Source organism: Cupressus sempervirens, chromosome 4, assembly GCF_028749045.1.
Source record: "Cupressus sempervirens isolate cs-2001-9-10 chromosome 4, ASM2874904v1, whole genome shotgun sequence".
In the NCBI taxonomy this organism is placed as follows: Eukaryota; Viridiplantae; Streptophyta; class Pinopsida; order Cupressales; family Cupressaceae; genus Cupressus; species Cupressus sempervirens.
In genome coordinates this window covers 686549497-686621585 of record NC_143121.1, presented here as the reverse complement: position 1 = coordinate 686621585, position 72089 = coordinate 686549497, and the positions used below count along the sequence as shown (strand labels likewise).

General features: G+C 35.0%; 2 pseudogenes; one reads left to right on the top strand and one right to left on the bottom strand.

Annotated features, from left to right (window-relative positions):
- The first annotated feature begins 17081 nt into the window (after nucleotides 1-17081).
- On the top strand, nucleotides 17082-34495 carry LOC149563125 (UDP-glucosyltransferase 29-like; annotated as a pseudogene).
- Nucleotides 34496-35253: 758 nt separating this feature from the next.
- LOC149563124 (cytochrome P450 750A1-like) lies at nucleotides 35254-37116 on the bottom strand (annotated as a pseudogene).
- Between the last annotated feature and the right edge of the window lie 34973 nt (nucleotides 37117-72089).

Here is a 72089-nt window from a genome sequence, read left to right as displayed (position 1 = left end):
GAACATATTAGAATTGTTCATATGGATCAAAGGGGTTTATAGGTTGACCTATGACCCCCTTCGACCCATTAAATGTCAACATCTGTCTGTAGGGGTCCTAGGACATCTAGGGACATATTAGAATTGTTCATATGGGTCAAACGGGGTCATAGGTTGACCTATGACCCCCTCTGACCCATTACATGATGACATATGTCTTGAGGACCCTTAGAGACATATGAGAATCATTCTTATGGGTCAAAGGGGGTCATAGGTTGACCTATGATCTCTTTCGACACATTACATGATAGCATATGTCCCTAGGGGTCCTCGGTCCCCTAAAGACATATTAGAATCGTTCATATGGGTCGAAGGGGGTCATAGGTTGACCTCTAATCTCCTTCGACTCATTAAATGATGACATATGTCCCTAGGGGTCCTAGGACCGCTAGGGACACATTAGAATTGTTCATATGGGTCAAAGGGGGTCAAAGGTTGACCTATGACCCCCTTTGACCCATTACATGATGACATATGTCCCTACGACCCTTAGGGACATATGAGAATCATTTTTATGGGTCAAAGGGGATCATAAGTTGACTTGTGACCCCCTTCAACGCATTACATGTTGACATATGTCCCTATGGGTCCTAGGACCCCTTGAAAAATATTAGAATCGTTCTTATGGGTCAAAGGTGGTCATAGGGTGACCTATGAGATTCTTCAACTCATTACATGATGACATATGTTCCTAGGGGTCCTAGGACTGCTAGGGACATATTAGAATCATTTTTATGGGTCAAACGGGGTAATAGGTCAACCTATGACCCCCTTTGACCCATTACATGATGACATATGTCCCTACGGGTCATCGGATACCTAGGTATATATTAAAATTATTCATATGGGTCAAAGGGGGTCATAGGTTGACCTATGACCCCCTTTGACCCATTAGATGATGATATATGTCCCTAGGGGTCCTAAGACTCCTAAGGACATATTAGAATGCTTCTTATGGGTGAAAGGGGGTCATAGATTGACCTATGTCCCCCTTCGACAAATTGCATAATGACATATGTCCAAAGGGGTCCTAAGAACCCTAGGGACATATTAGAATAGTTCTTATGAGTCAAAGGGAGTCATAGGTTGACCTATGACCCCCTTTGACCCTTTACATGATGACATAAGTCCCTAGGGGTCCTAGGACCCAAAGGGACATATTAGAATAGTTCTTATGGGTCAAAGGGGGTCATAGGGTGACCTATGACACTCTTCGACCGATTACATAATGACATATGTCCCTAGGGGTCCTAGGACCCCTAGGGACATATTAAAATCATTCTTATGGGTCAAATGGGGTCATAGGTCAACCTATGACCCCCTTTGACCCATTACATGATGACATATGTCCCTACGGGTCATAAGACACCTAGGGAAATATTAGAATTGTTCATATGGGTAAAAGGGGGTCATAGGTTGACTTATGACCCCATTTGACCCATTAAATGATGACATATGTCACTAGGGCTCCTATGACCCCTAGGGACATATTAGAATTATTCATTTGGGTCAAAGGAGGTCATAGGTTGACCTATCACCCGCTTCAACCCATTAAATGTTGACATGTGTCCCTAGGCATCCTAGGACCCCTAAGGACATATTAAAATTGTTCATAGGGGTCAAAGGGGGTCATAAGTTGACGTATGACCCCATTTGACCCATTACATGACGACAAATGTCTCTAGGACCCCTAGGGACATATGAGAATCTTTCTTATGTGTCAAAGAGTGTCATAGGTTGATCTACGACCCCTTTCAACACATTACATGACTACATATGTCTCTATGGGTCCTAGTACCCCTAAGAACATATTAGAATCATTCATATGGGTTGAAGAGGGTCATAGGTTGACCTATGATCCCCTTTGACTCATTAAATGATAACATTTTTCCTTAGCGGTCCTATGACCCCTAGAGACATATGAGAATTGTTCCTATGGAACAAAGGGGGTCATAGGTTGACCTATGACCCCCTTTGAAAATATTAAAATTATTCTTATGGGTCAAAGGTGGTCATAGGTTGACCTATGACCCGCTTCAACCCATTAAATCATGACATATCTCCCTAAGGGTCCTCAGAACCTTAGGGACATATTAGAATCATTCTTATAGGTCTAAGGGGGTCATAGGTTGACCTATGACCCCCTTTGACCGATTACATGATGACATATGTCCCTAAGAGTCATACGACCCCTTAGGGACATATTAGAATGCTTCTTATGGGTCAAAGGGGGTGATAGGTTGATCTATTACCCCCTTCGATGCATTATATGACGACATATGTCCAAAGGGGTCCTAGGACCCCTAGAGACATACTAGAATCATTTTTATGGGTCAAAGGGGGTCATAGGTTGACCTATGACCACCTTCGACCCCTTAAATGATGACATATGTCCCTAGGGATCCTAAGACCTGTAGGGACATATTAGAATCATTCATATGGGTCAAAGGGCATCATAGGTTGACCCATAACCCCTTTCGACCCATTACATGACAACATATGTCCCTAAGGGTCCTAGCACCTCTAGGGACATGTTAGAATAATTCATATGAGTTGAAGGGGGTCATAGGTTGACTTATGATCCCCTTCGACCCATTACATAATGACATATGTCCCTAGAGGTCCTAGGACCCTTAGGGACATATTAGAATCATTATTATGGGTCAAAGGTGGTCATAGGTTGACCTATGACCCACTTCGACACATTACATGATAACAGATGTCCCTAAGAGTCCTCAAAACCCTAGCGACATATTAGAATCGTTCTTATGGGTCAAAGGGGGTCATAGGTTGACAATTGACCCACTTCGACACATTACATGATGACATATGTCCCTAAGGGTCCTAGGACACCTAGGAACATATAAGAATGCATCATATGGATCAAAGGATGTCATAGGATTACCTATGATGCCCTTCGACCCATTAAATGATGACATATGTATCTAGGGGGTCCTCGGACACCTAAGGACATATAGCAATCATTCTTATGAGTCAAAGGGGGTCATAGGTTGACCTATGATCCCCTTCGACCCATTAAATGGTGACATATGTTCCTAGGGGTCCTAGGACCACTAGGGACATATTAGAATCATTCTTATGGGTCAAAGGGGATCATAGGTTGACCTATGACCCCCTTCGACAAATTACATGATCACATATGGATCGTTCTTATGGGTCAAAGGGGCTCATAGGGTGACCTATGACCCCCTACGACCCATATGAAGCATTCTAATATGTCCCTAAGGGTCTGAGGACTCCTAGGGACATATGTCATCATGTAATGTGTCAAAGTGGGTCATAAGTCAACCTATGACCCCGTTACACCCATAAGAACGAATCGAATATATCCCTAGGACATATGTCATCATGTAATGGGCAAAGGGGGTCATAGGTCACCCTATAAGCCCCTTTGACCCATATAAAGCATTCTAATATGTCCCCAGGGGTCCAGGGGTCCCAGGACCGCTAGGGACATATGTCATCATGTAATGGGTCAAAGGGGGTTATAGGTCAACCTATGACCCCCTTTGACCAATCAGAATGATTGTAATATGTCCCTATGGGTCCTAGGACCCCTAGCTATATATGTCATCATTTAATGGGTCGAAGGGGGTCATAGGTCAACCTGTGACACCCTTTGACCCATATGAAGCATTTTAATATGTCTCTAAGTGTCCTAGGACCCCTAAGGACATATGTCATCATGTAATGTGTCGAAGTGGGTCATAAGTCAACCTATGACCTCCTTTGACCCATAAGAATGATTCGTCATCATGTAATGGGCCGAAGGGGGTCATAGGTCAACCTATGACCCCCTTGGACCCATATGAATGAATCTAATATCTTCTTAGGGGTCCTAGGACCCCTAGGGACATATGTCATCATGTAATATGTCAAAAGGTGTCATAGGTTAACATATGAGCCCCTTTGAGACATAAGAATGATTCTAATATATCTTTAGGGGTCTGAAGACCCTTTGAGAGACATGTCATTATTTCATAGGTCGAAGGAGGTCATAGATCAACCTATGACCCCTTTTGACCCATATGAAGCATTCAAATGTGTCCCTAGGGGTCCTAGGACCCCTATGGACATATGTCATTACGTAATGGGTCGAAGGGGGTCAGAGGTCACCCTATGACCCCTTTTGACCTATTAAAAGGATTATAATATGTCCCTTGGGGTCTTGAGACCCCTAGGGACATATGTTGTCATGTAATGGGTTGAAGGGGATCATAGGTCAACCTATGACCCCCTTTGACCCATAAGAACGATTCTAATATGTCCTTAGGGGTCATAGGACCCCTAGGGATATATGTCATCATTTAATGAGCTGAAGGGGGTCATAGGTCAACTTATGACCAATTTTGACCCATAAGAATGATTCTAATATGTCCTTAGCGGTCTTAGGACACCTTGGGACATATGTCATCATTCAATGGGTCAAATGGGGTCATACGTCACCCTTTAACCCCCTTTGACCCATAAGAATGATTCTAATATGTCCCTAGGGGTCCTCGAACCTCTAGGGACATATATCATCATGTAATAGGTCGAAGGGGGTCATAGGTCAACCTATGAACCCCTTTGACCAATAAGAATGATTCTAATAATGTCCCTATGGGTCTTAGGACCCCTAGGAATATATGTCATCATTTAATGGGTCGAATGGGGTCATAAGTCAACCAATGACACACTTTGACCCATATGAAGCATTCTAATATGTCCCTAGGTGTCCTAGGACCCCCAGGGACATATGTCATCATTTAATGGGTTGATGGGGGTCATAGGTCACCCTATGATCCCCTTTTACCCATATGAAGAATTCTGAGATCTCTCGTGGGGTCCTAGGAACCCGAGGGACATATGTCGTCATGTAATTGGTCGAAGGGGGTCATAGGTCAACCTATGACCCCCTTTGACCCATAAGAATAATTCTAATATGTTCCTAGGGGTCCTAGGACCCCTAGCGACATATGTCATCATTGAATAGGTCGAAGGGGGTCATAGGTCAACCTATGATCCCCTTGATCCATATGAAGCATTCTAATATATCGGTAAGGGTCCTAAGATCCCTAAAGACATATGTCGTCATATAATGCTTTGAAGGGGGTGATAGGGTGACCCATAAGAATAATTCTAATATGTTCCTAGGGGTCCTAGGACCCCTAGGGACATATCTTGTCATTTAATGGGTAAAAGGGGGTCATAGGTCATCATATGACCCCGTTTGATCCATATGAAGCATTCTAATATGTCCCTAAGGGTCCTAGGACCCCTAGGGACATATGTCATCATGTAATCTGTCAGAGGTGGTCATAGGTCAACCTATGACTTCCTTTGACCCACACGAATGATTCTAATATGTCCCTAGGGGTCCTAAGACCCCTAAGAACATATGTCATCATTTAATGGGCTGAAGGGGGTCATATGTCAACCTATGACCCCTTTTAATCCATATGAATGATTCTAACATGTCCCTATGGGTCCTATGACCCCTAGGGACATATGTCGTCATATAATGGGTCGAAGGGGGTCATAGGTCAACCTATGACCCCCTTAGACCCATATGAAAGATTCTAATATGTCCCTAGGGGTCCCAGGACCCCTAGGGACATATGTCATCATGTAATGGGTCATGAACAATTCTAAGACATTCCTAGGGGTTCTATGACCCCTAGAGAAATATGTCATCATGTAATTGGTCAAAGGGGGTCATAGGTCAACCTATGACCCCCTTTGACCCATAAGAATGATTCTAATATGTCCCTAGGGCTCGTAGGACCCGTCGGGACATATGTCTTCATTTAATGGGTCGAAGGGGGTCATAGGTTAACCTATGACCCCCTTTGACCCATATGAACGAATCTAATATGTTCCTAGGGGTCCTAGGACCCCTAGGGACATATGTCGTCATCTAATATGTCGAAGGGGGTCAGAGTTTAACCTATGACCCCCTTTGAGCCATAAAAATGATTCTAATATGTCCCTAGGGGTCCTAGGACCCCTAGGGAGATATGTCGTTATTTGATGGGTTGAAGGAGGTCGTAAGTTAACCTATGACCCGCTTTGACCCATATGAAGCATTCTAATATTTTTCTAGGGGTCCTAGGACCCCAATGGACATATGTCGTCAGGTAATGGGTCGAAGGGGGTCATAGGTCACCCTATGGCCCCCTTTGACTGATTAGAAAGATTCTAATATGTCCCTAGGGGACTTAGGACCTCTAGGGACATATGTCATCATGTAATGGGTCAAAGGGGGTTATAGGTAAGCCTATGACCCCCTTTGACCCATAAGAATGATTCTAATATCTCCTTAGGGGTCCTAGCACCCCTAGGGACAAATGTCATCATTTAATGGGTTGAAGGGGGTCAAAGTTAACCTATGACCCCCGTTGATCGATAAGAACAATTCTAATATGTCCCTAGGGATCTTAGGACCGGTAGGGACATATGTTGTCATTTAATGGGTCAAAGGGGTCCATTGGTAAACCTATGACCCCCTTTGACCCATATGAATGATTCTATAAACCTATGACCCCCTTTGACCCATATAAATGATTCTAATATGTCCTAAGGGATCCTAGGACCCTTGGGGACATATGTTATCATGTAATGAGTTGAATGGGGTCATAGGTCAATCTATGACCCCTTTTAACCCATATGAATGATTCTAATATGTCCCTAAGGATCTTGGGGCCCCTGGGGACATATGTCATCATGTAATGGGTCGAAGATTCTAATATGTCCCTAGGGGTCCTAGGACCCCTAAGGATATATGTTGTCATTTAATGGGTCAAAGGGGGTTATAGGTCAACCTATGACCCCCTTTGACCCATATGAAACATTATAATATGTCTCTAGGGGTCCTAGGACCCCTAGGGACATATGTCATCATGTAATGGGTCAAGGGGGGTTATAGGTCAACCTATGACCCCCTTTGATCCATAAGAATGATTGTAATATGTGCCTAGGGGTCCTAGGATCCCTAGCTATATATGTCATCATTTAATGGGTTGAAGGGGGTCATAGGTCAACCTATGACACCATTTGACCCATATGAAGAATTCTAATATGTCATCATGTAAGGTGTTGAAGAGGGTCATAAGTCAACCTATGACCCCCTTTGACCCATAAAAATGATTCTACTATGTCCCTAGGGGTCTTAGGACCTCTAGGGATATATGTCATCATCTAATGGGTTGAAGGGGGTCATAGGTCACCCTATGAGCCCCTTTGACCCATAAGAATGATTCTAATATCGTTTAATGGGTCAAAGGGTGTCATAGGTCAACCTATGACCCCCTTTGACCCATATGAAGCATTCTAATATGTCCCTAGGTGTCTTAGAACCCCTAGGGACATATGTCGTCATGTAATGTGTTGAAGGGGGTAATAGGGTGAAGGGGTCATAATTCACCCTATGACCCCCTTCAAACCATATGAAAGATTCTAATATGTCCTTAGGGGTCTTAGGACCCTTAGGGACATATGTCATCGTGGAATGTGTCGAAGGGGGTCATATATCACCCTATGATCCCGTTCGACCCATATGAATGATTCTAATATGTCTTTAGGGGCCTTAGGACCCCTAAGGACATATGTCATTGTGGAATGTGTCGAAGGTGGTCATTGGTCACCCTATGACCCCCTTCAACCCATATGAATGATTCTAATATGTCCCTAAGGGTCTTAGGACCCCTAGGGATAAATGTTGTCTTGTAATATGTTGAAAGGGTTCATAGGTCATCCTATGACCCCCTTTGATCCATATAAACTATTCTAATATGTTCCTAGGGGTCCTAGGATCCCTTAAGGACATATGTCGTCATGGAATGTGTCGAAAGGGCTCATAGGTCATCCTGTGAGCCCTTTTGACCCATATAAATGACTCCACTAGAAATAATATAGTAAAAATAATAATAATATAGTATAACAATCATATATATATATATATATATATATATATATATATATATATAATTTATAAGTTATAATAATAATAACATAATATATTATATATTATAATTTACATATGATAATAATAATAATAATATATTATAGATTATAATTTATATATGATAATAATAATATGTATTAATAACATATATATAATATATTTCGTTATTATATTTAATAAAAATATAGTAAAAATAATAATAATATATTATAATAATATATATATTATATTTATAGATAATAATAATAATAATAACATAATATATTAATAGATTATATATTATATCTTTATGTTACATTATATATATATATATATATATTATATTATATTATTATATAATATATAAATTATATATTATTTTATATATAATAGTTATGTTATTATATTATATATTTATAGATTATATATTATATCTTTACATATTTCATAACTCAAATTAGTTATATCACTTACAAATTTGTTTTTCCCTCTAATTTTTGTACCTTTTCCCTCCAATTTTTATGTTGCCGATATCGGATATCGGATCTCATATCGGATATCTGATATAAGATCTGATATCCGATTTGAGATCCAATATCCAATCTCATATCAGATATCCGATCTCAAATCGGATATCTGATAAGGCTTGGGCCTTACTTTCCAAGTTTGGTACCTGGATAGGTGTAAAAAAGTCAGAGCAGATTTTGAAGTGCTTTTAGATGTGCTCAAACTCTATTTTTTTCACATTGCCACTTTTTGGCACACCATGATCCTGCACATACCCTGGTCTAGTAGAGAACTAATGAACATGGATAAAAAATATTTGCCAATCCTTCATATGATTAATTAATAAATATATGTATTAATTTAAATGATTAAAATTGATGCATACCTTGTAGGGCCCATTTGTCATTGCACCAAAAGCCATGACTGTTAGTAAACATGGAAGACCACATAATTAACCACCTATAGGTAGGGGAGCATGTCGCATCACCCAACAATCTCCCCCTCGATGCGCATACTAGGTGCTTATACAGGTCGGGAAGGCACCGGGGAGATTTGAACCCATGACTAGGCCAAAACCAGGCTCTGATACCAATTATAGGGCCCATTTTCCGTTGCATCAAAAGCCATGACTGTTAGTAAACATGGAACACCACATAATTAACCACTTGTGGGTAGGGGAGCGCATCTCATCATCCAACATACCTCTCAACTCATCAACAAGACATAAAATGGGGCTTGGAAATCTATACTAAGGCCATCAACATTCTTATCCTAGATTTTGAACAATGTCAAGACATGTTAATTAATTAGTCATTCCCTATACATATGAAATGTGATCAAATTAGTTTAATATAATTGTAATTTACCTATGTGTCAATGCAAAATGTGTCACTTAGAAACTCATCAATGACTAGCCCATCATCCATAACATCTCCAACATGTTTGTCAAACATGCATAAGGATCCACATTATGTGCACATGTGACCACAATGCAAAGAAGACTTCTCCCCAACTAATGGATAGGTGAAATGAATGAGGGTCTATGTGAAAGCATTGATAGTCTGTAGAGTACTGGTCTCTACATGTTCCTTCACAATTGAAAGAATAATAAGATACTCACCATGCAGCTTAACAAAAGATTCCCTGACTACATTAAGGTCATGATGTGTCCCCAACCTCTCAAATTATGACCCCCCACCTCTAGACTAAGAATCTAACATGTCCAAATAATTGGGGATCTCCCCAAATACAAATTCACAATATAATTTCTATAAGAAATACATTGGAACCTCATGATTATGGCAGGAAGGGGCATCAAAGACCATCCACCATCTATCCCAAATGTTATTTCTAATATCATCATGTATGTACTAATGGATGGGGAACCTTTTCGTTGTATGTTTAACAATGTCTTGTTCTCCGAGATTTTTAAACAATGCACATATGTTACCTTTCACTATGACCTTTTTTCTTACATCATTATAAAATAATTTTTTTGCATAATATCTTCTTTTTTCTTCTCTCTTAGTACACCAAATATCTAACTGACTACTAAAAGAAGCTACATGGCTCACAATGGACTCAAGGGAGGATGCCAATTGTGCTCTCATAGGATTAGTATTCCCACAAGCTTTCAACCTACCAATGATTGCTTCTAATTCATTTTTCCCTCTTTCTATTTCATTCATTATACTATCTTGGGTGTTAGGAGGAGTTCTTTCAATTGGTGGAGGCTGCAGAAGTTCTTGCTCTTCTTATGGAGGGTTTTGATTTTGATCTTGTGGAGGGTTTTCATTTTGATTTTGTTGATCAGGTTGGGGATTTGGTGATTGATTATTCACATTTCCTAATAAGAAATCAATTTCATTTTAAATAAATAAACAAATTTCAAGCAAAACTAAAAAACATACAAAACAATGCAAAAACAAGACTAGAAAACATACTTGATGATCCTAATCTTGATCTTCAATGACAAGGAGGCATTTTGAGGAGCAGAGTGAGCAAATTCTTCAACTTCTACAAATCACGTCCAGGCTATTGAGGGAAAAGAAGGCAGCAACAAAAAGAAAGAAGAGAAAATGGAATGGGTTGCAAGTTTGTAGCCCATATATAAAATTTTTTAAAAGTGTGCACATGCTTAGTTTCGTGGAGACCAAGAGAAAGTGCCTATGTGCTTTTAAAATTTTGAAAAATTTAGTTGTGTGTCATCTTTTTAGCACCACAACTTGGTGCATTCACCCACCCTATGACCCTTTTTAACCCATTTGAACAAACATAATATGTCCCTAGGGGTCTTAAGACCCCTAGGTATATATCTTGTCAAGAGATGGGTCAAAAGAGGTCATTTGATACCCTAGGACCCATTTCAACCCATTTGAACAAATTTAATATGTCCCTAGGGGTCCCAGGACATAGGATTTCTACAAACATATGTTATCATAGAATGGGTTGAAAGGGCTCGTAGGATACCATATGACCCCTTGTTTCTTAATTCGAACAAGTTTAATATGTTCTTACGGATCCTAGGATCCCTAGGGACATATGTTATCTTGAAATAGGTCAAAAGGAGTCACAAGATACCCTGTGACCCCTTTCAATCCATTCAAACAAATTTAATATGTCCCTAGAGGTCCTAGGACCCTAAGGGTCATATGTTGTCATGGAATGGGTCGAAAGGGATCATAAGATATCCCATAGCCCCTTTCGATCCATTTAAACAAATTTACTATGTTTGTAGGGATCATAGGTTCTCTACGAGCATATGTTGTCATGGAATGGGTCTAAAGGGGTGATAGAATACCTTATGACCTCTTTCGACCCATTCAAACAAATTTAATATGTTCCTAGGGTTCCTAGGGGCATATGTTGTCTTTGAATGGATCAAAAGGGGTTATAGGGTATCCTATGACCCCTTTCAACCCATTTGAACAAATTTAATATGTGCCTAGGGGTTCAAAGATCCCTAGGGACATATGTTGTCATCGAATGGGTTGAAAGGTGTCATAGGATACCCATGATCCCTTTCGATCAATTTGAACAAATTTAATATGTCCCTAAGCATCCCAGGATCCCTATGGACATGTGTTGTCATGGAATGGATCAAAAGGGCTCATAAAATACCTAATGACCCATTATTACCCATTCAAAAAAAATTAATATGTCCCTAGGGGTCCTAGGACCCCTATGGACTTATGTTGTCATATCTAAGGGGTCCTAGGACCTGTAGAGACATATGCTTTCATGGAATGGGTCAAAATGAGTCATAGGATAGCCTATGACCCCTTTTGATCCATTAGAACAAATTTAATACGTTCGTAGGGGTCCTAGGACCTCTAGGGATATATGTTGTCATGGAATGGGTCGAAAGGGGTCATAGGATACTGTATGACCTCTTTCAACCCATTCCATGACAAAATATGTCCTAGGGGACCTAGACCTATGTTGTCATGGAATGGGTTGAAATGGGTCATAGGATACCCTATGGTCCCTTTCGACTCATTAGAACAAATTTAATATGTCCCTAGGGGTAGGATTCGTAGGGACATTCTTGTCTTGGGAATGGGTTGAAAGGGATCATAGGATACTGTATGACCCCTTTTGACCCATTTGAATAAATTGAATATGTTTCTAGAGGTCCTAGAAAGCCTAGAAACATAAGTTGTCTTGGAATGGGTCAAAATGAGTCGTAGGATACCCTATGACCGCTTTCAACGCATTGGAGCAAATTTAATATGTCTATAGGGGTCCCAGGACCCTTAGCAGCATATGATGTTATTGAATGGGTCAAAATGGGTCATATGATACCCTATGACCCCTTTCAACCCATTATAACAAATTTAATATGTCCCTATAGGGTCTAGGACCCCTAGGATCATATATTGTCATGAAATGGGTCAAAAGCCCAGTAATATGATACCTAATGACCCCTTTTGACCCATTAGAAAAAATCTAATGTATCCCTAGGGGTCCTAGGACCCCTAGCGACATACGTCATCATAAAATGGGTCAAAAGGAGTTGGAGGATACTCTATGACCCCTTTCAACCCATTAGAACAAATTTAGTATGCCCCCTTTGACCCTATAATAAGAATATATTAAATAATTAATAATAAATATTAAGTATATTAAATAATTACTATATTATATACTATAACACAATATATACTATAATTAAATATATATTATATTAATAATTTACTATATAGGCAAGAGCCTACAACATAGTGATAAATTGTGAGCCTCTCATTTGGGAAGTTTTGGGTTTGAATCGACACGAACTTAATACATAATAATAATTAATCTCAAAAAATAATAATAAAATAATTAACAATCTAGGCTTCAACCCATTACCTATCAAAAAATTAAAAATAATAATTTAATATATATATTCTATATTACAATTTAATATTTCTTGTAATAATTATATAATATGTATTATATAACTAACTCACACATTTAAGGTAAAATAGTTCTTATGAGGAATCGTATCAAGTACCCAATGTTTTGAGTATTAGATATATCAGACACTGAGCATAATCAAATGTAGATATTTGATTAGCCTTGAGAATCACCAAGCCTATATGGTGAACTCTAAAAACGTGATTTTACAATGTTTAGGTGACTTCTAGACTTTGAGGAAGTACCTAAGAATTTTTAATTTGTCTAAATTTGGTGAAATGAAAATGGTTTCTTGAGGATGTTCTCAAGTTTGCAGCGATGTAATTGTTGTCAAAATATTAGTTTGATAAGTATTTATTACTTATTTTTAAACAAAGATACCTATAAGGTGATGATTTCCATACTGATTAAAAAATAGCTATAACTTTCAAACTGTAAAATATTTCTAAAATTTGAAAGATGTGTCACATTCTATGTTTTTCCTACTACGATAAAAAAATGGTAATGTTTTGAATTAGTTAAGGTGGTCAGACACGAGCCTTTTTGTTCTAAAAATATTGTATTAGAAAATTCATAATTAATTATTTTCTTGGAATTAAAATACCCAAAAATATGCGTCACATCTGGGAATTAGTCTACTTCTTATATCCAAAATCTTAATTAAAAAAATTCTAATTTGATTGTGTTTAAGGTTGTCAGACATACACCTACTTCTTATTTTTGTCCTAAAATTTTTGTACTACTGGATTAAAATATTAATTTTTGACTGATCCAATTAAATTACTTTCATATAAGACCTAGTAGTTTAGAAACCACATTTTAGTTTCTATTCTTACAACGTTTCAATACAAACTTCATAACTAGTTAAAATTGCACATCAAGTTGACATAAACTTGATTTGTTGATTTTACACTATCACTTAAGGGTATAGTTTGGCCCAACATGATCCTGCAAACACCCTTTCCTATTCCTCCCATTTCTATACTTTTTTCTATTGCCATCCACCTTTTATGAGTAATTGCATACTGTTTTATTGTACTTGATATCCCCCTTTTAGCTTCAATCTCTTCCAGACCACCAAAGAACTTGCAAACATGATGTGATGAAATAGTATGTGTCATTCTCTCTACAATTTACTTTTATTTACTTTTATTTCCTTTCCCTATGATTTTCCCTCCTTCCTTACTAAATAACTTATTATTAATTGTGGAGCTAAGGTCAAACCTATGTCATTAATAAGCTCAATAGAAACTATTTCTCATGGTTAAATTTGATTTGATAGTGTACATGGTTCACTTTACATTGCCATGATTTTTGGCAATCATATATACAAATATGCGTAAATATATTATGTGCATAAATACATACATATATAATGTACATACATATACATATATGCTTCATTCCCTTCTACTAGAAAGGAATCTTTTTGTAAACCTATATACATATACATTAATACAAACATCCACATTTTTTTTTGCAATTTCCTTATGGAAGGTTCTAGCATGGTACATAGAAGGCTAGCAATGAAACATAGTTTTTGCAAGAAATAACCAACAATGATGAATGTAAACAATAACCCAACAATGATGCAACTATTAAATGTTTTTTGAAAGTAGTACATCATAGATCAACATATAGATTCCAAACACATGTGCATTAAAAAGTATAGCATAAACTATAAAACTAGAAAATTAATGTATGAGTAATATATCTACTGTAATTCCCAAAAATGGTTAGAACCGGATAATTGGCATTACAATTTAGAAGAAATAACAAGGAATAAACTATAATATTAACATAGTAGTTGTTACCCATGTTTTGGTCTTGTTGAATTTTGCTTAAATGTTCAAATGGTTAAGTTCGCATGTAGTCGTTGAACCTTGAAATTGACCATAGTTAGTTTGGAGTTCAAAGTTCAAGGTCGAGCTATTTTTCTTTAGTCCTCCATTTGTTACCAATTTTTCATGTTGTGCCTTGTAGTTACCTTCCTTTCCTCATGAACTTGAACCATTGAACTGCAAAGTTCGAGGCTCAAAGTCCATCTCGCATCATGTATTATCTTAATTGATATGCCACATCATTTATTTTACTAAGGTGCAATGAATGGAAATGTTCCGCACTAAACTTAAAAACATCGAACTTTATGTTCAATGGTTTAGAGTTCATGATTCATTGAGAATGAGAGAATAGCTAGTCATCAAAATGTTTCATCCTACATTTCATGGTAGAGGGAAGTTGAACCTTCAAACTTAAACTTTGAAGTTCAAAGTTCACAATGTCCAAGATATATTACATTGTTGATAGACATGTGGTGATGTGATAGGCTGGAACACCACCTGTAAAAGGTACAAGGACATGCATGAAATGATGATTATAAAAGGTGACAATAAGGCATATTTTCTATGTGCAAAATATTAAGCTATTCATTAAATTTTATGACATGTCAGCAAATCAAAACTTTTCCCTATTATTTAGCGTAACTTTCCACTCAAGCATGATTTAAGTAAACCCATTTTCTCTTAACTTGCCATGATTTTCTATAATTTTACTAGAGCAAAAAGAAGGTGGTGAAGTTGCATTTCTTCTCAGAGGTTCTTGGGATCTGAAGTAAAGATGAGTCAAACATTTTCTTGTATTTCTTGATTTGGTTCACTCTTTTATGCAATTAGAAGCCTTTTTTGGTTTTCTCTCTTTGTTCCCTTGTGTTTTTTATCAATTTAAATCCTACATATATCCTCATGACCTCCTCCCACTTGGAAATTCCAAAGGAGAAGAAACCCACACCTTTAACGAGTTTCCTCCAAGAATTATGGGATACTGCTATGGTAGATGAGAGTTTTGAGAAAGTGGTCACAAGATTTGGAAATGCTCAACCTGGGTCCATGGAAGACAAAGTGTGTAGGAGTGGTTTACTACAAGATGGTGGTTTCCCTGAAGTTGCACTGTGTCTAGAGTGAGTTCTTGAGTGCAAAGATAAATATGATAGTACACAAAGGTGCAATAAATGAAGCTTTATAAATAAATTCAAAATGTATGCATATAGTTCAATTTGAGAGAGAGAGAGAGAGAGAGAGAGAGAGAGAGAGAGAGCTTTATAAATAATTCAAAGCATATGCATATAGTTGAATTTCAAAGAGAGAGAGAGAGGGAGGGAGGGATGGGGGGGATAATTATGGTTAGAGATATGTATGTATATATTTGGGAAAGAGAGAGATAATGAGAGGCAAGAGAAAAAAATAGGAGAAAGGGAGAGAGTTATCAAGGCTTTAGTTTAATAATAGATTTAAAAACTATATATTATAAATGAAAGTCTTTATAACTCTTAGCTTCCCTCTATACATATATATATATATATATATATATATATATATATATATATATATATATATATATATATATATATATATATATATATATATATATATATATAAGCTCCAGTATGACCTTTATCTCTTTCAATAATCATAATGATATAACTTATATTTATGCTAATGAAAATCAAAACTCTAATTTCAACCCTAAATTTAAGCCTAGATACTTGAAAAAAAATTAACATTTTGATTGTATTAATTATCATATATAGGATCACAATAAAATAAAATTTTCAAAGGACATATGTTGCATTAAATCTATTTTTAAATGAACTAATAAAATTTATAATACATCATAAAATATTATATATTTAATAATTATATTTTACTATTATAAATTTATTATAATAATATCTTTTTTCTTGTATCGCGATTGCTACTAACTTTTCGAAAAAGATATCTCTTGACTATATATCCTTTTCAAAGTGCCTATTTTCATAATCTGATTTAGTTGAATAGACATCTCAGAAAGATATCTCTTGACCATCTATATATATATATGCTCAACTAAACTCTTTAACACTTCTTACAACTTTAAGATATATAATAGAACCACAACGAAACAACATTCAGATATAGTATTATTATTTTAACGTTCATTTTATTTACACATTATGATGATACATACATTTTAGTTGCACCATAAACAGCGACCTACAAGAAATGGTATACCACGAACAACACTTCAAAATGAAAATCAAACACAGATTAGGTAGGAGTGGACTATTAGCTATCACTTCGCATGTATATGCTTGAAGGATGAAGATTGTATGGAGAATAGAGTGGCAAGGTACTCGATCTACATTGACTGACGTGATGTGTGTTAAAATTTTCCAAATTGATTGAACCAAATAACATTATAGTTCTTCCTTCTTAATACAATTTCCATAGTTATCTTCAACATCCTGCAAACACTTCTGCCATGGACAAACTGCCTCACATTGTAATGTTTCCATGGCTAGCTCACGGCCATATTTCCCCCTACCTGGCCTTCGCCAGAGAGCTTGCAGACAATGGAATCCACATCTCTTTCGTTTCAACACAACACAATATAGCAAAGCTCAAGCTATTATTCTCAGACCAAAACAGTCTTCCAGGCAAAGGAAATATAAACCTCCTAGAATTACCATTACCGACGGTGGAAGGTCTACTGCCTGGGATTGAGAACGCCACAGATCTCCCCACAGAGCAGATGGGCCTCCTGATAAAGGCAACAGACAAAATACAAAACCCATTTCAAACCCTAATCCGAAAGCTCTGCCCAGATTTCATTATCTATGATGTATTGCACTCATGGGCTGCTACTGAAGCTGCTAAGCTCAGCATACCTGCAATTTTTTTCATCACTCATGGCGCCGCATATTATTCCTACGATTACAGTCCAGCACGAGGCGAAACCCATGAAATCAACCTGAGAATTTGGCCAGGCCGCCGCCAGAATACCCATCATCTGCAATTTCATGGCGGCTGCCTGAAGCAAGAGCGAGATTGGGTGTAAAGAACCAATTCTAGACTAACTGTGCCACATCATTATCATCAACCGGATAATTTGCGGAAAAGAAAAGAATAACATAAACATGGGAACAAAATCAAACATTCGTTATGCAAGATTAATAGTATACATCATTAATCTAAAAATCAACAATTCTTTGACATACATAAATGTTATGTCATACATCATTACAGGTTTACTGATTCAGCATTTCAACAGTTACATATAATTTACAACTTGCTACAACTTGCTGATTCCCACTTACAGTATTACTTTTCCTTTATATTTAATAAGCATCAGCTTATGGCTGAACATAAATGAGTTACAATGTTGTAAATAGTACATCTCAAATGACGAGCTAGGCAATCAAACTGAGATGACTTTCCAATGAGCTCTCCAGTGGCTCCAATCTCCAAAAGCTGTAGGACGTCTCCCACCTGCTTCCCAAGACGGAAGTGTGGCCCAGGCGCTTTAACCTCGCCAACCATGGAGTGAAGTACTCCCCCGGGATTCTTCCTGACACGAAGAATTCCCCGACCCTGGCACGAGAAGCCTAGCTTCCTGGAACAAGATGGATCGGAAGTATCTGGTGCGACCGTGTAACATTTCTACATTGCAACCATGTGCCTAGTAATCTAAACACATAATGTAGCTGCGAAATAATAATAACTACATATCTACACATATGCAGTAAATGAACACCAAATAGGCATAACCATGAGTCACATATGCAATATTTGGGAAAAGATAAAATAAAATGGCTTGGCCAAGCACTTCCAAAACCCAGAATTACTTGTAGAAGAAACAAAAGCATCATGTAACCATTCTATAGCACTGGCAGATAGGGAAACTAAACATGAAGATATCCACCTATCTATCCCATGATTCGCTACATTACACCCAAACATGAGGGAATATACGCTTTTAACAAAGAGTTCTAACAATAGAATTGTAATTCATCACTAACCAATCACGAATCAATTGAGATGAAAATACTTCAGACTTTGTACAGTTCTGCCAGAATAAGTACATGTTCACAGTATTTAATCCCTACTTTAGATGTCGTCATTATAAAATAAAGGCAATCCTGTATATGCATATAAGCATTCAGTGTAACTGCACTTACATAATTCAGACAAACAAACATCCCAGAACTCAGTTTGAAAGCTCCCACGATCTCTAGATGACACAACAGAATACTCATTCTTGCACAAATTTAATGGATTACCAATCTAATCATATCATTGTTGGTGCGATGGATATAAAGGGAAAACACTTTGAGTAATGACAACTCGAAGTCATAGAGGTTATGAGGAATAGGGTATACTAGTTCAGTTTTCTACTCACTGATCCACAGGAGATAACAGTTTACTCCAGTTTCCCTTTCTTAAGTCAAAGTCATTCCAATGCCATCAAATTTTAAGGTAGCTTACAGAACCGCCATAAAATACTGATGTGGTCTTCCAGACCCAAAACTAGAATATGTTTAGATGGAATTCTTCATAGCTAAAGATAAACTCATGCAAGTTAGCAAATTTTACAGCCATTCATTATCTCCTATGATGTTGTAAGCATTAACATTTACCAGTTAGCAACAGTATGTTTTACACTATATTACTAATGGCAACAACTCCACATCAACAACAAGATATACCATAAGTTCAAGAAGGTATTATAACATGTTTTAAGATACAACCCTGAAGTTTGTTCTTTTTTTCTTCTTTTAACCATATCGGTATTAACTTAACGTGTACAGGATAACGGTACTAATGGGTCCTATAACTACAGTTCCAGCATGTATACAGTATTAATATTCAGCCAAAGTAACATTTTTGTTTTGAAAAGGTCACAGCTTACATTTAAAATTCTAGTTCCAACATAACGAACAAGTAACAAAATTAAAGAAAATAAATAATAGCGCAATGTAACAACACCATGTAACAGCACAATGTAACAAAATAAATAGCACAATGTAACAGCAAACCGTTTAGTAGTTCTAGCATAATGTAGTGGCAGACGTTTTAAGGTAAAACAAACAATTTAGGACCAACAGTTTCAGTAATAACGGTTTAAGGGAAACACTACAGTTTTCTTTTAATTATAGTCAACCCTCGAATCTTTACTCAACAATGTTCAACGGCTTCAGCACTGCTGAAAACTGAGCATGTCTCTTATCGCGTATTTGAGCAACTAGGGTTCCACAAGACATTTAAACACTATCCATTTAAGAAAATATTCTCCATTCTTTGCAAACCGTAAGCATGGGAAAATGTGAATCTAACAAGAACCTGGAAGTTTAGGCCCGTAGTCCTGTCTACCTCTTCTACCTCGACTTGAATGCGTACCCTGTTGTAACTGCCTCCTCTTCCTCAAGTGCGCTCCCTCTTCATTTTTCCCCAACCCTATTTAAAACCACTCTTTCCAAAAAGGCATGTAACTGCCCTAACGTCCGTGCCCACAAGGATAATATATCCTATTTTGTTTTCACCAATGTTTTTATTTCAATATTCATATAGCGTTAGAGTCATTATGGAACAAATAAAATCAATAAAGCACACTCTATAAGGTCTTGTATGCATTATCCAAATTTTGGAGTTTTTCAAGAAAAACAAAACAATCATTAAACAAAACTCATCCTTCAGTAGGTTATCATATTTCTTTTCTATTTGCACATTGAATTAAATGTTATTTCTAATTTCATTTGTCATATTTCAAAGTTAACATCAATAATGTAGTGTAAAATAAATAATCATATTTAAGTGATGTGTGTGTGGTCGCATGGTCATCCGACACATCCCCTTCCAAGAGGCTAGCATTTTCTACCTCGACTACGCTTCCGTCGTAATGATCCCTGCATCCACTCAGACACTCGCAACCATAACAAGGAGTCAGTATCGATCATTAACATCTTAATTACATCATCATTAAAAATAACAATAACTGAATTAGGACTATAACATGTCATCATGATTACATCATTAACATCATCGTTAAATGTAACATCTCATACGTATCCATCATAATAAATCATTTAAATTTAGAAATCTAAAACATTAACTTTCATTCATCTTTTAATTAAGTCTAAATTTTGACCAAGTCAACATAGCCACTTAAGCAAGAAAGAAAGAGTTCTAGGGTGAGACGTGACATTGGGTCTCTATAATTACAAGATTGGAGACCTAACAATGAGGGATCGCATCATGAATTTCTACAAGGGATGTTCTGCCATAGCCGTTAAATCCTGTGAGAAGTTAGAGGGGAAATATAAAGAGTTTTTGCAGAAAACAACGGGGAAAAGAGTTGTACCAGTTGGTCCTCTGTTGGTTAATAAACTTCAGCGCCCATTCTTTGGGAAAAAATCTCCAGATCTGGGTGATTCTTCTCTTTGCTTGAGATGGTTGGATTTGCAAAGGGCTTCATCTGTTGTTTATGTATCATTTGGCAGTGAATATTTTCTCTCCAGAGAGGAGATAGAGGAGATAACTTTGGGTTTAGAGGCCAGCGGGCAGCCATTCATTTGTGTTCTTCGGTTTCCTTGCAATTCAGAAAGGGATTTTCACGAAAATCAGAAGAATCGTTTGTTGGCCTTGTTTGCAGATGGATTTGGGGCTCGGATTGGGAACAGGGGAATTGTAATGGCGGGCTGGGCGCCGCAAAGAGAAATTCTGGCTCATCGTTCTACTGGAAGCTTTGTGACCCATTGTGGGTGGAGTTCGATTATGGAAGGATTGAGCAATGGATTGCCTCTGATTGCTCTGCCTATGCAATTGGATCAGGCCATTAATGCTCGGCTAATTGTTGAGGAATTCAAGGTTGGAGTTGAAGTTGGGAAGGGAAAGGATAACGGAGAGCTTAGCAGGGAAGAGATCTGTAAAGCTGTAAGGAATGTAATGGTGGAAGGAGGAATCGGTGGGCAATTACGGTCAAAGGCTCGGGAAATGGCAGATTTGTTCAGGAGTAGAATAGGTAATGATGGTGGAGCTCAGAACAGATGCATACAGCAATTCATCGAATATTTAGATGAGGTAAAACCAATTTACGGCCTTTTGGAGCTATGTAGGGATTGCAAATTTTATAGTTTGATGGGTATTGGTGTCAAGCAAATAAACCAGGGAAGGGTGATGAGGACATTTGAAGGTGTAATCTTGGGATTTTGTGTCAATTTAATTATTAGGATAAATATACAATGCGTATGTTTGTGTTTGTTTTTATTATTATCCGTATTATAAGGATGGAATCATATATCTAATTTTTTTTGTTATGCTTTGTTTTGGTGCATGTATTTAACATGTTAATAAGTCTATAAGTAGTATATTTTTCTATAAATTGGATTAATGGTTTTCAATTTGAACTAGTTTCACAAGTATAACTTAAGTTATTTTTGTAATTATCAATTTCAATTGTTAACTTTTAAACATATAATTGAAGTTAAATATAAGTATTTATTATTATTTAGACTTTGTGGTCCAACCTAACATGTATGTGTGTTGTTCTGTGTCTTGCATTTAAATATATACATTCAGAATGACATTTAAATCATCAATAACATTACAAGAATCTTTGAAGAGCAATGTCATGGAGTATTGAGAGCGTTGTAGAAAAATTACATTTTAATACATCATCCTAGGCCTATTTTGTACTTGTTTGTTGACTATGGTCATTATTCTAGAGTCATTGAAATAGGAATGCTTAGGGTTGATTGAGAACTCAACACTTAATATTCCACCAATTCTTTAAATTGATTCTAATATTGTTAACATATTATTTCCATCTTGAAATCCAATTGATTATATTTAATTAATTCTATATCTCCTATTTTCTAGTCTAACTCATGTTCATATATGTTGATTATTCTTTTTCACCGTAAAAATTTATGTAAGTAGTTTATTTACACATTCATTCTTGTGTTAATCCATCATTCCTATAAGACATATGGTTTTGACTTTTGGATTTGTTCTTTTATTTTATTTGATGTTTTCATATTTAATATTTTCTATTACATTATCCCATTTTGAAAACTTGAGAGGATCTAGATTCCATTTCCATTATGCTTTTGTCTATATCTGACTTAAGAATTTACAAATATTATTATGTTATGTCATTTTCACCTATAAAATTTCATACTCTTATTTATTTGTACATCTCATTGTTTGAAGCATTTGTAATTATGAGATCTTAATTAGATCTCATAATTTTCCACCCCCTTACCATTCTCTTGCCTTGATGATGGTTCACGGAGTGTGACCTAAAATATTGTTTGAAAATGATATATACAATCTGAATCCATAAGCAAAAACTTAATATTATGGATTGTAGAAACACATTTGCAATTAGATATCACATCTTTATATATTTTAGACTCAAGGGTTTTAAGTATTAACTACATTGTAAAGATTTCATTCTAGTATTTTAATATTTCCTTGTTTAACTAATCAAATGACATGACTTATAAAAAATAATAAATCCCATAATAAGTATTTTTGTTATTTATATTTTTGCTCACATGTGTAATAAAACTATGATTACAAAGCATGTGTTTAAACTAGCATCATGTTGCATCATCTTATTGGTTTAGCTAACATAGATAGTCTTCAATTTTTCTCTTAATACTTTATGTACCACCTTGTTTATACTATTGAGACATTTTTCATTGTTCTATATCTCATTGTGTAAGATACACATGTGCATGCATGCACACACACACATGTACACCCACCTACCCACACACACACATGAAAAAATACACACATGTACACCACACATACATGCATTCCTACACACACACATGCATGCATGTATGTACAAGTGCAAACACATGTGTACATGTTCTTGTACATACAACACGTCCACACATGCACATATACACCCGATCATGAACATGCATATGTGCACACATGCACACATGCACATACATGTCTACTCACATGCAAACACACGTTCACACACATGCACTTATAGGCATGCTGACATGAATGCACACACACACACACAAACACACATTTACACATACATAAACATGTTGACACACACGCACGTATAGGCACACCAACATGAATGCACACACACACACAAACACACATTTACTCACACATAAACATGACTCTCTCTCTCTCTCTCTCTCTCTCCCTCCCTCCCTCCACATTAGAATTTTTTTTCCTTTTTTTTTTTTTCAATTATTCATTCAAACCATATTTCTCCTAGATGTGTCTCCTACTTGTTTCCTTCCTTTTCTTTCAACCTCCTTACTGTCCATAACAACATTTTTTTCTTGTCCTTTTATTTTCAATTTTCTTAGATCTTGAAGGGGTTAGTTTATGGAAAGGAAATGTCCTTTTCTTAAGGCTGGTTTTCAGAAGATTCATCTCCATGACCTCATTTTATGGAGGATTTTTTCAATAAATGTATCATTTTTTCTAGCAATGAGGGTCTCTTTTTAAAAGGAAAGGGTTGGTTTTAATAATATCAATATGAATTAAGCCTTGAGGCAGCTCAACATATTCACAAGGGTTTCCAAGGTAAGTCATTAGGTATATTCTTTGTGAAAATCAATCAAATTCATAGTGATAGACGGAAATGATTAAGTCCTAGTGAGAAGGAGGGACAAGCCCCTTTACTAATATTCATTGCTATAGACAAAAATACATAAAAATGAATATTTATCTTCTCACCATGAGAAGTATAGTTAGGATATGGAAGGGATACATGTGGATAGTAGTATAATTCTCTTCTAGAGTAAGCTATATTCATAACATGAACACTTACCATGGCATAGAGGAGTAGCAAGATTGAAAAATTGTCAATATTCTATCTAATCACTATTGATCCTTTACCCTTCAAGGAATTTAATTTTTAATAAACTTTGTATTCACTTGAACTTTTCTTGCCAACCCTTTTTCCTTCACATTTTAATATAGTTGCCTCCACAATGAGTTGTAGAGCAATAATGAACTTAACATTTCTAATAATGATAGTTTTCCTATGCCAAGAGTTTTATAGGATTTAATAGAAATAAACTTGTTGTGACGCTTCACAATTAAGAAGGAAGGAATCATCCCCACTATCAAATTTCTCGCATAATTCCTCATATTTCTTAGCTCTTTGCAATTTTTTGGCTCAAAAAACTTTAATACAACCCCTAGATTCCTTCTCTTTTTTCTCACCAACAAAATTTGTAGAATTATAGATAAAGAACTAAATATAGCCACTTTGATATTTTGGAACTAAAAAGGAAGGAGTTAAGAAATATATTTAAGGAAGGGAAGCTCCAAAAATTGGCTAGATAAATCTAACTCATTGCATGTGAAGTGACAATAATAAGAATGTCAATCCTTTTGAAATTAATTTAGCTTGTTATTGTCATCACCAAAAATCTCAAAGCAACTAACTTCAATTATGACATTGAAATTCTTATGCAATTCAAAATAATTTATTCCCATTATTAAAATTACTTCTCATGTGCCCAAAAAGTTTTTTTATAACTTTGGATCACATTTCCAATCAATATAGAATGTCATCATGGTGAGGTACATATGGTTTACTAAATTGAAAGGCATGGAAAATTTTAAACTTTCTATAAACCGAACATTAAGTTTATTCTTATTTTGCATTATTGTATATCCATTGTTGAGTTATTGTCACCCTGTTCAATATGATGTTCCCTTTGAAGAGAAAGAATCTCTTTAAGTTTGTGGGGCCCACTAAGGATAATATAAGCCAATACAATTTTTTAAACTAAGGTATGTATTGGCTACTTCATCTACTAGTGTTAGAAATGCTTTAGAATAACTGAAGGGGGGGGGGGTGTGTGGGGGGGTGAATTAGTTATTCAAGGTCAAAATGTCCTATTCAAACTTTTCAGCAAGTAAATTGTGCCCATCACACTATTCATTCATCCAAGCCTATTTAACAAATTACTTTAAATCAACATGCGAGCATAACACATAAAAAGATCAACACATAACACAGTGATTTACATGGAAACTCATTTGGAGAAAAACCACTAGTAACATGCTACTCAATTCTCACTCTTCTAAAGTGATGCCCTATGAAAGGCTTGACCTATTAAAGGCTACAACACACTGTTAAATGTGACCTAGTTAAAGGATTTAACCACCTTGTTAGAAGTGGGCCTGGTTAGAGGACTTTAGAACATTCACTTGGAATGTCACCCTGTTAAAAGATTTACAAATGGCTGTTAGACCAATCTAAGTCCATAGGATTTTCTTCTCCCCTAACTAATACAATTGCTAGAGAGTAACAATAAGGGGTTTTGATCTGATTGCATAATACAACTCAACTTGTAGATTTCAGATCACTATTCAACTCATAACATTGCCTGGCTTTTAGTCTTTGCAACTCTTGATAGCTTGCCCTCCTTTCGAGCTTTGTCTCCTTGAGTCTCCATGCTCAATGTACCAGTGCAATCATCTCTCTTTGACCACTTGTCAAAGCAGAGTCTTTGTACTCTATTCTTTCTTCTCCTAGATGTCTTCTCCTTGACACCCTTTCAACCACTTCACAATTTGGCACACCAACAGCTCTTGCTTCTTGGTCTATGACTCCTTAAATAGAAGTCTAGAATTTATTTTCTCACTCGATTCTTTTCTCCTTTAATTTCAATTTGTATGGATTAGGTAGGATTCATTGAATCTAACCCATATTTTGTTTCTTCTAGAAACATCATGAAGAATCCTCTACAATTCGCTCAAAAATGGTTTACATAAAATTCTGTGACTCTAGCTCATCATCCTTATCCTCCAACTAGTTCACAAAATTCAAGGTAATAACTTTGTCGGATGAGATTCAGCGAATCTTTGTCATTTCCAATAATGCAGCAGCTCGACATTATTGAAATTATGGTGCTTGACACATACTGTGTTACTCGGCACCAACTACGTTTTACTGGTGCTCAGCACCTAAAGTTCACTCGGAACCTATTAAGATTTTTTGATGCTCAACACCTGAACTTCACTCAGCACCTGAACTTCACTTGGCACCTAAAGTTTACTTGGCACTTGAACTTCCCTCAACACACACTAGATTTTCTTGATGTTCGGCTCCAACTAAAAATTTGCTTGGCTTAAACTAGCTTGCTCAACACCCACTGATGAACTTAGTTTAATCCTTGTTCTAACTTATACTTCTAATGTTTCCAAGTGTGACCATCCTCTGTGTCTTCAAGTATGTTACCAATACATCATTTAACCATTGTCTTAACTGATCCTTGGACTTCATTACAAAATCATAACTCAACCTTTCCATTAGGTGCTTTTGTTACATCTTGTTGATCAAATCCTCTTCTTCAATCAACTAAGTGATAGTGCTTGGATCTTATAAGCAATTTTCATTCCCACAAATAGCAGGTTTGACATCAATGACAAAACAATGATTGAAAACATTCTTTTAACAATAGTCTCTCTTTTTGATCTTCAACAATGATCTTTTCAATCTGATTTCCAACATATGCATGTAAACTCAAACTTGCAACTTTTGCATTACATTTTGGAACAATACTAAAACTCAAAAAACTGATGCAGGAGCATCTTGCATCCAAAATAAAGGGGAGACATGTTGAATGTAAAATTTAAAAATAAAAAAAAATAAAAAATCTGGAGGAGAGAGAAAGTGACGAAAATAGAAGGAAAAATAATAAAATAAGAGAAAAGGAGAAAAGAGAAATTTCTATTTTCAAGGTGCATGGGTGGCGTAAATAGAAAATAATAAAAATAGTTGTCATTCCATTAATCGAGGTGTGTAGGTGGAAATTCTAGAAGGTTTTGGATAAATCATGTATTTAATATTTGTTGGCTGCTTAGTTGTATTTGGGTGAGAATTTAATATTTATTTAAAGGTAGTTGTATTTACCTTTTATCCCACATTGGTTGTGTTTGTAATGTCTTGGGTTAGAAGTGCCTATTTAAGGAAGGCTTATTATCATTTGTAATCAAGTTCAGAAAATAGAAGCTTTTCAAGTGTAAGCTCTTGTAGTGAATTTTCAAGTATTAATGTATGTTTTGTGAAGCATTTTTGTCATCTCTATCTCTATATTGTTGCATTCTTGGTTGTGAGTTGTTAGAGTGGTGTGGCCCTTCATCAAGTGGTATCAGAGCAGACCTTCATCAAGTGGTATCAGAGCAGGAGTTCCTGAGTGTGTGGACAGATCGCCGAACGTGAGGCAGTTTACACCAGGATTTGCAAAGAAGGTTGATCTTGTGGTTGATTGATCTTTTAGATTGGTGGATTTGTTTAGGGTTTGCTAAATTTTTGGAAGATGCCTCCAAGAAGATTGGACCCCAAGGAAAATGATGACCTTAGTGAAGCGATGGAAGAAAGAATTTTAGAGAAGATAAGAGTAGAGGTCAAATCAGAAATTGCATTGATAAAGAGTGACATGATTGCTGAAATTGTGAGTGCTTTGGGTGGTGTACCTAGGCATGTGGGTACTGAAGACAGATATGACGAAGTTGCTGAAGACTTTGAAGCTACTAGTGAGGATAGAAGTGATCATGAGGAGAGACCTATTGGAATTAGGGCTAGTCAGTTTGCTCGACCTGGATCTCAGTTGAAGTTGAAGCATAAGATGGAGGTTTCTAATTTTTCAAGTACTTTGAATCCTGAAGACCTAATTGATTGGATTGGTGAATTAGAGGACTACTTTGAGCTTGAGGGTATTGAAGATCCATTGAGAGTAAGGTTGGCACAAACTAAGTTGAAGGGACATGCTGCTCTTTGGTGGAAGGAACTGCAAAGAGACAGAGAAGAGGAAGGTGAAATGAAGATCACTAGATGGAAATTGATGATGACCAAGTTAAAGGCAAAGTTCATTCCGGCTGATTATGAACTTGAATTGTTTAAGAGGTTGCAGAATCTGAAACAGAAGGATATGACTGTGAAGGATTACACTGAGGAGTTCTACAAGTTGACTATTCGGTCTGGGCATAGAGAATTGTCAAAGGAGAAGGTAGCACGGTATATTAATGGTTTGAGATTCAATATTCAAGATGAGGTTGGTATGCTGAATATTTCCATAGTTGAGGATGCTTATCAGTATGCTTTGAGAGCAGAGGAGAAGCTAAAGAGGAAGAATCAAGGTAGTTCCCGAGGGAAGGAGAAGCAAGATAGTTCGGCACAAGCTAAACCAAAAGTAGAAGGTGAACCAAAACCTATTGAACAAAGAAGAAGGACAGGTGGAGGTGTATTCAGAGGTAATTTTTTCAAGTGTGGTCAGGAAGGGCATAGATCTTTTGAATGTTCTATTGGTAGGACAGCTACTATTGTGAATGATGTTGAAGTCCAGGAAAATCAGCCTGAGGAAGGAGAAAGTTTGTTGGCTCGGCGAGTACTAATGGGTAAGAAGACATTGGATTCTTGTCAGAGGACTAGTTTGTTCAAAACTTGTTATAAGTCTGGTGGGAAAGTTTGCAAGGTGATTATAGATAGTGGTAGTACTGATAACCTTGTTGCTGAGGAGATGGTTCAAAAACTTGGTTTGAAGAGATTGAGACATCCTTGTCCTTATAGAATTGGCTGGTTGCAAGGTGAGCATGCTTTGGAAGTGAGAGAGCAATGTCTTGTTGATTTTCAGATTGGGCAGTATAAGGATCAAGTATTGTGTGATATTGTGGATATGAACAGTTGTCATGTGTTACTTGGTAGACCTTGGCAGTATGATTGCAGGGCTATGCATGATTGTGTTAGGAATGTGTTTACTATTGAGAAAGGTGGTAGGAAGTTTTCCTTGATTCCTTTGCAGAATGAAGCACTCGGTAGGAGAAACTTGAGTGTTGGCAGTCGAGTTGAGTTGGCAAATTTTGAGAAGATTGAAAATCAGCATGGGAAGCAAACCTATAGAACACCTATGGTGGATGTAAAGGAGAAGAAGAAAAATAAGGGAAAGAGTGTGCAAGTTGAAGATTTGGAGGACATATATGTGAAGAACCAGTTTGGGATTTATGTACTAAATCCCGAAAGATGTTCTTCCAGCTATTAGAACATCTTTTCGGACCTGGGGAGTCTGATGCAGGAGCATCTTGCATCCAAAATAAAGGGGAGACATGTTGAATGTAAAATTTAAAAAGAAAAAAAAAAAAAAAAAAATCTGGAGGAGAGAGAAAGTGACGAAAATAGAAGGAAAAATAATAAAATAAGGGAAAAGGAGAAAAGAGGAATTTCTATTTTCAAGGTGCATGGGTGGCGTAAATAGAAAATAATAAAAATAGTTGTCATTCCATTAATCGAGGTGTGTAGGTGGAAATTCTAGAAGGTTTTGGATAAATCATGTATTTAATATTTGTTGGGTGCTTAGTTGTATTTGGGTGAGAATTTAATATTTATTTAAAGGTAGTTGTATTTACCTTTTATCCCACATTGGTTGTGTTTGTAATGTCTTGGGTTAGAAGTGCCTATTTAGGGAAGGCTTATTATCATTTGTAATCAAGTTCAGAAAATAGAAGCTTTTCAAGTGTAAGCTCTTGTAGTGAATTTTCAAGTATTAATGGATGTTTTGTGAAGCATTTTTGTCATCTCTATCTCTATATTGTTGCATTCTTGGTTGTGAGTTGTTAGAGTGGTGTGGCCCTTCATCAAAAACAAAAGATCAAGGAAATAAAAATAAACATAACACGATGCTCCAAGAAACTTGACCAATCCTTTCATTATTCTCTAGTTGGAGATCTTACATGATTACCCAAAAATAAAAACTGACTCCTACCATAACAACCAATACACTTTACTTGAGTTTTCCCCTAAAAACTTCCCCTTATGGTGATTACAACCCCTGAGTTACCTAAAACAATTATTCCTAATCTAACTCCTATGTAACTACCACAAGCAACACATGTACAAGCTTATAACACAACAATAGATTGTGAGCCTTTCATTTGGGATGTCTTTGGTTTGAGCCTACTTGAACTTAATACATAATAATTAATTTCAACAAAAAATAATTATAATAAATAAATACCATTATCTATTAAAAAAAAAGAAATACCACAACTAACACTAGAATTGAATAGAACATGTCTCAACAAAAACCTAAAAGAAACCGATTATATATCAACTTGATCAGTTGGCATCATATCTTTACTTAGACTCTAACTAACTAGAACAAATCATTTCCTAATTGAACACTTGGATTCAAGAGTTGAAATAGCCTGGTTGCACTTAAGTAATTTTGATTATGAAACCTAAGAGTTTCCTTTCCACTTAATAAAACATAGTTTCTAAGAGCTAGATCAAGCAACTTCACCAATTTGGTATCCAAAATTCATTCAATCTGCTCTATTTTCTTCCTTGGGAGGAGTTTGGTCAAGTAGTCATTATTTTTCTCTATCTACTCATTGTCTATCTTCCTATCACAATTTCTAACTAAATATGATTATATGTTAGCAACATTAAAGATGTGACTAATGTACAAATCTTAAGACAATTGAATTTGATGGGCATTGACATATATTACTTTTCTTGGGATTTGACTTTTGTAGGCACCTTGTTAGTGTATATTATTGTATAGGTGGTACCATAACTAGCTCTCCTTGAAAGAAATTTCTTCCGTGATGCAAATCTTCAAACTCCTTATATTGTTAGTCCCTGCCTATATATAGGTAGGGAATTAATATTTTCAGTTTTCTACAACAATTAATTTTCATACCAAAATTTATTCAACAACTAAAGTTTAGAAAATAATTTATTTTTAAATTAATTTTTAACTTTTAATTTTTTATTTCTAATTGGCTAGCCTTAATTTTCCCAGGTGTATTATTCTTTTTTCAATTTAAAAATACCAAAAAAAAAATCTCTATGCATATTTCTAGAAGCTCTACCAATTTCTAGAAACACCATTCTTTGTATTTCAGCTACAACAAGCTCCACCTATTTATTGACCTCTATTGTGATAATTGTTGTTAGGTGGGACTCCAGTCTGTGATGCCTCTAAAATCTCATCTCTGAGATATACTAAACTCTATATTCAGAATGAAAGTAGTAACACAAGGGAGAAAGGAAGAAATCATGAAGAGGAGTTAAAAGGGTAGTAGTCGATTGAAATTAAAGTTGTGCCCCAGAAATAGGTAAAAAACTTTGCTGATAGTTGTTTCAATTCCTCTGTTTTTGGACATTATACACATATTTTTTCAATCAAAATTCAAGTTACTACCAAAACTTGAAAAAACCCTGGTGAAATCTAGTGGTTAGCTATTTGGTCTGACATGAACTATGCTTTATCCTCTAATGCAATTGGCTTCATGGCTGGTTTGGGTTGAGGGAGGGTTTTAGAAATAAGCTTTAAGGGTAGGCATTATTTTTTATCTATGTTGTACATCCTTTCATAAATATCTTCTGCTTGCCATTTTCATTGTGTTGAAGAAGCATGGACTGGCACTTGTGGATCTTGGTACTATTTTGTGTGTGTACATTTGCATTCAATCCTGTAAATCTCATAGCTTCTGAATTTTTGTAAAGTTTAAATCATGTGTATGCTTGCTTATGGAGCAACCTTATTTAGTCTTCCAAACAACTAAGTAATATTTTCCTTCATAATTTTGTTTGTTTCATTGATGAATGACCTTTGTTAATTTTTTTCATGGAGTGGATTGATAAATAGGTGAGAATCTTAATTTTATTTCCCATGTTGCATGTTGTTTTATTGTCATGATGGGAGCTAGACATAACTCTACAAAAGTTTGGTTATAGAAGAATTTAAAAATCACACAAAACAATAAAATGTCCATTTAAATTGTGACAAGTTTTAAAACTTAGAAATTTTAATAAGTTTTAAAATGAAAAGTAATCATTGAAGTTTAAAAATAGGAAAGAGGCTATACCACATTAGTAAATTATGAGCCTATCATTGGAGAGGTTAATTTTTTTATAGAAATTTAAAATAAATATTTAAAAGTTAGAAATTGTAATAATTTTTAAAAGAAAGAATAATTAATAACATTTAAAATATAAAGTAAACATTTCAATGTTAGAAATTATATCAAATTTTAAAATAAAGAGTAATCAATAAAATTTTAAAATAAATTTTTTTTTATAGAATTTTAAAATATTAAAAAAATTAAAAAGGAAGTAATTAACAATATAAAGTACATTGCCAATAGTGGCATGTTGTGATGGTTAAGTTGTTGTGTTGTTATCCTTGCCATCAAGGTTCAAATCTCATGGGGATGAGGTCCTCCGTTTGTGACCTCACTGGTTCATAGCTCCAGGTCAAAGCGTTTACCCCTCTTAAAATAAAAAATATAAAGTACATTCAATAAGTTAAGTTTCAAGATTTTGTTTTTTGATTTTTTTAATAAGAGTTTATTAAAGTGATGAATTAATAATAATAATAAAAGTCATTAAGTGAACATGTGTTGTTGAAAAAATATATATTCACACTAGTTATCAAAAAATAAAATTAGAAAATTAATGTATCAATTGTCAATTTAGTAGATATATAAGAATGTTAGGGGTAACTTTTTAAGGTGTAATAAATTTGCAAAGTAAGTTTATGAAAATTATGATAACTGAGAGAAGGATAAATGAAAAGGTGAAAAATAATGTGTATGCAAATTCATTAGTTCCTTCCTTAGCTAGTCATGGGATTAATATTCCCATTAGTCCATTTTAATAATTCTAAAATTTTAAAATTTTAGTTGTTTACATACCTCATCTTTCTAAGTTATCACATTATATGTCAATCACATCATATGTTAATTAAGGATAATTTACTTTTTGAAGATTAAAAAATTATATTTGATTAAAGAAAAAGTGTTAAAACAAATTAACAAAATTATATTGAAAGTTCATATTTAATTAATTAGGGAAAATAAAAGTAAATGTTAGATTTATAATTGGTTCTTATAATTGAGGCATTCAATTAGCCCACATATATTATTATTTTAAAAAATGTAAATAATTGTTCTAGTGTAAATATAAAATTGGTAATTTTTTTTTACCTTTGTCATTTTTAATGCTAATTTAGATAACCAACATATAATTTAGTTTATGTAAAACAATCTAACCAAATTATACTAAAAATATAGTTCATGTTTTAATTTATTACAAAAAAATAAAAGTGATATTTATAGCTAGTTCTTGTGGTTGACCCATTTAATTAATGTTTCATTTTTATTGTTTAAAAACCACATTTATTGTCACATCCCATCTAATAATATATTACATCCTCCTCATCCCAATAGGAAGGAACTCTTGCTCCCATAGAGCTCTTGTTTATTCACGGGCCTATAATTTGAGACTAATGCGCTGCATATTTTCAATAAAATATACTGCATACCTATGGAAAACCAACTAATCCAAGCAGACCCTTTGACCAATTGAAATTCTTAAAAAAATGAGAATTCTACACTAATATTTTAATTTTGATGTCTATTAATTGATTTGACTAGACAATAATTTTAAAAACGAATAGAATAAAAATAAAAAATAATTTATGCTAAATATTAATCATTTTAATTTTAACTTACACAATCAAGGGTATAATTATAGATTTAAAAAACTCAGAACGGATGGACGCTTGTGACGCAAAGGAATCGAAAATCAGTTTTTCTCAGTGAAAAGAGGGAAGCATTACGGTCACGCAATGCCATCCGCAGAGCATCTCCACCACGAAACATTCTGTTAACAAAACCAAACCTCAGGAAAAAAGATAACAACAGTTACAAACTAAAAATAGGATCGACCAAAAATGAAGTTAAAGGTCTTTCAGTGGGCGCTGACTTAGTAATGTCTGTATTGTGAATCATCGTTACATTGATCATCCAATTCAGTAATCAAGAGTTAATTTTGATCACTAAAAATAACATTTACTTTCACCATATTTCATGTAGATAATATCAACTATTTGATCATTGAACCAAATAATTCACAAACAATGCACATATAAACAGCTAACTTCCATACATCTAAGCAATCATCAAAACTACGAACATAAAACCTGACAAACGAGCTGAAACAACTTACCTAGAAGCATACTTATAGGATCTATAAAAGCTCTGTTGTAAACAAGGAGGAGAAGATGAGAAGAAAAGGTGGAAGATTAGAAGGAGAGGGAGAATACGGTAAAGGGTAGGACGATGAAGAAGCAGACCCCAAAAAAATGAAAAAGAAGATGATGGAGAAGATGGTGGCGGAGAAGGAAAAGAGGAAGGAGTAGAAGGTGTTGAAGAAAAAGAGGAGAAGGGCTAAGAAGAAGGAGAAGATGAAAAAGAAGTAGAAGGTAAAGAAGAAGAACAAACAAAATCAATGGAGAACGAGAAGGAGAAGATTGCGAAGAAAAGAAAGAGGGGGAGAAGAGAGGGAAGGAGGACGACGAGGAGAATAAAGAAAGGAAGAAAGAGGTGCAGGAGGATAAGAAGAAAGAGGAAGAGGAGGAAGACACGGAGAATAGGTAGGAGTTTAATAAGAAAATGAAGTAGAACTGAAAGAACAAGGTATATTTTCTATCAGTATAACCATTACACCTCTATTAAATGCACATGGAAATAGGAAATATAGTTTTAAGGGCAGCTGGACAGCTTAAGCTTAGGAGTAGCGACAAGGTTGACAATCCTGGGCATGGTGGCTCCAAAGACTTCGGTCATATCCAAATCCCCTTCCACACTCCACTCAAAGCAATGAATGAATTGAGCCAAAATAAGGTTCATGGTCACAACGGCCATCCCTGCCCCTGGGCATCCTCTCCTTCCCGCTCCAAATGGCAACATATCAAAAAAGTCTGTGTCTCTCACAACATCAACATTTTTATCCATAAATCTCTGTGGCTTGAATTCCAGAGGATCCTCCCACACCGATGGGTCCCTTCCAATAGCCCAAGCATTGACAATAAGCCTGCTTCTCTCAGGAATGAAGTACCCACCAACTCTACAATCTTGTGTGGATTCATGTGGAAGCAACAATGGTACCACTGGATATAACCTCAGTGCCTCCTTCGCCACACATTGCAAGTACTCCAAGTTTGCCAAATCATCCTCACTTACACACCTCTCTCTCCCCACCACCGAATCCATTTCCTCTTGCATTTTCTTGGCCACGCCCAAGTTCTTAAGAATCAAACTCATTGCCCAATATGATGCAGTAGCTGTCGTTTCAATTCCAGTGAAGAACATATCCTGTAAAAATTATACAATTTCCTTTTCAAAAATATAGCCACCCTTAAATATCACACACTAAAAAGAAAATCAAGTTTGAGAAAAATAAATCAATTTCAACTATTCAACACTTTTAAGAATAAAACCTAGTATACCAAAAATACCAGTCAAATAGAAAAGGGATATGACTCATATTCATAGACCATCTTCTTAAACTTGTATGTTTCTGATTGCATGGAATAATGCAGGAAACTTAATAAAAGGGATTGCATTATAAATGAAAAGTGATTGAATACATACAAAGACAATGGCTTTAATGTTTTCTTCTGTGATTGGCATTCCATCGAGGCTCCCCATTTCCAAGAGCAGGTCAATGATTTCCTTCGTATCAGACGCCAACAACTACCCCTTGCGCTGCTGGTGCTCCTCTACTATTTTGCTTATCACTTCGTCGAAGGACTTGTGCACCTTCTTCATGCGCCCCTTCACTCCTTGCAAGTCCATCCAGTCCAAACAAGGAATGAATTCCCCAATATTGATAACTCCAATTGTAGCCACTGTCTCTGTAGCCATCTTCTTTAACTCTTCACCATGACCGCCCAGATGACTGTCACGGTTAAAAGAAATCTTGGTACCACAAAGTATGCGCCACATAACTGCCTGCCCAAACAATGAAAACATGTTGGTGAGATTAACGGGCTTCTTACCCTGCTCAGATATCTCCCACATGAAACAGAGAATGAGAAGCATTTCTTGTTCTCCTACACATCTGAAGGAATTGATTCTTTTCGCATTCAGCAGTTCTACCACGCACAGCTTCCTCATGTGTCTCCAGTAGGTCCCGTAAGGTGCAAATATCAGGTCCCTGTTATTATATCCAATGTATTTTCCTACAGCAGAAACAAGCCTGCTTGCAAAAACCAAATTGTGGGTTTTCAAGAACTCCTTCGCCATGGCAGAAGACGAAATCACAACAATGGAAGCAGAGCGCAATTTCAACATCATGATGGGCCCATATTTCTTCCCAAGTTCATGAAGATCGTGATGAGGAAGCTTTCTTAGCTGGTTCAGATTTCCAATAATGGGCCGGGAAAACGGTCCAGGGGGTAATCTCAATTCCAGCGAATTCTTCCTTTTCAGGCTAGATCTATACAACACCCATAAGAAAACTACAAGTGAACATACTGCAACCATTGCTGGAGCATACGCACCCTCTTCTATTACATTTCTAAATCCATGGAATGATGCAGGAAACTCAGAAAAAGAAACCATATTGAACTATGATGCAGAAATCGCTCTCTCCGTGTGTGAAATTTATGGTGTTTGTTTGATTTGAGATGGATAGGATAGTGACAGTAAAACGTGTTGGTAGATTTTAGTGGCAGTAAAAGGTGTTAGGTTCTTTTGTGTTGGATATATGTTGTATTTTATATAATAATGTGTTATTTTTATAACAACAAATAAATTTTTTGAGTTATAGTATTTGTTTTTTGTGTTATTTATAAAAGTTATATATAACAAATATTTATAATTAATAATAACTATTTGGTCTTTTTAAGTTGCATATATGTTACATTTTATATAGTTATATAATATTCTATTAACAACAAATAATAATTTTAAATTCAATTAGTAGAGATTTTTAGAGTAAGCTTTGGTCAAATGTTCAAAAAGTCATGTTTTAGACACATTTCACTAGGTGCACTATTTTAACGACTTGCATGATGAGTCACACCTTCAAACCTTAGTTGTAGGTAGTTCAATGTCCATTTTACATTTCAAAAAAAAATCGAAGATCTTACGACATACATGTTGATGATCTGCCCTCATGACTACTGGTTCCTCTCCCCTAGCTCGATTTTTCTTTTATATTAGTTAAGTTGTTCATTTCGTAGTTGTACTATATATATTTAAAATACAATTTGCTGTATGCTGTGCACCTTTTTAAACTTTTCCAGTTATTAGTCCATAGGCAGGGAAGAACTAATGTAGCCTGCTCCTATTAATTTTTTCAGAAACAGATATTTATTATCTAAGGTTTGGAATGATTTATTTTTAAAATATATTTTTGTACATGAAATATTAAATTGTTATTGGTCAGTGCCCAATTTTCCCCAGGTTAAAATTATCTTTTTGGCTCAGAAAATTGCTAAAAACTGACGTCAGCACTCTTTTTGAAACGTCTCCAAAGTTCTAGATTCTGCGGCAACTCCACCATCATTGAGCTCGAGCTCTGACAATACAACACACGCAAGCTAGGTCAAGGCCGAGGCAAAGAATTTTCAACCAAATGTGCCAAAGGTGGGAATACGCTCCTCTAATCACCACTGATGATATCGGCTATGGAAAAGCCGATAGCTATTGAATTGTAGAGATATCATGCAAAATGTTTGACAAAATGTACAAAATATGCACAGGACGCAAAAAAGCGTGAGATACATTCCATACTGATGGCCATCGTCAGCTAGAGGAGATCTTACCATGCATAGAGGTCAGCAAGCCTCAGTCATCATTATATGCTTTATCGATGGGCGACGTCTATCTAGCCGAATTTTTGTACCGGATGTGACATTTTTCTTAATTTATTAATTAATTTAGAAATCATAGAAGCACGGTTCTGAGAGTTTTAAATTAATTAATAAATCAAACAAACAGTCACATCGGATGCATTCTTTCGACTATTTAGCCACGGGCTTATTGATGCCTAAGTAGATGTTGCAGTCCATGCACATAATGGACCAGTTAAAAGGACTAGAAAACTTTCACAGCCATTGCCTTGGTATGAAATCTGAATTCTCAGCCTAGGACCATGGTCCACAGTGAAAATTTGGTCTAGAACTTCACCCTAGTGGCAATCCGCAGTGATGGAGGGTCTGCTGAACGCGACAGTAAGGGGTCATTTGCCAGTCACAAGCTCCATCAAAACTACCTTAAAGCTGTACATGTGGCTTTTCTCGCTCACTTTATATGTGTAATATAAGTCATAGTGTTCGGCGAATCTAAAGCTTGAAGTTTCGATTTTTTTCCAAATTAAAAATATTCCGCAAAAAATCGTTGAAGTTCTCTATTTTACTCAGTGGAAAAATCTCCAGTTGACTTTTTGTCAGTGTAAACATTAAAAAAATTGTTGTTTCCAAAGTTTCTAAATTTTTAACCCTGAATTGTTTTGGGTCGTCCAATGCACAAACTTTCTTGGATTCGAAGGAAATTTCTGTAAATTTGCAATTTATTTCTTTTTTGGAGTGTTGTATGACGGAGAAATTTGAGTGTTGAGTGAATTTTGTCATGCTGTGTTGTGTCATACTGTGTTGCGACTGTGCTGTGACTGTGTCGTTACCGCTGGCAGCTGCATCACTGAACAGGAGATGTCTACTGACTCGTTTCTTTCCTAGAGACAATCGCTCCTTCCTCTGGTAACTTGCTCCTCAACGTATCGTGCCGGTCTCTTTTTTGCTGTGAGCGATGCAAGGTTTTTAATTTTTAATTTTTATGACTTTAGAGGAGTATCGTGCCGGTCTCCATTTGCTATGGGCAATGTAAGTTTTTTTATTTTTTCATTTTTATCACTTTAGAAGCGTATCGTGCTGGTCTCCATTTTGCTGTGAGCGATGTAAGCTTTTTATTTTTTTATTTTTATGACTTTAGAGGCGTGTCGTGCCAGTCTCCAATTTATGACTTTAGAGGCATATCATACCGGTCTCCATTTTGCTGTGAGTGATGTAAGCTATTTTATCTTTTTATTTTTATGACTTTAGAGGCGTATCGTGCTGGTCTCCATTTTGCTGTGAGCCATGTAAGTTTTTTTTTTTTTTTTTTTAATGACTTTAGAAGCATATCGTGCCGGTCTCCATTTTATGACTTTAGAGGTGTATTGTACCAGTCTCCATTTTGCTGTGAGCGATGTAAGCTATTTTATCTTTTTATTTTTATGACTTTAGAGGCATATCATGCCGGTCTCCAATTTATGACTTTAGAGGCGTATCATACCAGTCTCCATTTTGCTGTGAGCGATATAAGCTATTTTATCTTTTTATTTTTATGACTTTAGAGGCATATCGTGCTGGTCTCCATTTTGCTGTGAGAGATGTAAGCTTTTTTATTTTTTCATTTTTATGACTTTAGAGGCGTATCATGCTGGTCTCCATTTTATGACTTTAGAGGCGTATCGTACCGGTCTCCATTTTGCTGTGAGCGATGTAAGCTATTTTATCTTTTTATTTTTATGACTTTAGAGGCGTATCGTGCCAGTCTCCATTTTGCTGTGAGTGATGTAAGCTTTTTAATTTTTTTTATTTTTATGACTTTAGAGATTATAGTTTTTTGAATTATTAAGTATTATCTTAGTTATTATAATTTTATAATAAAATTTTTAATTTATGAATCAACTATTGGAAAATCTTATAATATTTCTTTACTAATAGAATATAGAGATTTAGGTAATTACGCCAAGAGGCGTAACCTACAGTGGCAGAATGGGGGAATGAAGTGTTGTGACCGTGTTAATGTTAAGTTTTTCATTTTGAGAATTAATAGCCGACTATAACAAAATTAAGAACAAATTTAAATTTACGTATCGTCACATCCCATTAAATCAATGATATAAATATAGAAGGCACAATTTATCCCTCTCTCAACCTAAACATAAGTTCATCCAATTTCATATACATTGAAATTTGAAATCTATCCGAGCTTGCAAAGAACAACATATCAGTCATAAAAGAGCAACGGAAAAAGAAAAAAGCAACAGATTAGCATATTAGCTCACAAGCCTTCAACCTTAGATTGAGTGGGCCTTCGATTGTCAGGTAGTTAGAAAAATTGGTATTGACTATCCAATCAGATGAAAATGATCATTGACATCAGAGCTAGAAACTCAGGATAAAGTATTTGAGTTGCTTCAATCAAAGGAATGAATAATTAATGTTTATTGTTAACTGAATTAAATTAATCATCCCTCCACCATGGATTACCTTCACTTACCTACCTTCAATCGCAATCAGCGCTGCTAATTGTTTATCAAAATGTTAATCTCTATCCATCGAAAACAGAAGGCAGTGTTTTCAAATATCCGTAATCTTGCTAGAGTAGGAGTAATGCTTACGGTCTGCTCTCTTTTTGTTTTCATTTTTAACTCTCCCAACCATGAATTAAAACGTGGTTTCCTCCCTTTTAGGTTTTAGGTTTACTTGTACTTTTCAAAATCATAGCAGAGAAGGAGGGAAGATGGAACGGTTTACCCAAAGTCAATCAGATCAGATGATCATCCTGCTTAATGGTCAAATGTGTAGCTAAGTTAATGATACATAATTTCTTCATCCTTTGCTTTCCCTACAAATTCGCCAAGGCCATTGAATGAATAACATACAACTGTTCTATGAAATAACAATTTACCTTTCCAATATGGTCCCTTAAGGATTTCTCCATCATAAAGAGTTTTCAGTAAACCTCATTGATGTCTTTGTATTGTCCTCTCAACTGTACACGCAACTATTAGGATAATTTAATTTGTTTTAGGTTCTCGATTCTATGGTCCATGATTGAATGTATTTCTTGGTAGTTCTATTTTGATTAATTAAAGCTTTCAGAACTAAGTATTGAGCTCGAGAGCCTAAATCTTATAGCTTAGTACTTAATGTTAAGTTAATTAATCTGATTAGGGTTAGCATTAAGGTTACCTTTTAGTTTAAACTTATTATTAATACTAGGGTTAGCTTTATTCTTAATTTGGATATATGATCATGATTAAGCTAGGGTTATTCTCCTATGTCTTGGATGGCTTCTTTATCAAACATTTTCTTGGGATTTCCTATGATTCTGTAGATGAGCTAGGATCTGAAAAAGAATCATAGACCATCGATTGGATGCATGAAGAAAGGGCTCAAACTTGACATTTTAGTTGATTATATCTTTCAAGTAACAATAGATTTATATTAATCTCCATTTTAATTGTCTATAATTGTAATACAAAGATAGATTTTTGTCCATAATTTACTATGAGAAAATCATATTTATTTATGAAATATATTAATCTTTACTTCTGTAATTTTTAATAATATATAGCCCAATATATTTTATCTTTTATTTGTTTATGTAAGATTACTAATTTAAATCCTATTAGTTTTAATGTTATCACATTCAGATTTTCTAAAATGCCTCGTCCAAGACTAAATTTTGAGAATGAAGAGCAATGGAGACAGTATCAAAGAGAATATGCTTGAAATTATATGAGACGATGACGTGAACAAAAGAATAATGCTTAAAGAGAGGAAGCTAAAAGTCCTAGAAATGGTGACCAAAAAATACAACATAGAGAATATGCATGAAATTATATGAGACAACGACGTCAACAAATGACTAATGTAAAAAGAGAACAAGAAAAGAATCATCGAAACCAACTTGATAGAGAAAGACATGTCAAGCATAGGGCAACTATGATAGTGGAAGAGATTGAAGAAGAAATGAGACAACATGGAAATAAGATGAGAACACATCGTACACAAACATCTCAAGATAACCAAAATATATTGAGAAGACAAGCAAAAAGATCTATGAGCCTAGACAACTTCAATGAAAGAGAAATACAACAAATACAACTATGTAATTGTGACTCAAATCAAGGACAAGCTCAATCTCATGAAAATGGTGGGTTTAGTTCCGATGGGATGAATTCTATGACAATAGATCATGTTCTACAAACACCAACTAATCGAGTAGAGGATCTTATGAATGTTGACTCAGGAAATTATAATTTACAATAGGAGTCCACATCACAAATAAGAAGACAAAGACAACTGAAAAGAACACAAAATATAATGGGTAAGGGGACAATCAATACTATTCAAAATAATGGGATTGACTTGAGGAAATTACAAATAATGTTTCTAAATGGACTAGATAAAATTGATATGCCCAGTATGTGCTACATTTGTCAAGAAAGTTATCTTGCAATGAAGGTTGCACGGGTCCCTGAAGGCCCTATTTGTCATCGATGTCGACAAGAAAAGAATGAACATCAATTTTCAGCATTAAACAACATGGATCCTGGTCCACAACCATTAGAGCTTTCTAATCTAACACAAATAGAAGAAATGTTGATAGCATGTATCAACCCCATTCTTCAAGTTACACACGCAACTGGAGGTCAATTTAAATATAAAGGGCATACCATAAGTTTTCCACAAGAAGTAAGAGAAATAGAAAAAAATTTACCACATTGCATAAAAGATTTACCTATTATTATTGTTCGCAAAAAGAATCAACGTGGAACAAGTTATAATTTTACAGTCAATAAAAAAAGGGTTTATAGAGCACTTCAATTTAAAATAAATCATGATAAGTTCTATACAGATGTTCAAATTGATGAAAATGCACTTAGTGAGCTTACATCTAATTCAGATGATAACATCTTTGATCAACCAAACTCAGTTCATATGGAATTTGATTTGGATGCAAATGAATATGTATTTGTGGGTCCAATAATGGAGATGGATCAAGGAAATATTATCAATCATACTACGTCAATGGCCTCTAAACCACCAAATGCATGAAGAGAGATGGAACTAATTCATGCATGCATAAATAACCCAAATGTAGATCTCGGATCACTAATTGATTGGCCAGGAATTGGAACATCTCCAGTGAATGAGTATGTCATGGAAGGATTACTGGATATGGCTTTTCCAACATTATTTCCAGATGGACAATGCGATTGGATCGAACCAAGATTGAGAAGAGTATATCTTTATGAATTTGTTAAGCATTTACTTCAATATAGAGATCATCACTTTGGACGACACCCACGATTTAGGTATTATATGATGAATATGATCATGCGATATCCTGCACAAAATTCGTCAGCAGTATTTTCCAAAAAGAGCTTGCAAGATATGCCAATCACAATCAATGAGTTATAAGAACATATAGAAAATGTCCCTTCCTCACATCTAGCAGATTGCTTGATGTGTTTTGGTACAACTCTAAGGGGTACAAGGTCTTATTAGGAAAAATGTCGAGCTGAATTAAGTGATCTATTGCATCAAATTGGAACACCAACAATTTTCTTTACTTTGAGTGCAACATATATGTATTGGCCTGACTTACATGCATTAATGCCAGGAACAAAACCATCTAATCCACAAGAGGCACAAAAATGGCGACGACAAAATATTATTGACTACCCACATATTGTTGCATATTATATGCATCTTAGATATACAATTCTTCGAAAGGAAGTACTACTGAAGGGAATGAAAGTAAAAGATTTTTGGTAAAGATATGAGTGGCAACACAGAGGATCACCGCATGTGCATGGATTCATATGGTTAGAGGGAGCACCTAACATAGATAGCCTTAATTGGTGAAATCAAGATAGTTCAAAACTATTTTGATTCTATTATACATGCATGAAATCCAAGCGGAGATCCACATCAACGAAACATATAGGTATGATATCAATTCTTCTATAACTATTCAACATATATTATGATTTTTTTTATTTTTTTACTTAATAAAATATGTTATATCTTCAATAATAGGTCCTACAAAATTTTACACAACATCCATGCCTTCGAAATACACAACAACTAAACCAAATAGACTTCGAACATGATTATGAAGAGTTGCTCAATTGTGTTGAATGCCATACAATATGCAAAGAGGGTGCTTGCCTTCGTAAAAAAAGAGGGAAAATGGTTTGTAGGTAATATAATTATATAGATTCATATGTTTTCTTTACTAAAAAAAATGAAAAAATAGTATACAAGCTAATAGTATTCTTTATTTTTTAGGTACAATGCACCATGGCCATTACACCTGGATGGATCAAGATTATTTGAAGATCCAACAACAGGAGATAAAATATATGAACCAGCAATAAATGATGATTGATTAAATACACATAATCGTACCATACTTCAATTATGGAGAGCAAATGTAGATTGGCAACCTATTCTCTCAAGACATGCTGTAATCAATTATATTGCAAAGTATTCAGCAAAAGCGAAAAAGAGTTCTGAGACATATCGTCAAATGTTGGTAAGACTTGCAAATATTGAAAATCCAGATGAAGCAACATCAAAGGCATATAAGAGACTACTAACTAAAACCTGATTGAAAGAGACATTGGTGCACAAGAAATGTGTCATATGTTATTAGAGTTGCCATTAGTAGAAAGTAGCAGAGTATTTGTTACATTTAATGTTTCAAGAGAGGTGTTCAAGCCAATGATAAAGAATGAAGAAAATGATGATGAAGCTCACCTAAAACTTTTCATCGAAGGATATATGGATAGACCATATGCAATGGAAAGTGTCATACTAATAGATGTAGCTAGATCTTGGACTTATAACTATAGAAGAAAACAAGATAATAAATGGCAAGCAAGGACAATGGTAGCTATTGTGAGAGTGTTTCCAAGATTTACAAATATTCCTTCACGAAACTCACAAAAATGGATTGATTTTTGTTGGTCAAAGTTATTATTGTACAAACCATTTTGTAATATACAAAGACATATTGGAATAGATGATAGTAAAATTGTATCCAATTGGGAGTCCATTAATTATAATCCATGGCATGTGAATAGGCAGACTATTGAAAATGAGTCTGAAAATAATGTTGAAACTCATGATCATTCTGAAGATGAAAATGAATTACCAAATAATCAAAATATAATTGAACATGAGTGGGAGATAATATCAAGACTACATCATGGAAAAATGATGGATCTAATAGAAATAGATGTGCTGGGAAGCAAAGATATTGATAGAAAAAATCCATGGAGTGCAGAATATAGAGGAGAAGAATACACAAATAATGCAATACATTTTATCAATGCTATGAAACAAAATGATTTACTTATACCTGAAGATATGATGATGAGTATATCATATGGAACTTTATGTGCTAAGCAAAAGAAAGCACTTGATATTATTATGACACATTATAATCAAGGTGAACATGTCATGTCATTATGTATGATAATTCAAGGAACAGCGGGAACAGGGAAATCATATCTAGTTCAAGCCATTCATCAAGCTCTTTATAATGCATCAACACCACAACATTTTTTGCTTTTATTATTAGCACCAACTGGAATTGCAACTTTTAACATTGGTGCATCAACAACTCATTCAACTCTAAGAATTCCTCTTATAGATTTTTTTGACTTACAAGGCACAAGGCTTACAAAATTACAAGAAGAAATTCAATATATTAGGTACATATTAATTGATGAAATAAGTTTTATTAGGAAAAATTTGTTACAAAATATAGATTCAAGATTATGTCAAACTTTTGATCGATTATTTTAGTAGGAGATTTGGGACAACTGCCTCCTGTTAGTGACAAACCACCTTATGATAGTAATGTTTGTGCAAAGTTATTATGGGAAGAGTTCAAGATTATTGTTACTTTGGATAAAGTTTTCAGACAAGAAGGTGAAAGTGAAGACCAAAAAAGGTTCTGTCAATTACTCACTAATATGGGTATGTGCAAGATCATGGTGTACCAAACTATGGCCTTAAGTGGCAGTGAAAAATTAGCAAATCAGGTTTATGTCAACTTGACACATAATTTTGAAGTGGTTATGGAATTTATATCAAAAATTTGTAAGATAATAATTTGTAGAAAATTGAATGTAGTTTCTAAACTACTAGGCCTTATCAGGAGGAAAAAATAATTGATTGGTCAAAAGTTTGAATTTTAATGCAGTACTAAGAAAATTTCAGGGTGAAAATAAAAAGTAGGTGTATGTCTGACCACCTTAATCAAAATCAAATCATAATATTTTTTTAATATAATTATAGATATGAAAACTAGACTCATGCCCGGATGTGACGCATATTTTTTGATATTTTTATTCCAAAAAAATAATTAAATATGAATTTTCTACCAAAACTTTTTCGGATTAAAAAAAGTCCCATGTCTGACCACCCTAACTAATAGAAAATTTGATCAAATTTTTCTTTTTTTGTTTTTTTCTTATACTAGGAAAAGTATAGAATGTGACGCAACTTTTAGATTTAAAAAATGTTATACCGTTTGAAAGTTATAGCTATTTTTCATTCAATATGTCAATCAGCACTTTACAATAATCTTCATTGATAATTAACTAATAAATACTTATCAAACTCAGAATTTGACAGAAATTATATTGATGGAATCTAGAGAGCGATATTAAAAAACCCATTTCGTTTCATTCAATTTCGATCAAAATAACATTGTCAGATGGCTACCCGAAGTCTAAGTATCACTAAAACTCTCTATAAACACGTCTTTGGGGTTGATCGGGCAAGCTTGGTAAATACAAAGCCTGATCGGATATTCGATTTGACATCGGATATCCGATATGGCTCGGTAGTCAAATTCTAAAAATCTTCAAATTTTGGAGGGAAATTTGATTTAAACGTTCTAGTTTTTTATTTTTAAATTATTTCAATTATATTAATATGTAAAGGCATATTTTAATATATTATATACATATAATAACGTAATGTAAACATACAAGATATAATCTAGTAATATATAATAATATCTTATGTTAATCTTATTACAATCTCTAAATATAATATATATTATTATTATTTTTACTAAATATAATAATGTAATGTATATATATATTAAATACGTATTATATATTATTATATTAATATGTATGTTATTAATATATTTATATAATAATGTAATATTTTCATTAAATATAATAATGTAATATGTATATGTATATATATATATATATATATTATTATATTGATATGTATATTATTAATATATATGTATATTATTAATATATAAGAGTCAAAGGGGGTCATAGGGTGACCAATAACCCTCTTTGACCCATTAAACGACGATATATGTCTCTAGGGGTCCTAGGACCCCTAGGGACATATGTCTTCCTTTAATGGGTCAAAGGGGGTCCCTTTGACCCATTAAATGACAACATATGTCCCTAGGACCCCCAGGAACATAGCTGAATCGTTCATATCGGTCAAAGGGGGTCATAGGGTGACCTATGACCCCCTTTGACCCATTAAACGATGACATATGTCTCTAGGGGTCCTAGGACCCCTAGGGACATATTCGAATGGGTATTATGGGTCAAAGGCGGTCATAGGGTGACCTATGACCCTCTTTGACCATTTAAATGATGACATATGTCCCTAGGGATCCTAGGACCCCTAGGGACATAGTCGAAACGTTCATATGGGTCAAAGGGGGTCATAGGGTGACCTATGACCCCCTTAGACCCATTAAATGATGACATATGTCCCTAGAGGTCCTAGGACCCCCAAGGACATAGTTGAATCATTCATATGGGTTAAAGAGGGTCATAGGGTGACCTATGACCCCCTTTGACCCATTAAACGATGACATATGTACCTAGCGGTCCTAGGACCTCTAGGGACATATTCGAATGGGTAATATGGGTCAAAGGGGGTCATAGGGTGACCTTTGACCCTCTTTGACCCATTAAACGATGACATATGTCCCTAGGGGTCCTAGGACCCCTAGGGACATATTTCAATCATTCATTTGGGTCAAAGGGGGTCATAGGGTGACCTATGACCCTCTTTGACCCATTAAACGACGATATATGTCTCTAGGGATCCTAGGACCCCTAAGGACATATTAGAATGGGTAACATGGGTCAAAGGGGGTCATAGGGTGACCTATGACCCTCTCTGACTCATTAAACAACGACATATTTCTCTAGGGGTCCTAGGACCTCTAGGGACATATTGGAATTGTTCATATGGGTCAAAGGGGGTCATAGGGTGACCTATGACCACCTTTAACCCATTAAACGACGACATATGTCCCTACGGGTCCTAGGACCCCTAGGGACATATTCAAATGGGTAATATGGGTTAAATGGGGTCATAGGGTAACCTATGACCCTCTTTAATCCTTTAAACAATGACATATGTCCCTAGGGGTCCTCAGACCCCTAGGGACATATTCAAATCGTTCATATGGGTCATAGAGGGTCATAGGGTGACCTATGACCTTCTTTGACCCATTAAATGCCTACATATGTCCCTAGGGGTCGTCAAGCCCCTAAGGACATATTCAAATGGTTCATATGGGTCAAAGAGGGTCATAGGGTGACCTATGACCCTCTTTGACCCATTAAACGACGACATATGTCCCTAGGTGTCCTCGGACCCCTAGGGAGATATTCGAATCGTTCATATGGGTGAAAGGGGGTCATAGGGTGACCTATGACCCTCTTTGACCCATTAAACAACGACATATGTCCCTAGGGGTCCTAGGACCCCTAGGGACATATTCGAATGGGTAATATGGGTCAAAGGGGGTCATAGGGTGACCTATGACCCTCTTTGACCAATTAAACGATGACATATGTCCCTAGGGGTCCTTGGACCCCAAGAGACATATTCGAATGGGTAATATGGGTCAAAGGGGGTCATAGGGTGACCTATGAGCCTCTTTGACCCATTAAACGATGACATATGTCCCTAGGGGTCCTAGGACCCTAGGGACATATTCAAATTGTTCATATGGGTCAAAGGGGGTCATAGGGTGACCTATGACCCCCTTTGACCCATTAAATGACGACATATGTCCCTAGGGGTCCTAGGACCCCTAGGGACATATTCGAATGGGTAATATGGGTCAAATGGGGTCATAGGGTAACCTATGACCCTCTTTGACCCATCAAATGATGACATATGTCTCTAGGGGTCCTAGGACCCCTAGGGACATATTCAAATCGTTCATATGGGTCAAAGGGGGTCATAGGGTGACCTATAACCCTCTTCACCCATTAAACGACGATATATGTCTCTAGGGGTCCTAGGACCCCTAGGGACATATTCAAATGGGTAATATGGGTCAAAGGGGGTCATAGGGTGACCTATGACCCTCTTTGACCCATTAAACGATGACATATGTCCCTAGGGGTCCTCGGACCCCAAGGGACATATTCGAATGGGTAATATGGGTCAAAGGGGGTCATAGGTCACCCTATGACCCTCTTTGACCCATTAAATGATGACATATGTCCCTAGGGGTCCTAGGACCCTAGGGACATATTCAAATCGTTCATATGGGTCAAAGAGGGTCATAGGGTGACCTATGACCCCCTTTGACTCATTAAACGACGACATATGTCTCTAAGGGTCCTACGACCCCTAGGGACATATTTGAATCGTTCATATGAGTCAAAGGGGGTCGTAGGGTAACCTATGACCCCTTTGACCCATTAAATGATGACATATGTCCCTAGGGGTCCTAGGACCCCTAGGGACATATTCGAATGGGTAATATGGGTCAAATGGGGTCATAGGGTAACCTATGACCCTCTTTGACCCATTAAATGATGACATATGTCTCTAGGGGTCCTAGGACCCCTAGGGACATATTCGAATCGTTCATATGGGTCAAAGGGGGTCATAGTGTGACTTATGACCCTGTTGACCCATTAAACGACGATATATGTCTCTAGGGGTCCTAGGACCCCTAGGGACATATTCAAATGGGTAATATGGGTCAAATGGGGTCATAGGGTGACCTATGACCCCCTTTGACCCATTAAACGACTACATATGTCCTTAGGGGTCCTACGACCCCTAGAGTCATATTCGAATGGGTAATATGGGTCAAAGGGCGTCATAGGGTGACTTATGACTCTCTTTGACCCATTAAATGAAGACATATGTCCCTAGGGTTCCTAAGATCCTAGGGACTTATTTGAATGGTTCATATGGGTCATTAAATGACGACATATGTCCCTAGGGGTCCTAGGACCCCTAGGGACATATTGGAATCGTTCATATGAGTCAAAGGGGGTCATAGGGTGACCTATGACCCCCTTTGACCCATTAAACGACGACATATGTCCATAGGGGTCCTAAGACCCCTAGGGACATATTCGAATGGGTGATATGGGTCAAAGGGGGTCATAGGGTGACCTATGACCCTCTTTGACCCATTAAACGATCACATATGTCCCTAGGGGTCCTCGGACCCCAAGGGACATATTCGAATGGGTAATATGGGTCAAATGGGGTCATAGGGTGACCTATGATCCTCTTTGACCCATTAAACAACGACATATGTCCCTAGGGGTCCTAGGACCCTAGGGACATATTTCAATCGTTCATATGGGTCAAAGGGGGTCATAGGGTGACCTATGACCCCATTTGACCCTTTAAACGACAACATATGTCCCTAGGGGTCCTAAGACCCCTAGGGACATATTTGAATCGTTCATATGAGTCAAAAGGGGTCATAGGGTGACCTATGACCCCCTTTGATGCATTAAACGATGACATATATTCCTAGGGGTCCTAGGACCCCTAGGGACATATTCGTATGGGTAATATAGGTCAAATGGGGTCATAGGGTAACCTATGACCCTCTTTGACCCTTTAAATGACGACATATGCCTCTAGGGGTCCTAGGACCCCTAGGGACATATTCGAATCGTACATATTGGTCAAAGGGGGTCATAGGGTGACCTATGACCCTCTTGACCTATTAAACGATGATATATGTCTCTAGGGGTCCTAGGACCCTTAGGGACATATTCGAATAGGTAATATGGGTCAAAGGGGGTCATAGGGTGACCTATGACCCTCTTTGACCTGTTAAACAACGATATATGTCTCTAGGGGTCCTAGGACACCTAGGGACATATTCGAATGGGTAATATGGGTCAAAGGGGGTCATAGGGTGACCTATGACCCTCTCTGATCCATTAAACGACAAGATATGTCGCTAGGGGTCCTAGGACCCCTAGAGACATTCGAATGGGTAATATGGGTCAAAGGGGGTCATAGGGTGACCTATGACCCCCTTTGACCCATTAAACGATGACATATGTCCCTAGGGGTCCTAGGACCCCTAGGGACATATTTGAATTGTTCATATGCGTCAAAGGGGGTCATACGGTGACCTATGACCCCCTTTGACCCATTAAACAATGACATATGTCCCTAGGGGTCCTAGGACCCCTAGGAACTTATTCGAATGGGTAATATGGATCAAAGGGGGTCATAGGGTAACCTATGACCCTCTTTGACCCATTAAATGACGACATATGTCTCTAGGGGTCCTAGGACCCCTAGGGACATATTCGAATTATTGAACATATAGAAAGAGAGATGACAAGTGAACAAATTTAAGTGTAGTCAATAGATCAAGGAAACCATTTAGTGAAAGAAATTCTTAGTATGCATATCATAGACCATGAAATTAGAAAATACCAATAGCTCTAAGACCAAAGAGCCATTTTAAGTATGTTCAAGCACTAGAGACATAGAAAATCAAAGTCAATTTATGAAACTCCCCTTAGCAAAAAATGCAAACAAATATTTACATTTGACATTTTGACTTGGTTGAAAAAGTTTGGCTATAATTGATAATATTGCAAGGTTGATGTTCAAAAGAAATTTTTTTTCCAAGAAAGATAGTGACACATGGAGTAGTCTTCAAACAATCATCCATCATTTGTGGCCACCCCGTACCGAGGAGTCTCCAAGGTGCTCTAAGTGCATTTGGAGGTCGATCTTTCGAGGGTCATAACTCAGAGCTCGTGAGGGCTATGGATGAACTGTCGAATGCTACAGGATGATGATCCTGAGGCCTAAAATAACCTATCTCATTTTTGAGAGATCACATTCCGTTTGGATTCAGCACAGCGATCTCACTCGATGCCAAAACTTGCAGTGTGCCTCAGTTCATAGGTGCACCACAGCGTAACTTTGAAACCGTTGATCTTGGCATCGAATCGTCAGTGCCATTAGCTCTGGATGGGCGGGTGAACCCTAGTCACACCCTTGTTCTGGCCACAAAGACCATCCATCATTTGCGGCCACCCCGTACCGAGGAGTCTCCAAGGTGCTCTAAGTGCATTTTGAGGTCGATCTTTCAAGGGTCATAACTCAGAGCTCGTGAGGGCTATCGATGAACTATCAAATGCTACAAGATGGTGATCCTGAGGCCTAAAATAACCTATCTCATTTTTGAGAGATCCCATTTCGTTTGGATTCAGCACAACGATCTCGCTCGATGCCAAAACTCGCAATGTGCCTCAGTTCATAGGTGCACCATAGCGTAACTTTGAAACCGCTGATCTTGGCATCGAATCGTCAGTGCCATTAGCTCTAGATGGGTGGGTGAACCCTAGTCAGACCCTTGTTCTGACCATGAAGACCATCCATCATTTGCGGCCACCCCGTACCGAGGAGTCTCCAAGGTGCTCTAAGTGCATTTTGAGGTTGATCTTTCGAGGGTCATAACTCAGAGCTCATGATGGCTATCGATGAACTGTCAAATGCTACAGGATGGTGATCCTGAGGCCTAAAATAACCTATCTCATTTTCGAGAGATCACATTCCGTTTGGATTCAACACAGCGATCTCGCTCGATGCCAAAACTCGCAGTGTGCCTCAGTTCATAGGAGCACCACAGCGTAACTTTGAAACCGCTGATCTTGGCATCGAATCGTCAGTGCCATTAGCTCCGGATGGGCAGGTGAACCCTATTCACACCCTTGTTCTGGCCACGAAGACCATCCATCATTTGCGGCCACCCCGTACCGAGGAGTCTCCAAGGTGCTCTAAGTGCATTTTGAGGTCGATCTTTCGAGGGTCATAACTCAGATCTCGTGAGGGCTATCGATGAACTGTCAAATGCTACAGGATGGTGATCCTGAGGCCTAAAATAACCTATCTCATTTTTGAGAGATCACATTCCGTTTGGATTCAGCACAGCGATCTTGCTCGATGCCGAAACTCGCAGTGTGCCTTAGTTCATAGGTGCACCACAGCGTAACTTTGAAACCGTTGATCTTGGCATCGAATCGTCAGTGCCATTAGCTCCGAATGGGTGGTTGAACCCTAGTCACACCCTTGTTCTGGCCACGAAGACCATCCATCATTTGCGGCCACCCCGTACCGAGGAGTCTTCAAGGTGCTCTAAGTGCATTTTGAGGTCGATCCTTCGAGGGTCATAACTCAGATCTCGTGAGGGCTATCGACGAACTATTAAATGCTACAGGACGGTGATCCTGAGGTCTAAAATAACCTATCTCATTTTTGAGAGATCACATTCCGTTTGGATTCAGCACAACGATCTCGCTCGATGCCAAAACTCGCAGTGTGCCTCAGTTCATAGGTGCACCATAGCGTAACTTTGAAACCGCTGATCTTGGCATTGAATCGTCAGTCCCATTAGCTCCAGATGAGCGAGTGAACCCTAGTCACACCTTTTTTCTGGCCACAAAGACCATCCATCATTTGCGGCCACCCCGTACCGAGGAGTCTTCAAGGTGCTCTAAGTGCATTTTGAGGTCGATCCTTCGAGGGTCATAACTCAGAGCTCGTGAGGGTTATCGATGAACCGTTAGAGGAGACAAGTTCATAAGGATGGAGTGGCTTAGTTTTTTTGCTAAAATAAGTTAGTGGGAAGGCTTTATTAGAGGGTCTTGTTTTATTTCTACTTGGTTTTGTTTTCTTGTTTTGTGCTTGAGTATTGTTATGGGATTGGGACTTACACTCACCCTTGTGGGAAGGGAAGAGAAGTCTAGGGTGAAGGGCTTAAGTTGGGTTCGAAAAATGTATTGAGAACCTTGGAGTATGGGCTCCATTGTATGCCATAACATTTCATATCTTGTTGGGGGTGATAAGGAAAGTATGGTGTAGAAAGGAAGTTTGAGGAGTTACAGCTGATGGTAGTGGGTTTGGAGGAGGAAATGTGGAGGCCCCGAGAGGGCATTAAATGGTTCATTTATGATAGCCCTGAGAGGGCATGAAATTTGGTGAATTATGATAGCCCGGAGAGGGCATGAAAATTGTTTATTGCAAATATGGTTTGGTATGGCAAGTATCCATTTTAGAACACACCTTCACCCTATGTTTATGGCTCCATCTGTGAAGCCATTGTGAAATAGTCTTGGGGGGAAATTGTTCAAGTTTGAAATGTAATGTTTATGCATTGAAAGATTGTATGTGTATCCCAGTTTGAGCCTTGTTCCCTAGCGCGGGGGTGGTCTCTTTGAGGCCTATGGTTGGGTGGAAAGCACCCATGGTCCTTGTTATTTTGTTGTGTTGCATATACAAATTTGTGTCCAAGGGAGCAATGGAAATGGCTTGGAATGATCATCTTGCAGATTGATGTTAGATGAGAAAACTTGACATTGTGCCCTCATTTGTGAAGGAGGATTCACTAGCTTGTTCATGTTCTCAACGATCATGTTGGACAATGTTCATGCTACTCATTGTCCATATCTTTCAATGTCCATGTTCCTTATGATTTTGAAAAGTCCCTTATGTTGCCCCATTGTGATGGAAGGAGATTGTATCATTGTTACCTAATGTACGTGTAGAAGAAAATATTGATAAGGTTGTATATGCATGTTTCATTTGGAGTTTATATTGTTATGAAAGCATTGGCACGAGTCACAGATTTGCTTTGACATCATTGTTATCATTTGAAAATGTGAAAGAAAGTTTTCTCCTTGTGGTATTGTAAATGACTAGTTGATAATAACAATCCATAGATGTTATGTGATACCATTGATTGTATAAATTTAAAACTTAGTAGATTGCTTACAATCTTGTTGTGCACTCAATAATTTGGTGAGGAAGTAATGTTGATAGATAATGAGGATATAGTAATATACTAATTGTCACATTAATATATATTGTAATGATTAATGAATGTGTGTACATTGGTAATGAGGATAATAAGTAATTCTGATCCCCTTCCCTTACATGCTAGAATCACGACCTAGTCCATATGATACAACTGACAGACCCTAATAGAATATTAGTATCAGAGGCTTGTTAGGATATGAATTACCTCACTAATTTATGAGTGTTGTATCTTGAACTTTCTCGTTTGACTCGTGACGCTAACTTGAACTAGACTGTCATCCAATCTATTTGAAAACCACCTGTGACTAAAATGTTAACACCTTCACACTATTCACATGAGTCTTGAACTCCTATTCAATGATAACCTTGTTTTACAATATGTAATTTCTTATGCGACTTCATAAGCTAAAAAAAAAAAAAAATGTTGTGTTTTTACTAGTAAAATTTAGGGCATGACACATGATCCACGATAAATTGAACAATACTAGATACTAAATTAATATGTATATCATTGTGCACGTAAATGATAAAAATATATATCAAAATACATGTATCCATAGACAAAATTTTACACAAATATATATCAAAGATCATGCATCCATAGACAAAGTATTCAAATATATATATATATCAAAATACATAGATCCATATACAAAATGTGGCTGATCCTGCCATCAGAATGTGTATAATATCAATGTTTCTATATACAATGTGGCATATGCCATCTCAAAATGTCTCATTATGCATCCTACAAAAACTATACTATCCTAGGGTGCTGGTGGATGATCAAAATGTAGCCTCTTCACTGCACTAGGTGGATCAGATGCCTCCTACATAAACAAAAAAGGAAAACCCAAAGTTAGACTACTAAATTTATATGATTCTACGTATCTAACATTGAATTACTCAAATGCATAATGATCTTTTCCGTATTGGAGATTAATACTATCAAAATTTCATAATAAATACCTCTCTCGTCGACCTCCTGCGCCGCTCAGGAGTCCTCTCGTATGCCCTCGGCAATGCTGGTACCTCTGTGATTGTGGGTTGTATATGTTCAAATACCTTTGTCAGATGAATCTACAATTTAAACTATAACATTATAATTCATAGCATGCTAAATTTATAACATATTTAATCATGAATTCAAACTAAACCTTACTATTGTAGGCTCCTCGTCAGGAGTGAGTGGTCGCATCATCAAATCTACATAACTGTCCCGTCGAACCTCATGTGCACTAGGAGTCTCCTATGAGATACAAAATAGTAGTTGTTAATATCATGGAAATTAGTTTTGAATTTATTTATGAAGATAAGTGATGCAAGAGCATCCCATGCTCATCAGGGGAACATTGAAGATCCAAGGCATTACAGAGGTCATGGAACATCTCTTGAAGTCAATTGGGCAATCCTTGCACCAATTATGGCTCATGGAAGCATACAAAGTTATAATGTTGGACTCATATGTGGAAGAAAGTTGTAATTGGGCATGAGATAGGATTTTAGGATTGCTGCATCAATTAAAAAAATAAAAAATAAATGATACTTATACATACAATGGGGCTCTCTGTGCGAATGAAAATCTCTGATGATCTAGGACGCCGAATCTGTACAGGCTCATCGCCAGTAGCCACACCCTATATACAATAAATAATGTAATTAAATGAGATTACCACAAACATTTTACAAGAATGCATCAATATTTAATCAATTAGAAAAAATCTAATTACCTTTCCTTTTTCAATGCATGCTGGCTCACCCCCACACTTTGTCCCCCCGGGGCAGGTGGTATTTGCAAGATAAAAGAAAGATTAGCAACCATATATGCTACAATATAAAATAGAAAAAAGAAATGCGAACACAACATAATGTACCGTAGATGTCTCAAGGCCAAATGAAATGGCCGAGAGTGTAGCATCATCTAGTTGTCTGAGCTCCTCCTCGGTCATCAACTAAACATGAATGAAGATCACATACATGTAAAAGTCAGTATGACTTAAAAATTAAAATTACTCTATTATAAAAATTAACTTTAAATCACATATGTCATAACAAAAAAATGTATACACGTACCGACACCGAAGGAGTCCATGCCTCTACATTCCCCTCCTCTCTCGCATTAGGGTCTGTAGCCTCTGCACATGCGTCTGGTGTATCCTTGTCTAATACAAAATGATACTCAGGAAGATCACCTATGGGACCCAGGCAAATATTCTTGCATTGAATGCAAGTGTGAGGCACACAAATGTGTGATGAGCTAGCCGATGATGAACTGGCACCAACATCATCAACACGAGGAGGCAAGACTGACCTAGCCTGAGATATCATTAGGCTACTCAGCCTATGAATGGCTCTGATGGTCTGAGAGCTAGCCTCTGTCATAATATCTGGATGCTGCACTCGAGGAGGGGGGGAGATATTAGGGGGGGGGACAAAAGTGCCAAGTTTCTTCCACTGGGAAGAGGGTCTATCCTGAGGAGCTCCTAGTCCTAAGCCCATGTTGGGCTTCATGCTCCAATAGTTCACTTTAAGTTTCAACAAAAATTCTGCATATAATTTTTTAGGGAAATAAAATGGTATGTCTAAATTGCCATGTGGAGGGATATCAAAGACCATCCACCAACGGTCCCAAAAATTTGCATGTATGGCGTCATTTGTGCACCATTTAATCGATAGTTTGGTTTTTTTTGGGTCAACTGGTATACCCATTTTTGGGTTAGCAAAAAGGCTTGCCAAATCGTCTTTGGTTATGTTGAGGGCTGCGACCTCATCATAATCCAAACCATCATCAAACATCTAGTGCATTTCATCATGCCAACGAAGAGCGGCATTTTGTTGGTTTGTAAGAGTTTCAATGTTATCCACTATGGTGTTTAACGTGGATAACATAGGAGCCAGTGCAGGTACATTATTGTATGTTCTATGCAAACCTCTCAACTCAGTGAGATTTTCATTTATCAAATCCTCGATTCGAGGAGGGTTTTGAGAAGGTAGAGGATCATTTGGTGGATGGTTTTGTGGGGATACTGGATCGTTTGGTGGTGGGTTGCGAGGAATATTATTCCTTGCCTCAGTGTCATCATTTTGATCAGCCATTCCTATTGAATTGCAAAACGTAATATATATTAAAAAAAAATCTAAATTTTAACCATTTTTGTCAAAAAAACCCTAGATTCAACTAAAACAAACAAAATCTTGTTAAAATCTATTAAATTTAGGTTAAAAATGAGTCGGGGGGGGGGGGAACATACCTGATATCTGATATCCGATTTGCTATCTGATATCTGATTTATTATCTGATATCCGATTTGACTGGCCCAAATTCACGTGAAAATAAGGGTCGCGGGTCTGTGATTTTGTATTTAATCCATGCACAGGTATCGGATATCCGATATTATATCGAATATTCGATATTATAATATATATAATATAACATATATATTACATTTTATATATTTTTATATTATTTTTTATATTTATTATATTAATTTACTATATATTATAATATGAAATATTATTATTATACTATATTATTATAATTTATAATATATTATACTTTTTTATTATATATTATATTATAAGATATTACTTTTTATTATTATATTATATTATATTATATATATATATATTATATTACATTACTATATATTATAATATATGAAATATTATATTATATTATTATAATATAATAATAATATTATTATTATATTATAGTATAATAATTATTATAATAATATTATTATTATATTATAGTATAATAATAATTATAATAATATTATTATATTATAGTATAATAATTATTATAATAATAATATTATTATAATATAATAGTATGATATATTATTTAATATTATTATTATTATTTTATATCAATAATAATAATATTAAATAATATATCATACTATTATATGATTTTAATTATTAGTCGGATATTGGATTTAAAATCGGATATCCGATATCAAATTGGATATCCGATATCAAATCGGATATCCGATATGGCTCGGCTTAACCTTCCAGGTTTGGTTCCTGGATAGGTAAAAAAAATTCAGAGCGGATTTTGAAGCGCTTTTAGGTGTCTTCAAACTCTTTTTTTCACATCGCCACTTTTTGGCACACCATGATCCTGCACATACCCATATATGAGATGCAACTCCAACTATAGATGATTGGAAGTTATCAATGACAAGGACAGATGTTTCATTGCCCCAAAATGTTAAGGAGGAATTGTCAAATGATAGTAAGTAATCAAATCTCGTCTACCATACAACTATATATATGTTAGTTGATTCCATCCATTTTTATAATATAATGTAGAAATTTGTATGTACATAATATGCATTGTTGTATGTGTATGAAGCCTAAAATAGTCACCTTGACTATGTGCCTTGGTTTCATAATTTATCTCAAGCTTGAATTGATATTTACATCACCATTTCCTTTGATCAAATTAAATTATTTGAATTATTTAATTAATCATTATTATTTTACATCAATTTCATTGATTAAATTGGATTTAATTTATTTAATTAATTTTAAATAAATGGTTGGATCATCTTATTTTTGTATTATTTAATTAAAGAAATTTTCTCCCTTTTAATTAAATAAAACCCCATTGTCACTTAATTTTATGTGCAACAATTATTATTTTAAAAGAAATAATTAAATAAATGTCACACACTTTATTTTATAAGAAAAGGGATTATTTTACATTTAGATTAAATAAAAACACCCCTCATCTTATAATTTTTATGGAATTTTACACTCTACATCTCTTAATTAAATGCTAATTGCACATTCTCTTATGTGGGTCACACCTTTTTTTAAATTTTCATTTTCCCTCCAATTTGGGAATGCCTCTTGGCTTTGGTATATAAGGACACCTCCTTCCTTCATTTTAAAAGGAGGAAATTTTATTATCACCATTATTTGGAGCTTTCATGTAATTTCCTTGAGGACTTAGAGCATTCTTATGAGAAGATCATGACTTCTTATGCTACCATTGTGATAGACATTTTTTGAATCTCTTTTGGAGACTTGGAGATATCTTGCATGTTCATGATCATTTGAATCTTCCATTCATTGGATGTACTTGTGAAGACAAAGGCTAATGTTCATATGAGAGCCACCACTACAAACCTTTGAAAGTCTTTGCACATTTATGATAGGAAGCTATGAGTCGATTCTTGAGATCCTGCAATTTCATGGTGTTATTTTGAAGGATTTAAAGTATAAGGATTCATAGAAGTGTGTTTGCATATTTTTCACACACATTTTTAATCTTCTCATAAGAATGCTCCAAGTCCTCAAGGAAATTGCATGAAAGCTCCAAATAATTTTGATAATAAAATTGCCTCCCCTCTAAAATGAAGGAAGGAGGTCTCCTTGTATGAATCCTTATACTTGAAATCCTTCAAAATAACACCATGAAATAGCAAGATCTCAAGAATTGACTCATAGTTTCCTATCATCAATGTGCAAAGAACTTCAAAGGTTTGTAGTGGTGGCTCTCATATCAACATTAGCCTTGGTCTTCACAAGTACATCCAATGAACAGAAGATTCAAATGATAATGAACATGCAAGATATCAAAAAATCTCCAAGAAAGCCTCAAAAAATATAATTTGGGTGCATAATATAAACTTTTGTATGCACTACTATATGCACTATGTTGTATGTACATAATAACTCTTTTAAATGGCTTTTGATATGCAAATGGTTGTTGTTTATGTCAATCCATGTAAAGCCAGAAAATCAATTATATCCACTTTTCAAAAAAAACACACGAGATACTTTCTTTGATAGTATTTTTTTACATCTCCAAGTAGAAATATTGGAATAGCAAAATTTGATAAACATGGAGGGGTTACATTGCAGTAATCATGTTTTGATCAGGAATATTCTTTGATGTGCATTTGTTCTTTCTGGAATAGGACGTTAATGAATTTCCATGAGGTGGCTCTACAACTTTTGTTTGTGGGTGCAACTTCAACATGTTTAAAGTTAGGAATTGCACAACATGGATGACTAGTAGGAATTTTCTTATAGAGTTTATAAAAGGAAAATATAGCTTTATCCAACTAGATCGCTTAGCCCAATACAGAGATAATTTAAGTAAGAAGCCACAACTATCAAACTGCTTATACTTTATATGCAATTTCAAGCCAAAATGCATTGATTCTTGTATTCTAGAATTACATATTAACATCTAACTTATAATTTTGTTTAATTTTAGTCTATATTTGTGATTTGGTTTTTGTAAATCTTCATGAGAAATTACACTAAAGTACTATCATATAGAGAAAATATTTTAGTTAGTAGACTATGATTCTCATATATTGATGCTAGAATTTGACATCTAACTTTATAATGTGTGTAATGGTACTAACACATTTGATATTTCTACTTCTTGTACAAGAAGCCATATAATTCATAAAAAAATATTGAACAACATTTATGGATATTTTTTCTAGATTATACTATTTTCTATAAGGATGATATTGTTTACTGTTAACTAACCTAATTACATATATGTGTAAAATAATGATTAGAGAGTGGTGCGATATCTAATAATTCACCTCACCTTTAGGAACATTGCAAATATTGGTAGTTGTCTTTTGTTATGGCCAACTTGTATGATCCCAAGTAAATTTGTTTACTTTTGGTAAATTCCAACAACAAAAAAACCCCATTCATGCCTTCTACATGTACACTCATATCCGTTGTACTTACTGCCAATTGTAGCATGGTTTTCGTCGTAAGGCTTTATTAACTTTATCAAGCCATCTTCTTTTTAGGGGGTGTTCTTTGTAGTAATTTATCATAAAATTTGTTCATTATTTATATAGGGTTGATGAATTTGAAAACTTTTCCAATGTGTCAAGGTGGTCTTGGACATGTAGCAATGAAGATGTCACATACAGAGAATAATCCTAGGCATAGATTTTTGTGGTTTCTAGATAAATGAAAGGTTGTTACTTATCTTTTATATGTTTATTTTTTATTTTATTATTGTGGCAAGCCCTAATGTAGTTTTGGAATGCAAAGGAACAATGGCTGCAATTTCTTTGAGTGGGTCAAAGATGGCTCATCTACATCAACCACATTAAAATCTAGAAAAGAAGAAAGGAAGGATTGCAAGTTGTGTATTGTGCGGGAGATATCTACTAGGGAGATTGGTTCCATGGCAAAAGTCAAAATCATGTTTCAACGTAGACTTAATTTTGTTCTAGATTTTATAAACACACTTTTTGTGATGGTGATTCTAATTTTAGTAATGAAATGACCATTTTGTTGTAAAGAACTTAATTATGATCATGGAGACTAAATCTTTTATGATTTTGTATATAAATGATGAGCAAATTTTACTAATTTCACGAGTATTTTATTTTGTATATGTTTTTTACGTTTATATCCATTCATTTAAAAAAAGCTGAAATAAATTAATTTCTTATTAATTTCATTAAATAAAATAGAATTAAAATAAAAAATTCTTTACAATAAATTGAAATAATTAACCCAATATAATAATATATTAAAATATATACTTAACTATAATGAAATGACTATTTTGTTTTAAAGAGCCTAATTATGATCATGGAGAATAAATCTTTTATGATTTTGTATATAAATGATGAGCAATTTTCAAGACTAATTTCAAGAGTATATTATTTTGTATAACATTTTTATGTTTTTATCCTTTTATTTAAAAAATGTTGGAATAAATTAGTTTATTATTGATTTTATTAAATAAAATAGAATTTTAAAAAATAAAAATTCTTTCCAATAAATTGAAATAATTAACTAAAGATAATATATATTAAAATAATAAAATATATTAAAATATACACTTAACTATATTCCAACTCAAATTTTATACAAACAAACAAGGGAGTAACATATTCCTAATCAAATACCAGGCAAACCAAACAAGAATGGGATTGTTCTTTTCCATTCTCATTCCCCAATCCACTTTTCTATTCTAATTCTCCATTCCTATGCCTACAACCAAACAGGCCCTTTTAGTAAATCCAATATATCCATTCATAATAGAACTTACAATCCACAATGCCTTAAGACATTTTTCAGATCATCCACTACCAAACTTAATCACATATCTGCCATTTTCATAGATTAAAGAACTTCCCTTACCACATATTTTGGAAGTATTGAAGTTCTGAGAGGGGAGTGAATCAAAACTTATAGTTTTAATTCAAAACTAGTTACAAATTTTCACATTTAACAATTCATAAACTGAATGCATTCAAATTTTTACTCACAATAGTAATCATTCACCATACATAATAGAAAGAAAATATCAACTCATAGAAGATAGAGACATGAATTTGTGCTAAGTGGAAAACCCTCAAAAATCCTTATGGTTTTGTCATAGCGAAAATAACCACTCCATGAACCTGTAATTTTATTGAGCTTCAACTCCTTGCAATCAGCAACGACAACTGCTCGGGGATTCAATCCTATATATCTTTTGTTTTTTATTTACAACTTTACATACATAGATAACTTTATGTATTACACCTATACATATAGGTAAATGTATGATAAAACTTTCAAATTACAACTTTTTACAAGATCTTCAATGTTTGTGTCTCTTTTTCTTTCACTGAATCACGTGCATATACAATTTTTACAACAATCTCTTTAAATAGAGATGAGATTCGTACTGAGACAATCTATTTCAAAAAAAACTGAACTAGTTAGGGTCTTTTAAAAAAAAAATGCCCTCATGATATATATGCGGTTCAAAAAAAACTTTTAACAATTAAACCATCGAACCAGCATAAGTCTTTTAAATAGCAATAATGAACCAATAGGTCTTTAAATTTTTAGAAACCTCTTTTGAAAACAATTCTATTAGGGTTCGTAAATGAAACCCCTTTTTATTTTACACAAAAAAAAAACTTCATATCTTCAAAAGAAAAATCTTTGCTTTTGAGAAAAAATTCAAACCAATTGTGAATCATTCCAGTCTTTATTTCCCTATCTCTTTGTTTAAAAAAAAAAAACATTTTGAGTGATTTCACATGAAATCGATCAGGCATACCTTGTTATGCATACTTTCAAATGGATATTTACCACTTTTTGTTTTGCCTCCATTTCTCTATTTTCATTGAAACCCTTTACCTCTATTCTCTATTAAGACTTCTTTTCTTTGTTTTTGCCTCAGCCATTCATTATCATGCATAGAGAGATCAAAAAAATGAGTATCCATACAAAAAATAGCAGAAGTAATTTATCAAAATGTTCCCTACTTTACCATTCAACATTTCATCCTCACAGAGCAAAGAAAACCTTTCTATATTCCATTTTCATAGAGCAATGAAACATTCTCTTTCATTTTCGCAGAGCTACCAAACATTTTTCAAGAACATGTTTTCCAAACAAAAAAAATGCCCACAACCGAAAGTAATATTAAGAACTCTTTCAAATCTGCCATACGAAGTTGACATCTTGTGAGCTCCTTTCAAAGCATATCTAACTTACTGTATGCATTGCCAATCCTCATGAATGCCATGTATAGCCCATGCCTAGGCTATTTTAAAAAATATTTAGGATGTCATTTTCCCTTTTTTTAATGCCACAACATTACATCTTTGACATGTCTAGTGTTACATAACCTTTTCAATGCATAAGGCCATGTAAACCTTTTAAAATTTCCACCTTGCGATCAATATGGTCAATAATCTTCCCCATTTTTTGAGGCAAATATTTTCATCATCTAATATATACAAGGGGTAAAAGCAAAAACCTGTGTCACCTTTTATAAAGGAGAAGTGGTCTTAGAATTTAAAGTATTCAACTTTAACAACATAAAAGTGGCATTTGTGCTTAGAATTTGAAGATGATGTAAATTAATGATATGTGCAAAATTAGATGAAGTTTATGTCTATAAATTTTTTTTAAAAAATTGAGCGAAAATTTTATCTATTTTTGAATTTTTTTTAAAATGCTAAAAATATAGAGTTTTTTTTCCCGTCAAACAAATATATTCAAATTTTCATATTTTGGTCTGATTTTTGAATATGTTAGAGTAGAAATGTATACCTAGTGCACAAAAAAGAAAAATTGAAATTCAGCTAATATTTTTGAAGTTATAACTGGTCAAAGTCAAAGTTATAAAAAATTGACAATTTTTTTCTCCCATCAAACTTTTTCTATCAAATCTTCATATTTATCTAAACAATTACATATTCTTGAAGAAGACTCTCTCCTCTAGTGCAACATTAAAAAATAATAATTTTTGAACATGATTTACTATTTTTTTCTCATTTTTGAATAGACAACTTCTTGAATCTTAAAATACCTACTTGTAATATTTTCAAATTATAACATATTATCCATAATCAAAATAATAATAATAATTATATGATCATAATCTTGACTCTAAGACCTACAAAACTGTATTTTTTTTTTTTTTTTTAAACTTCAATTTAGTAGGTCAAATTGGCCTTCAAAGTGAGAAGTTTGTAGAAGTTCTTATTTTTGCTTGTGTGGTTGCCACCTAGGATGCCACATAGGTAGTTCTGGCCAGAACTCCTGTGGCCCCAACTAACTGCAAGTAGTTAGTTTGACGGTTTCAAGTATAAAATAAGTTAGTTTCAAACCATTTCATGTAACAAACAACATTTTTTTTTTCTTTATTTTAATAAATATAGAAAATAGCAAAAAATAGAAGAGCATTTTCAGAAGGTGACAATTTTTGAAGTCATTTTCAGTAATTATTTCACAGGAATCCTCAAAATCACAAAGGATTGAATATTTGTAAGATTTTTTTTCCTGTCTACTTATTTTTATTTTTATGTATTCTAAATTGAAGCATTAGCTGGTATTTAGTATTCAAAATCTAATTTTTAATAAAAAATTCTATAGATAAAAGTATTCAATGGGCAGTGAAAGGAAAACATCAAGGAAATATGATAGGAAAAGAGATGACAAAATGAGAGGTCATACTAAACATAACCAAAACCAACCTACTAAAATTCCTGAATAGGATGAGATTCATGAAGAGAATGAAAGTAATGAAGAGGAAGAAATTGACAGTTCTACTAATAGAAACAAATTAGAAGGAATAACAAATTTGAAGGATTTGAATGAGGAACTACCTTTTAACCAAATTCCATCTAAAGATCAAATAAATGATAACACTATTAGAAAGCATTGTCAGAACATGTCGGATGAATATTTCAAAAATAAAAGTATATTTGGACAGGCACAATTATTTGTCAAGTTATTTAGGAGAAAAGATACGAGACCTATTTTAAAGTTGTTGGGTGTTGATAACAAGAAAAGCCATGCACATAATATTAATAAAACAATGGTTGAAAACTTGCAAAATTCTTATAACAAAATTGACAACACAACTCGAGGAGGTGATTTGAGTAATGCAAGTAAAGCATTGATGACTACTATATCTAGTAAAAAATTGACACATAGAAAATAGGTGCATGCAATTTTTGATGCACTACATATATCTAGAAGAACTATTCAAAGATACATCAAGAGGAGAAATATGCTAGATGATAACATTGAGAATAACTAGGTGAATATTTGTAGAGTTCCTCGAAAAGACAGATTTTTGAAGATGTGAAAAGAAAAGTTATGAAATTTTGGACCACACATTCTCAGGTTTCTTCCAATAGGCATGATACTATAAAAATTAAAGATCAAGAGACAGGGGCCAAAATTGAACATAGAAAACATTTCATAGATATAACTCAAAGTGAATTATTTCAAACATTAAAGCAATAATTTTCAAATGTCAAAATATGTCAGAGAATGTTTGACAGTTTGTGTCCTTCCTTTGTATAGATAAATAAGATGCGTGAAACTTGTTGAAATCATGTTGAATTTGGTCTACACTTATAATCATATAAAAAAGTTATGGTAGTACTTGATCCTAATTTGGTCATCCCTAGTAGTACAACACAATTTGTGAAGTCCATATTATGTGATAAATTAGAAGATTCGGATGAGTTCAAAGTGCAATGCATCAAAAATCAGTGTGAAGATTGTGGAGATACTTATCATGTTTCATGTTCATAGGACAATTCAAATCTACAAAAGCATTTAATTGGTTAGCAATGCAACATGCTAGAACCAATGTTAGTTTTTTATGAAATTTCTTTGAAAGTGGACACGAAAAAGGGGAGCATGATGGAGCAGGAGCATGTATAAAGCGTGTGCTTCGACAACATGAACTTGCAGATAAATATATGCATTTAATGTGCATGTTTAATACTAGTAGCATGTATATATATATATAAAATATGCATATTGTATTTACATATAGGAAATAGGATAGAGAGTGCAAATCAAATTGTTGAATGATCCAATGTTCATTTTGTTACTCAAGATACTGAATAAAATAAGCATTACTTTTGGGAAGTGAAATGTGAGTTCTAAGTTATATTTATTTTTAAATGTATTTTTCAAATTTTTTAGTTTTATATTAGATATTAATATTTTGAAACTTGACAATTATTTTTAATGTATTTGTAATAGATATAGATTGATCTAATCCTTACAATTGACAAACGATCCTTGGTATTAGAAGTTTGCATCAAGTGATGACTACAGGAAACCATAAACCTCCAGTAATTAAAGTAAGAGACAAAACATGTTTTTGTGATGACTGCATTAACGAAAATTGAGTGAGCGCATGTGAAAATATTGTGAATGGATGTGTTTCACATTGGAATTTGAAGGAGATAGTTAGAAAGCCTCCTTTTGAAGATGCTGACATTGACATTGACATTCATGATCTTGTATATTTAGCTGATTATGAGCACATTTCTAATTTAGTTATGGTAGGTTTGTGTGCATATATTATAGTACATATATATAAATTAATATACATGCATATTCATTTAAAAATTAATTTATATTTATCTATATTTTTATATACATGCAGGAGATATTTTTGCAGTTCAAGCCTTACCAGATAATGCGAAAAATATGGACTATTATCTTTTAAGATGCACAAAAGCAAAACAGAAGTTGCTAGAAGGAACTTTAGATGTTGATGGACAATCATATCCAATTGGATCAGTTGTTATTTAAGGAACATATTATCAACAAACAAGGGTAACTAATAGTGGCATTGAATTTAGTGGCATTGAATTTATTGAATACAAGCCTAGAGAAAAAGTTTTACATTAGAGTAACCATGTTATAGCAACAAAGTTACAATTTGAAGCAATACAAAGAAGAGGACGTCATGGAAATCAAAAGTGGAAACTGTCTATTGAAGAACATGAAACACTTCTAGAGATAATAAAAACTAGAGAGGATCCTAACAATACATTGTTTGTTGAGCTCTAGTTTACCTATGTACTTATTGTGGAGCTTTAGTTCAGCAATGTCTATATAGCTAAATATACTTTCACATTTAACATTGACAGAATATTTTCTTTATAAATTTGTATACATTGGATCATTTATCTTGGATATGTATTTAATCAATAAATTTAATGCATGTATTTAACACATGAACATAATATGTACATCTATGTAAAATAACACATCTATGAAATAATGTATACATACATGGGTAAAATGTATCCAAAATGCCATATAAAATGTCTCCAAAATACAACGTCAAATATCTCTAAAATACCACATGCATGCATCAAATGTATTTGAAATAATATGTACATCCATATAAAAGTATCTGAAATAACATACATATATCCATATAAAAGTATCTGAAATGAAATATATATATATATATATATATATATATATATATATATATATATATATATATATATATATATATATATATATATATATATATCCTAGCCACATCAATGAAATAGACATGTATGTGTAAACTAACATCAATCACACCCCCCTCCTAATCTTTAACCCCAAAAGGCTCTATGATCTAGATCTGCGCCCTGCACATCAAATGAAATAAATTTATAATAAAAAATACATAACATAAGACATATATGATAACACACACACACACACACACACACACACACACACACACACACACACACACACACACACACACACACACACACACACACACACACACACACACACACACACACACACACACACAACATATATAATAAAATATATAATAAAAAATACATAACATACCTGTGACTCATGTTGTAAAGGATCTGTCGGGGTCTAAAGATCTTCAAAAGGTAATAGACTATCACTAAGACCCTATAGAACACACATGTACATGTACACAAGTTAAATTGAATCACTCAAGAATATGTATGTGTAAATTTTATAGGAACAAATGAATATAAACATATATAAGTTTACAATATTTACCATAGCATCATGTAATGCTCTGCCAATCTGACTGATATCTGAGTCATGTAGTGATAGAGTGATATTTGAATCATGGAATCAAAGTGCTCTAAGGCCAGGCTATGCAGGAGCAAGAGCAGGTGCTACAGGATCCCAAGTAGGTGTGGGGATAGGATCTGTATGGCCCTTTGTAGGAGCAAGTGTTTTCGAATGTGCAGGGATATCCTCCCATCCCTGTGAGGGCTGTGATCCTACTATGTGTGACAAAATATAGCTGATGTGTCCACCAATGTCATGAAGAGGAATCCCTGTCATCATTGACAATGCCTAATATGCTCTAAGTAGATCAACTACTAAATAAGATGCCATATGACACAATGCATCCATTTTTGATATGACTGAAACCTCTAGTGGCAATGGTTTGATCTGCCATCTCATATAGATCATCAGCTCCTATGCTAGAGGATGCACTGGTCAAAACAGGACCATAAGATCGTAACATGTATCTATCACATCTATCTGAAGATATCTCTTGTAACTGTGTGACAACTGTGTCAATGCTAGAATATATCTGAGTCTTGACTGTATCATCAGGAACACTCAAACCTGTAGAAGTCATCTGTGGACCTCTCAGCATGACCAAAAGGTTTGGACCCACAATTGCCCATTTATTAATGGGTGCAGGGGTGTTCGTAGGTCTAAATCTCTTTGACAGTTAGCCTCAGTCCTATCCAACATGACCTAGAAAATTTGTATACTTGACATCCTGATGTAAATGAAATTCTACAAATAATTTTTTGCAGAAAGAAAGGGGGAACTCATCCTTCTGTGGCCACTTGTGATGCGCAGCTAACCACCGAGGATACATAAATGGAGCGACGAGTAGATCTATACACTTTATCACTAAATAACCTCTAACCCTAGGCTTATTTGTATAAAAGGGAAACATGGTCTTCACCATAGTGGTGGAGACCTCAGCACCAATCTGTGAATACTTCATAATGCCAGTGACACTGTGAGAAAGGGAAGAGTAAAATGTCTCAATACTAATATCATCAAATGGGTTGTACCCAGAGATCATGCCAATCATCTGGCACAAATCATCTCTAATAGAAACAACCTTCTTCCTATTAGGGAGAGTGCTAGAGGCTAACAATATAGAATCAAGATACTCGAGAGCACGTGATAATCTAGCAACAGTATCTATAAATAAATGTTGTCTTTTCTCAGTAGATGATGTCTATCTATGTGTTGTGCTTGACTCACCACTAGGACCCCCTCCATGAACACTAGCCTCCCCTGAGGATGTAGGTGCTCCATCAGTACTAGATGCTATATATATATATATATATATATATATATATATGCAAAGATCTAGATATCTATAAATGTAGAGTTAAGATATACATACATAAGTACATATAAAACTAAAAGTTAAATTTAATTTAAAACATGCATGTATATAAATATGTACAAAGTTGAATGTAACTAAAAATATGCAAATGTTATTTAGTACATCTAGGTCATGTATGTGAACATCTAGGTCAAGTATGCACATCTAGCTCATGTATGTGAATAGAAAATATGCATATATGTTATTTAGTACATCTAAGTTTACTATGTTAATGTTTTCTAAAATGTAACTAATAGGTTTGTAAAATTTAATGTTAATTAAAGGACATATTGGTTTACTATGTTAATATTTTGTAAAATGTAACTAATAGATTTGTTGAACTAATGTTTACTATGTTAATGTTTTGTAAAATGTAACCATTAGGTTGATTGTTAATCTATACTATGTTAATGTTTTCTAAAATGCAACTAATAGGTTTGTTGAACATTAATGTTTACTATGTTAATGTTTTGTATATAAATATAACTAATACTTGTTTGTTAAACATTAATGTTTACTATGTTAATGTTTTCTAAGATGTAACTAATAGGTTTGTTGAACATTAATCTTTACTATGTTAATTTTTTGTAAAATGTAACTAATGGATTTGTTGTTAATGTGTATTATGTTAATGTTTTGTAAAACATAACTAATGCTTTATTATCAACTAGTAAGAAAACATTTAAAATATAATTAATTTAATTAATAAAAAATTTTAAAAAATTTATTTAATTAATATTATCATCTAATAACTAAAAAACATTTAAAAAAATAAAAACTTCACCTACCCGTTACGACTGAGACACTCTGACTACACTAGTGACCGCTACGGTGAAATCAATAGTGAAAATGACTACCTGAGAGAGATTTTGGGATATTTATAAAATCACATTAGTTTTGGCTGAAACCCTTTTGGCTGGAAGTGTTTCAGCCAA